This window comes from Mycetomoellerius zeteki, unplaced genomic scaffold, assembly GCF_001594055.1.
Source record: "Mycetomoellerius zeteki isolate Tzet28-1 unplaced genomic scaffold, Tzet1.0 scaffold104, whole genome shotgun sequence".
Lineage (NCBI taxonomy): Eukaryota > Metazoa > Arthropoda > Insecta > Hymenoptera > Formicidae > Mycetomoellerius > Mycetomoellerius zeteki.
In genome coordinates this window covers 30,913-96,198 of record NW_017255954.1, presented here as the reverse complement: position 1 = coordinate 96,198, position 65,286 = coordinate 30,913, and the positions used below count along the sequence as shown (strand labels likewise).

Below are 65,286 nucleotides of genomic sequence, written 5' to 3'. Positions count from 1 at the left end.
GAAAGTTTCCGCGTATTTTTAACAACTTTTCTTTATTAAAATAAAATGAATGATACAATGTATGTTAGTCAAAATATTTACATCGTTTTCTACCACCTTTGCCCATCTTTCAGGCAGCATACGAATACCACGTTGAAAAAATTCGTCATCTTTTGACGCGATCCAATCATCCATCTATTTTCGAACATTCTCGGCATTGGAGAAGCGCTCACTAGACAACGCGTGTTGCATTGATCTGAATAGATGGTAATCAGAAGGGGCAATATTTGATGAGTAAGCTGGCTGCGGGAGGACTTCCCATCCCAAGTCCAGCAGCGCTTCCTTAGACTCTTTAGCAATATGGGGTCTGGCATTGTCGTGGAGCAGGATGACTTTGCGTCGATTTACGGCTATTTGAGGACGCTTTTTGATCAGTTCCCGGTTCAGTTGTCTTAGTTGCTTACTATAGCGATTTCCTGTAACTGTCTGACCGGTGGTAACAGCTCGTAATAGATTACTCCCTCCTGATCTCACCAGATACACAAGAGGACTTTATGGCCATGAATATTGCGTTGTGGCGTCAATGTGGTTGGTTGGCCGGGGTTCACCCAATGCTTTTGTCACTTGGGATTATCGTAATATAGCCACTTTTCATCTCCGGTAACTATTCGCCACAAAAACTCTTCTTTTTCTGCTTTGCAAGCAACGAAAGGCAGACGTTCAACCAATTGACGATCGCACGTTCTGAGAGTTCATATGGAATCCATTTCCTACATTTCCTACATCCATTTCCCAATCCTTCTGTATCTTTCCCATTGTGTGTAAACGTTCAGAAACTGTAAAATGTACTCCGAGTGCTGCGAGCTCACGTACTGATTGCGCCGAGTCTTGATCAAGCAGCGCTTGCAATTCATCGTTCGACATATTCTTAGAGCGTCCACTGCGTTCTTTATCGCTTAGGTCGAAATTGCCGCTTCTAAATCGTTGAAACCATTCTTGACACGTATGAATCGATATAATACCGTCGTCATACGCCTCACAAATAAATCTCTGCGTTTCAGAAGCATTTTTCTTTAAATTGTAACAAAACGAAATGCAATGGCGAATATGTGCCTTATCTGGCTCCATTGTAAATCAAAGTAAATATGTGATTAACTTGATATTTAATGCGTGTTATAGACAAATTTAAATGCAGTGTAGCCAACTCCTCCTTTAACGCATGCGTACCGTCATCTATCGGTATACGCGAGAACTTTCCCTCTACACCCTAATAATAATAGTTGCAAATACACTGCACTGCAACATTGCTACGACATTACAGCGCAATTTTGCTAAAGACGGACATTTTTATGATGCTATGACATTGCAACGATGTTGTAAATACATTGCGCAATCTATTTGCAATATTACAACATTGCAATGAGTATCTGCAATCATTTTGCAATCTTTCTGTGCTGAATGGGTTACAAAAGGAGACACATGTAATATCAAAAGAATCTTCTTTTCCCGTATTTTTGGGATATAAAACTATTTTTACTATTTCAGGTGATCCTAAACAACAACTTTTTACGGTTAACTAAGGTTTCGCAGAGGGCCCAAAAATCGAACTTCTTTAACATCCTCCTTTGTCAGTTTTAAAGGTATGTGTTTTATAATCGTTTGTAGAGATCCTCATTCCGTTTGTAATTAAATATTCCGGAGCTAAACTGTTTCGTATTATGAATATTATATGTTAAACATATTACCTTTAATTTGCTTTGCAGGGACTGTATGACCATCCTTAATTCAAACTGTTTAACTACAAACAAAATGAAAATTAGTGTAAACAATTCTAAAACGCTTTAAAAATTGACAAAGTTACACGTAGATATCTTTAGCATATAGCGGATATCCGCATCAAAACAGGTACCCCTATCGCCTATGATTCCGCGGGTTTCCGTATCGCAGACGGTTCTACGGGTACTCGCATTCTACACGGTTCTGCGGGTACCCGAATTAGCGGGTTCACAACCGCAGAACCGATTCACAACCGTATGTACGGGTAACGAATCTACGGGCGAATATTCGAAATTTACTTTACTCGATTCCTTTTCCGAGCTCTAGTTTATACCAATATTCGAAATAGATTGTCACCGAAAATGTTGAAATGTTATTGTCCATCGTGAAAAATTAATTAATATTAAAGTTTAATATTAAACTTTGATACTAAGCATGTTGAAACTGTATTGCGAACAATCCTGTTCCACAGCTGGTCAATTATTATCGCTATTTTCCCCTTGCTTTCACTTTTTTTTAAATTTTAAGGAATTCGTAGCGGATATCCGGAAAATATCAGATATCCGGCCTTACCGGATATTCGACCAGATATCGGATGTCCACGATATCACATTCTTTTCGGACATCCGATATTCAATATCCGGTATAATTTTATAATACGATCTGGTACATCACCATAATAAATAGATTTGCATCATAAAAAATGTACTTATTATTAAGCGATAGAAGGTACTTTCCTCGTGGAGGCAAAGATATAATGATAAAAAAATCGTAGCTGCATAATGAAAATTATTAATTTTACTCGCTAAGTCATGTTTGTAAAAAGGAGTTGCTATTTATATTACTCTCACACGCTGTAGAAAAATTAGTAATTAATACTTCTGATATAAAAAAGGAAAAGGATGAGAAAGAACTAAAAGATTACGAGTAACGAAAGTGCAAAAATGATTTTTACCCGGGTGGATCTTTATATAGTTGAGGTTTTTCTATGAAAATAGAAGTCGTGATATCCACCAGAATTAAATTTGGATTTGTAACATCGTTATCTATTTTCATGTACCATTGTTATTTGGAAAAATTGTCGAGAAAAATGGACGAGATGATAGAATGCGTTTCTATATATTACTAACAGTTTCAAATTCTCCATTAAGTGTTAAAAGACATAGATTTTTTAAATCTACGATGTAAGCAGATGTTCGCCACGCGCATTATTTGCACAGTCGGGTGCATTAATGGTGTATGGCATATTTATTTCTCTCTGATACGTAAAAAGCGTGTCTTTTCGTTTACGTAATGGAATATGTATGGTTTAACTGCCATTTATCCGCAGGAAAGAATCGTATCTTGCATGACGGATATATTGGATCACTATCAATGCATGCGATAATTGACACACGATTATTGACATCATTTACAAGTCAATTCGATTAGCAATACATTCGCATGTCCTATTTTATGTCTACATGCGCGACATGACGACTGAGAATAGGAGGACCCAATTAAACTTTCAGCTGTTACAGTAGAATTTTTGATAAGGAATGTCAAGTATTAAAGCTGTACATAGATCCGGCATATAATTAATTTATATATATATATATATATATATACGTATATAAAATAAATTTATCGCGATATAATAATTCGAGATACATTTGTTTTAGAAATAAATATTAACTACTATATAATTATGTTTTTTACTTGTTCAATACATATATATAATCTATATATCTGTAAGTCTCTTTCGATTTTTTATTTAAAAACACATAATAATAATTCTTATTTAATGTAATGTAGCAAAGGACCACGCGCGTTTCACATGGAAAAATAACCCCGGTTAAATTGCTTCATTTTGAGATATATTGTAGTTTTTATGATTTTAATCAAATGTTTCCTTTGTTACATTCAGAAAATCAACAAATAATAAAAAGATATAGAGCTTTGAAATCACAGAATTTGAATGCCACTACATCGCGCTACATTTCCTTAACCCTTTGTGGTACTCGTAACACCTCCTGAGAATTTTATATTGATCACACAGGGAACAAAATGATCCCAACATTTTAAATGATTGCCGTATTTACAACTTTTGTTTTTTAAAATCACAAAAATTACTGAACATACTTTAAACATTGTATTATAGAATATGGAAATGCAGTGGCTTTTTAAAGAGTTTTTAATTTTAACATATTTAAAAAATCGCAAAGACTGGCGTCCAAGGAACAATATGCGGCCGAAAGCACAAAAAGGGTATTTTGAACTTCGGATAAATAGCAGTTTAAAAAAAGACCTTGTAGGGGAATAAGAAAGATCTTATAGAATAAGCCTCACATCTTTTTGGGGTCTCCTGAATTCCTAGTGACCACGAAAGGTTAAGATAAGCTGATATTTTCTTTTATGTGTAATATTTTATTCAGACCCAAGCTGTCGATTAAGCCTACTTATATATAGGTCTGTTCTTTTTCGCTAAAATTCTTGTACGGTTCATCTTTCTTCCTTTTCTCTCCACGTTGGAGAGAACCGTGCAAGATGAACCATGCAAGAAATTCAACTAAAAAGAACAGGCCTTATGTTAGAACTAAAGAAATTTAGACCTCTAGATAAATCAAAAAAGTGACAGGTGAGGAAATGGTCTGCTTGACTAAATCACGTGATTCGGCGCCATTTTTTTTTACACTACGACAGAATTAAGCTGAAAACCTTAGAACATATAGTACTGGAAGGAGCATAGGCATATAATTCCTGTACATTCGGTTGAAGCCGAGAAGATTGACAAGGATGGAGAGATGAAGATCATAGATTGTAATGCGCATACTCCATACGCGTGCGCGGTGGATTATCCACCGTGGATACTAGAAAGCACGTTGATTATTCGCGAACTGTGTTTGGTTCTGTTTGGTTCTACGAGTAGAAATTATAAATGATTTGTGGTAATGTATTGCTATATTTGCAAAGAAGAAAATCAGGCGTTTTCATATCACTTGTAAGTTTAATTATTTGTGAGTATAGTATTAATATACGGAATTTGTTATGTTTTGAGGTATTTCGTATCAAATGTACTGCAGCTGACAGCTGTGTGTAATTCGCTTACGCGCGCATTCCCTCCCTACAGTCATGCGCATTACCAACTACGATCTTAATCTATTCTTCTCTGTCTATCTACTCGCCTTCACTTTCAAGAGACTATGCTCCTTCCAGTACTATATGTTCTAAGCTGAAAACACAATAGGCAATAGGAACAGGGAACAGGGAATAACAAGCCGTCTGGGATATAAGTTCGATATTATACTCAGAGCTCTGATTGGATGGCTCGTTATTCCTTGTTCCTATTGTCTATTGTGTTTCCAGCTTTAGACTGCGGTCAAAGGCTACGGTCCACTTGATGCTACAAATGTTTCGAAGCATTTTTTGATTGATCAGTTAATAAAATTCTTTCTTCTGATTGGTCAGTCAAATGCTTCCGAAGCATTTGTAACGCCAAGTGAACCGTACCCAAAGTCTCACTATAAATGCTTTGAAACATTATAAATTGACCAATCAAAAGAAAAAATTTTACGAATTGACCAGTCAAAAAACGCTTTAGAGCATTTGTATTGTAGAGTAGGAATGGTATTCCCAATAATTAGTTCACGAGGTATTATTGAACAAAACAAGGCATTTATTTCTCACAACTCAAAAATGCGTACGCATGCTCGCGTCTTGTATGTCAATCTGCCCTTTCCTGATCCTATCTTTCTAACCTCTCGTCCGATATCGCGCGCATCGCACACGAAACCTATTACCGGCCGCCAATGCGTCGCGATCGCCTAATCACCTCGACATAAAAGTAACATAAAGTATAGAAATCAGCTTTTAATCCTACAATAACATCGCGATGACCGTACCCTAGATTTCAGTTTTCAGGAGGAGCTAATCTTATTCCGACGTTTTGATATATATGTTGCGACCGCACTCACGAGCGTGGTGCAACTTCGTCGTGCGTTCGCGATTAAGATTCTATCCAATTTTCGTAAATTCTAATAATTTGATACTCAAAGTAGACAATGCATCAACTGCTCTCGCAAATTTAAAATGCTCTCAATCTCAATACCGATAATTAGGCGCCAGGCACGAGAGAGCGTGCCACTCTTTTGCAAATTTACACAAAATTCCTATTCAGAATATAGAAATCCCTAGGAATCACAAACGCTGATGGCACTAAAGCCTTGTGTCCACGATGCTAGAAATTGGTCCGAGATCTCGGAGAGAGAAAGAATTAACCAATCACATTTAAACAATTTAGTCACATGATGACAATGCGATTGGTCAATTCTTTCTTCATCCGAGATTTCGGACGGATTTCTAGCATCGTGGACACTGGGCTTAATAACCGATTGCTCAACCACGGTAGTGATAAAGGAGGTGGTTCGTGGCCAGGAACGGAAGATACTTTGGAGAACGAGTAGAGCGAGACAGCAATAAAATATACAGAATTTGTAACAATAAAATGATAACAAATATATTCTCTCAGTAGTCTACTATATTCCGTACACGCTGGCTGACAAATTAACGATCAGACGTTGTTTAGATTAAACTCAGTAACTGTTCAGTATGCTAATTATTTTATATCGGCATATCATATCTAGATTCACATAAATAATATTGTTGAACACTTGTGTTCGTTATTGATTTAATTTTAGTGTTTATTCCTGTCGATAGTTATTCTGTTCAAAACGCGTTTATTATCGGCACCGAAGCGGTCAGAATTCGTGACAGTTTTTCTGTCGATCAGTTGTTGACTTCGCGTCACACGATGTATACATTCACAACCTTTTCTTTCTTCCCCGCGAAGCGAAGGTTACCTCTCGGTATCTATGTACGTATATCGCTTAACGACTTTTGTCTGTTGATTTCAAATAAAGCTCAGCAGCACATCTCATTGTACGTCGTTTCTAAGTCTCTACACTTATCTGCACCTTCTGACTCCTCGTGTACGTTCGTAATAATTCCGACGTTGCCAATGAACCAGGATATTCGATACTATTTCCTTTCACAATAATCCTTACATTGTTGGTCCTTCGAGCTAGACAATTGGAGTTCGCGAATTTCGTTGTCAGAAGTGTTGTATTCGAATATCGGTGCTTGCTAAGCCGTTCTCGTTCTAACGTCATTCTCTCGCTCTCAGCTGTGCAAGAAAAACTCTATTCGCGGTGTTCATTTACTCTCAAAGTTCGCGCGTGCAAATGCGAAATTTGCCACGTAGACAATCACGGCAGTGACCGTTTGTGAGATGCGTATATGTATCTCAAGATCTCGGCACTCTCGAAGATGACCACTGTGAACGACGTTATTGCTCGACAGAACAATCTCTCGCTCTCTCGACAATCTCAACAAACTCGAATCTTCACGGATCACTCGCGGCGCGGTCCAAAGTCACTTAGGCGCTCTCAAGGCTAACTGAGAAAAATTCAACGCGTATCATGAAAACTTGCTTAAAGCGCATCATGCCAAAATAGAGCAGCTTCCATACGTTACCGAAAACATGTACTCTCTCTGTGAAAAGAAATTTCATAAAGCGCAAGGATTTATGCTCGATATGCTAGATCAGTTCGATCACAAGATGAAACAGGATACAACTATTACCAAAACCACAACTAACTCGCCTACCAGATCTTACTCTCGTCGATTACCGCGCATCGACTTATCGAAGTTTTCCGATGACTACGCTCAGTGAAGTTACTTTCGAGACCTCTTCACGTCCATAGTTATGAAAGACAACGACTGTCTCTCGGCTGTCGAAAAGCTCCATTATTTAAAATTGAGTCTGACCGGTGAACCGGTGCAATAATTGAAGAACGTCCCCATCACTAGCGAAAATCTTAAACACGCTTGGGAAATTCTCGTAACTCGCTAGAAGAACAAACGGGTTCTGATCGATGCGCAATTATCCGCCTTGCAAATAACTGTAAATTGAAAGCTGCATCGGAAATAAAGCGCTTTCTCGGCGATGTTAAAGAGACGCTCAACGCTCTCGAAGCTCTCAAATGTCCTATCCTGGGATCACATCATCGTTTTCATGATCATACGTAAACTCGACGTCGAATCATTGAAGAAGTGGGAAACAACTCTCGGTGCAAAATCTACTCCCCCTTCCTTCGGTGATTTGGAATAGTTCCTCGTTGGACGCGTTCATACCCTGGAATCTATCGAGCGAGTTATAATGCCATTTAAATAACAAGTTCCAAGTTCAACTTCGCAGTCAAACGCAAGAGCATATGCTGCGACCGCTGCCGTACCACAGTGTGCAGTGTAACTCGAGACATTATATCGCGTCATGTGCCCAAAATATCGCGAGAAGGCTGTGAGTCAACGACGCGAGTTTGTCAGTGCAAAAAACCTGTGCTTTAATTGTCTTGAACCTCATCATGTCAAAGTGTGTCACACTTCAAAACGCTGTCGCTTCTGTCGCAAGCAACATCATTCAACGTTGCATGTAGCGACCGTCGAATACGACGCCTCGACAATGTCCATTCCAACGGCGATCTCTCCCGTCGGCTACCGGCACTGCCACGGGCATCTCTGGAACATCTCAACTCAACGGACAAATCTCTTCCCCTCAGAACCGGAATGTTCGATTCGGCGGTGTGAATGAGTGTGCATTAAGACTCATAAGATCAGGACATCGAATTTGCTTGTTCAACCTGTTCGCTAAACCATCATTCTTTCCGTAACTATCGTGACTCTTCGGTTTCATATCTTAATTGATTCTACGGCGCAACCATCATTACTCTTCTTTATTAATATTTTTCCCTGTCTATCAATGGTCTTTCCTTCTTTATTTCATTGTTTTTTTTTTGTATTTTCTTTTACCTCGATGTAGTAAATGCGCTTATAATTTACACATTGGTGACGATTATATTATTCGCCCCCTATCCTGGAATATCCCATTCATCCTCCTGCAGACCGGCCCTTACCCGAACACCCCGCCCCTCTGCCATTAGGTAGAGCCAGCCCTCACGTGAGCGAGAGTTTGCTCTCGGTTTTCGCGATATTTGGTGCTCTTGGAATTTCGTGACTCTAGCGTGGTTTGCGTTCGCGTTCGTGAAACTGATATCGGCTTGGAGCACGTCTGGCGCCCAACTTTATCATGATTCACGATTCTCGCTCGACTGCGTGAGGTGTACTTTCCCGTGCGAGGGCCTCCACCTTCCTTCCATCCCGATTGATCCGCCGTTTCCCTAGTGCGCTCCCGCGCGCACTCCAATCAACGCAAGAAAAGGCGTGACAATATATATACTTATTTTATCTCTGTACATATGTTGTTAAAAAAATATGTATTTTGTATACTCCAAACGAAGATGAAAGGGATAATAAAAATATTTTATATATTTATATATTTATATTGATATATTTATTATATGTATAAAAAGTATGAATTAAAATTTTTTTCAAACGACATTGCTTTTTGTGTATCTATGAATTGTGCGATCCATCGAATCCCAGCCACTTGACGTACACCTTGTTTCCTATACTGCGCAGTACTTTCTCCGTGAGATACACGTCCGGATGAATAGTGCGATGCAATTCGTGCTCGCAGAACGTTCCAACAATGAATTTTCCGCGATAATTCTCGAGTAGATAGGTTACGGAATTGGTACGCTGCACTTTAACGATCGTAAACACCTCGGTGATCCAATTTGGCGTGTAATCCTTTTCAAAAATCGTCTTGTACTTACTCATGCGTACCGAATCGCCCGCTTTGAATTTCGCCGGATCCGCGATCTTTATCGTACTGTACACCGTGCCCAAGCATTTTTCGACGATCGCGGGAATTACGTCGGCCGGTCGCATGCCGTTAGTGCGATGCTTGCGCGCGTTGTAATCTGACACGAGACGCGGCAGCTCGTCGACCCATTTGTAATTGCCGTTGAGCGTAAACATCTTCCACATGTCATTCTTGAGCGTGCGATTGAACTGCTCAACCACTGACGCTTTCAATGTGATATATATCATTAGAGTTAAACAAATAAAGATACAATTTTGTGATATTACAAAAGTACGTATCACTTAGTTTTCACTATAAATTAATGAAGATAATTCATTTGGAATTTGGATTTCATTTTTTAATTTTGTACAAGTTTTATTCAAGGTTCATATATAATTTGGATTGAGTTAGGTAACAATTTTTTAAGATTATAATTTAGTGCCCATTATTGATATCAAATCTTTTATATACTGGATACATATCATTCAAATTAAGTCGAATTTTTATTTATAGGATTTTAACTTGGAGGCAAATATACAAACCACTTAGGTTTCATTTTTTTTAAATTAGAGATACTATCATTAAAGTTGTAATTCTTAATTTGGTACACCAGTTTTTTGTTTGACGTATATCTGTAGTTGATTGACAGTTGACACCCATATATTCACAACGCTTTTTTACTTTTTCTTAAAAAGGTAAATTTATACCGTTTGGTTACTCCAGATTCAGTATGATTGAGATGAATACTCAGGAGCCGTAATAATTTTTAGCATGACAAAAGGAATATGATAAATAACAAGACTTTCATAAAATAATCTTGTATTTAATTCAGAATGTTATTATTTCTTTTCAGCTTTTTTCGCGCTTTTACTCGCTGCATCACCAGCTTTAACTTTCTTAGTTTTCTTTTTTAATCTGTAAAACGCATCCGTCCGCAATTTATTTCTTATCTGCCTTGCTTTACGCAGCTTGAAGCGGTCAAAGTCGCTGAGTTCTGCACGCTGAAACAGACAAATATTTTTCCTAAATATAATATCGTTCCAAAATATATTATTTCTAAAGTTGCAACTATGTCATCAAAATCAAGTTAGAATCGTCAGTAAAAGCACCGACGAGATACTATTAAAGACTGTCAACCCTGGGCAAATTTTCGACGGTATAAAGAGGCTCCAAGAGTCTGGAGGTAATTGAAGAACGCTGATATTATCGACAATTGATATAAATTTGCTACTATTAACATAAATATTTAGCTAATACATAATTAATTCATGATTTTTTATTACATAAATGTTCCATAAATAAGTATGCATACTTATAAAGCTATAATATCCTATATATTAAAATATAAAGTATAATTTAAATAAACGCTTGTTATGTTTTTTATAATTTAATGTTTGTAACGACTGAAGAAGACTACTGTATGAGTCGAAACGTTTCGAATAGTATATGTGAATAACTTTATATTAATAAAATTAGTCTATTTTAAGCTTGTATATTACCGTTTATTGTCATTCTATATATTGCCGAAAAATTACAATTTTTTCTCTGCAATTATCATCTCTGTTGATAATCAAACTTTGATGATAATATTGAAATCACAATTTTAAAGAAAAATCGAATATTATTGAGTTTAAATGCATATACACCGATAAACACTACTAAACTTATAAATCATAAAATTAGTACAATATTATCAGGTTTTTATTCTTAATCACTTTAATATTAACATGTGAACTCCCGTAAGGATGTCGGTCTTTAATAGTATCTCGCCTGTGGTAAAAGTCAGACGGTATTTTCTATCAAAAAATACTGGTTCATCACATATTTAATTTTTATAAAAATAATTTTTCAATATTTTATTTTTTTAAGGTATAAAAATGCATTAATATCATTTGCTAGAAATAAAATAAGTATTATATTTATTTAATATAAATAAACAATTAGCATTTTGTAATACCTTTTTCTTGGCTTCAACTTTTTTGGCCCACATCGTCTCTTTCCAAAGTTCGTTAATATTAGCCGAGTCCCATGCTTTACGCACGACACGAGTGGATCCGGAAAACGGAAAACGTAAACGGAATTTTGTCAAGTGAAGCTCATTGAGTCTCATCTCACCACGAGGTACACCTGATGATGGACCATCGACTAGAACCTGTGTATGTGTAAAAAAAAGGGTAACAGTTTTAAGATTTGAAGAATTTAACAATTTGTTAAAAAAGTTACAACTATAGCATCAGAAAGAAATTAACATCACCAAAGTCAGTCGGCAATTCCTATCATATTATTATTCCATCATACAAAAATAAAGAAATTATAGTTTATATTATATTATAAAGTTTATTATAGAGATTATTATTATTATAGAGATTATTTTTATTATAGATTTATTATAGAAATTATTGTAGTTTATTATATTATAGAGTTTATTATAGAGATATATATATATATTATATATTATTTTAGAATTTATTACAAAAATATGTATGTAAAGGCATACAATGCTTTCATGTTAAACTTGCTCAAATTAAGTCTTTCTGTCCATATTTAACATAATATAAAAATGACACTTATTGTATAAAATACCTAAAGAATAAAACATTATCCATATAAAGTTTGCTGCGCAAATAAAAAATGATTATAATTAACGTTGTTACAGCAAATTATTATTCAATATATTAGCTACAGAAAATTGTTTGATATTATGTAATTTTATAATTTTTTTCATACCAAAAAGATTAAACAATTTTAACAGAGAAATATTGTTCCTACCCGATTCTGATCGATGATATCAACGATGGTAACTAGTTTGCCTTGATAAGGACCATCACTCACATAGGCCACACGGCCAGATTGTACAAACCTTTGGAACGGCTGTTAAAAAAGGACAAGATATTATTGATAAAATTCACAATCTATATTAAATTTATTAAAGAATAAATTCTTCAATACGTAAATATTAAAATTTCATGATATACAGAATATTTTATTTGTGTTTACATTACTTTAAATTAGAATACTTCTATGTAAAAATATGAATTTTAATGACTTTTTCAAAGGGCTTTCTATAATAAATCATTACCTAAGTTTTAAATCTTAAGCCGTAACAAATTGTCCAATTATAATCAATTATTCTTTCAATTGTGATTGGTCAATTTTTTACAGCTTAAGATTTCAGCTTAGATAATGACTAATGGCCATTCTACAATAAGCCATTAGTCATAAATCAAAAGTTAGAAACTGGAAATTGACGACTGTGATTGATTTATGACTAATGGCTTATTGTAGAATATGTGTTAGGCTGCGGTCTGATTGGTCTGATTCACGCTCACAACACTTAAAAATCATTTCATCCTTGTTGTTTGTCAAAAGTTAAATGAAGACAAAAGATGATCATGAACGTTGAATCAGACCACGGCCTTATTATAGAAAGCCTATTATATCTCTGTACAATTTTCTAATTTAAAGTAATGTAAATATAAACAAAACATTCAAAAGTCTTTATTTTAATAACATTCAAGAGATATGCTGAATTTAATGAATCCAAATTAAAATCAATGTAGAATAAGAATTTGCTACAGAGGATTTATGTCCATTTCTATCTTAGAATGTGTGTGTGTGTGTGTGTGTGTGTGTGTGTGTGTGTGTGTGTGTGTGTGTGTGTGTGTGTGTGCGCGCGCGCGTGTGTGGAAAGAAAATTGCCTATACTGCCCATATATCAAATTAACATATGTGCGAGAGAAAAAGTAAAGTCCCAAATGTTTGCAACATGCATGTACAGACCATTGTCTATGTGAGTTGTACAGAGGCATATTTTTGTTATCCAACCAGAAGCGACTGCAGTTAAGGCTATTTTCGTCTTTAGGGATCAGAAGACAACTTTGTCTTAGTCATGGTTGCTTCTGGTTGCATAACAAAAATATGCTTCAGTCTTAAGCGGGGGGCACAGACTCTTTCATAACGCATAACACGTAATGCATAAGAAAATGTACCAATCAAAGCTCTCCGTTTCCTTCCTTTCCATGAAATAAAGAATTCTGATTGATTGAATTTCTTATGCATTACATGTTATGCGTTATGCAAAAGTCTGTGCTCCCCGCTATAGTGTTTCTCAAACATTAACTACAAAGTGAAAAAGAAGAAAACGGGCTGAGTGGCACATATGCATTACAGTCAATTGGGACTTTATAGCTTTCTCTTGTTGACTTCAGGTTCAGCATTCAATTTCTCTTCTATTTATATATGTTCTAAGATTTCTACCAATGTAAATGAACTTCAATCTCGGTTTAACTTATTTTTTACCTTTTTCTAGTTCTAAGAATTAATAACACAGTAACTTAAACCAATTAAGTTAATCTACATTAGTAGAAATGAATATTATCGACTTCAACTAAACTCTGATTAACTCATAATGAATAATTAATTTAATAAGCTGATTCTACAATGAGTCCGTAATCTGTAATCGCGAAATCTTATTGGTAAATTGGTGAAGTTGGTCAACAGCCAACTTGTACAACTAAAGGTGCGTTCGGGGAGACGCTATTAGCATAAGACTACCGATTTTCTTAAGATTGACCAAATTCGACTTTATTCCTTTCCACCAGTCGAGTTAAACGACTCGCTGTACAACTAACAACTAGTAGATGCGAAAAATCATAGTCACCTATTTAGGTTAAAACTGGTTAAGACTTAAGATTTCCGACTACCAACTCATTGTAGAATCTTATAGAAGCTTATGAGAATGCAAAATGCGCCTAGAATCCCATGTGAAGATGCACGGAGGATGCACCATGCGGTTGACGAACGCTCACTCGACGAGGTTAAGCGCAAGATAATTCGCAAGGCAAAAGTAACCGTGGCGTTAAAAATTATGAGCATAATCACACGAGAAGAGCGAAATCCGCGGAAAATTTATTCGACGGCTGTTTATACGATTTTACATGATCATTGTTCAACCAACGTTCACTTACCATGATTTTCCGAAATACAAAAGACAATAGATCACGAAAAACCGAATAAACCGAGATCGCTACACTCAAACAAGAATGCCATTTCAGAGACGATTTACAATGTCGAGATCAACGCCATCAATCGGCAGCCTAGTGCGACCAAGAGCATGAGGGAGTGGAATTATATGGGGTGCGTTCCGAAATTCACTGCCAATACTGAAAACCTATAGCGTACGTAACGTATACTGTATAGTTTCAGCACTGGCAGTGAAAATTGGAACGCACCCATGGTGTATTATTGGATTCACACTGCATCCGATTTTCGTCGTACGACACTCCGCAACCAATCAGAAAACAGGATTCCGATGAATTTTGCTTCGTATCATCGAAATCCTGTTTTCTGATTGGATGCGGAGCGTCGTACGACGAAAATCGGATGCAGTATGAATCCAGCAATAGGTTGCCTTCTCCTCATGGAGAAAGAAACAACGGAGCGGAATATTGACAGAAAAGAGATAGGACGAGGACTATCCTCATCCTATCTCTTTTCTGTCAATATTCTGTTCCATCATTCCATGGTTTCTTTCTCCATGGGAAGGCAGCCGCAGCCCTCAATGCCCTCAGTGTGCACCAGTTCTTCCAGTGGAAACGTTATTACGTATATACGCACCACTGCTAAGTGCGTCCAATCGGGTCCAATCGAATTCGCTATTAGTTGTTTTTTATTATTGAAAAAGTAAAATTTTCTTTATTATTTTTTCTATAACTAAAAAGTCAGATATGAATCTAACAAAGATTTTTGGATTTTTGAGAGACGCAAAATGTGCTATCAATAGACGGGTGCACGTGTCATTATTTGGTAATGTAAATACGCAAGCGAGATGTAAGAGCAGTGAAGTTAAACTGACGAGGCCTGCAGCTATTGAAACAAATAGATATCGAAAATCGGAGGAAAAGATTGGCCTATATGGATATTCCTTATTGGCAAGTAATAGAATATCATCTGCTATTCTAAAATTCTATTTATATTATAATAAAAAAATATTTGTTTAAAATATCTTCTCATCTCAAATCTTGGTAAAATAATGTACTAATTTGTCGTGTTTCAACTTAAAACGAAAGAATCTGGCAGAAAAACGCCGCGGTTTGCCGCGTCAAACAAGTTATTAAACGTTAAAGTTTGAGACTTAGAGGTTAAAAGACCTGTCATACTCTAACTCGATACGACGCTATTGCCTAGCTAGTTTATATCATGCACTTATTTTTACCAACGTTATTTTGACGAAGCTTAAAAATCTCTTTTTAAAGTCGATAGAGAGACAGAAAGGGAGAGAATTTTAAACTTTAAATTAATGTTGGTGCAATCGGACCTTGATATGGACCTAAGTACTAACTGGTAATTTTCTATTGAATTATCTTAATTTCGGTGATATATGTAAACATATACATAATTTGTGTATTTAATTAATTATTTTAATGCATATTGTACCAATTTAATACAACATTCTTTGAATATATTGCTAAAATTAAGATAATATTATTTAATGGAAAGTTACTAATGGCGAATTCGATTGGAAGCACTAGCGCACAATAGTGGATATTAAAACCGTTGTACACTGATTTAATTTGAGTATAAAAGTAAAATGCAAATATTTCGAATTATAAAATACATATGTTACCTAATAGTACAATAAAATGTATTGAATATTTCAGGATTTAATCGATTTCTATATTGATGTATAAATATATCTTTACATTATTTGTGTACGACGATTTTAATGTGCACCGAGTGTGCACTGAGTGCGTCCAATCAAATTTGCAATAAGTAGTTAATAAGTGTACCAAGTGCTCGGTATAAATCAGTATAAATTGTGGCTGTGTTCGAAATTTTACTGACCTTGTTTACATTTCTTAATACATGTACTAATCAGTAACTTTCATTGAATCTTAATTTCGGAGATGTCAATGTATACACATATAGCTATTTAATTAATCATCTATGGATGCATATTATACCAGCTTAGTACAGCATTCTTTAAATGTATTGTTGAAATTAAGATAATTTAATAGAAAGTTACTTGTTAGTATGTGCATCAAGTACTCTGCGTAAACTAGGACACTGTCAGTACTGAAAATCTATACTTTATGTTATGTGCATTATAGTTTTTCAGTATGTGCAAATTTTAGAACGTAGCCTGTGTAAAAAGAAATCTATAGGACGATATGACAGCAATTTAAAAATCGTTATAATTATAAAGTAAATACTTAAGTTTGTTCTCGTAAAGTTTCATTTAAATTGACCGTACAGTTTACAAGAAATTTAGATTCTTCAATGAAAAAAGATAGAATATATGTCAAATGGACGATGCATATACAGTACCGGTCAAAATTATGTCACCTTTCGATTTTTTGAGCATAACTTTTATCAAAGTGAATCGAATGCGTTCAAATTTATAAAGTAGACACTTGGTGGCAGGTAGGCCTTGTACGTAAAATATAATGTGATTTGACAATGTACATCATGATTCTTTAATTTTGTATTAATTTTCCCAAAATCGCATTATTGTACTTTCTTTGCTTTTCATGTTACAGACGTAGTTTTTACCATCATGATCTAATTTTAGCAGTTAAATTTAACGTTTTACGTTATGATAGATACTTGCGGTGCTCAAGATATAGATGAACGACAACAGAAAGTCATCATAAAGGGCCATGAACAAAGGTGGACGTACATAAGAAGCTTGATCAGCAATTTGGTATTTCCAAATCAACAGACCAAGTTTCTTAAGCATCTAGCGAAGCTATGTTAAGAAGAAGAAGAGCGGCCGAGCACATTACACTACTTTTCTCGTCAATCGTAACATCTTTCGCATATCCCGTAGCACCCACATCGTACAGCAACGGACATTGCTGACGAAATATCGACTTCTGAACAATCTAATCCGTCCGTACAGATCATACGCCATCTGCAAGCCGGAAGACTGTGTGAACGGCGACCCATGAAAAAACCATTCATTTCCACAAAGAATTGGAAGACACGAGTGGGCCAAAGCACACCTCAACTCAACTAGATACCTCAACAATGGTCTGATGACTTCTAGAGCGACAAAAATAAGTTCATGTTGTTTGATAATGATGGTATAACAATGATTTATCATTCCAGAAGACGCCAGATCATTGCTGAGTTGTCTAGTTGAGGCTTTGGCTTGTGTGCTTTGACCCACTCCACTTGCGCCTTCCAATTCTTTGCAGAAATAAATAGTTTCTTTACAGGTAGCCGTTCACACAGTCTTCCGGCCTGCAGACGACGGCGTATGATCTACGGACGGATTAGATTGTTCAGAAGTCGATATTTCGTCAGCAATGTCCGGCGCCATATGATATGGGGTGCTACGGGATATGCGAAAGATGTTGCGATTGACGAGAAAAGTAGTGTAATGTGGTCGGCTGCTCTTCTTCTTCTTAACATAGCTTCGCTAGATCTTTCAACGCTTAAGAAACTTGGTCTGTTGATTTGGAAATACCAAAATGCAATTTTTCTGTAAAGAAGAGTATTACTTATGGATCCATAAATAAGAACCAATCGCTCCGTGAATAGGCTGCATTCCGAAACCTATTAAAAAGAAAGTGTTGCAACCTTTTAGTTGTTGACTGTACTTACTTTGGTTACACGTACATGCGCATTGCGCTGTGGGCACAGTATATATTATATTTTAAATTGGTAATTATACAGTTTAGTCCTCCGCACCTAAAAAAATCAATGAAATTAAGCGACGCGTTTTTATATAAAATAAAAGAATCTGGCAAAAAAAGCTTCGCTCTGTCCTACGAACCAAGATATTAATCGTTAAAATTCACGACTATTCAGGTTAGGAATACTATGATGTGAACATGTACTGTAGTCACTTTTTCATGCTCCGTGGCTTCTTGTGCATGCATTTAGTTACTTGTCGATGAACTGTTCTTTGCTTTAGTTAATTAAAAACAAACTTTTTTATTATAATTTAAATTATAACAGAGGCCAATTCCATCAATAGTAGATTTTATCAATAATTTTAAAATTTAATTTTGTATGTTGTAATAATTGTATGTTGTAATTTCTGTATTTTAGGGTGTACCTGTTATTACATTTGCACTTGGTACATGGCAAATTAAGAGATGGAGATGGAAGCTGGATCTAATAGAAAAGCTAAAGCAACGTACTTCAGCAGAGCCAATCGATTTGCCATCAGAGTAAGATTATAATATTAGAAATTCTAAAAAAAATAAATTTGTAATAAATAGTATTTACAATGTAATATTCTAAATTAGAATATTATATTGTAAGCACTATTTATTGTAAATGTTTGACAAAAACATTTCTTTTTAGCCTAAATGAATTAAAAGATAAAGAATATTATCGTATAAAAGTGAAGGGCAAATTTTTATATGAAAAAGAATTTTTGATAGGACCTAGAAGCCTAATTATTAATGGGGAAGCTGTTAGCGAAAAAGGTGGTGGAATATTTTCTCGCAAAACAAGTTCAGGATATTACGTGATTACGCCTTTCAAACTGGAAGATCGAGAGTAATTATGCTTTCATTAATTGTTGATTAAAAGAAATTGAGAACAAACTAAAACTTATAATACTTTAACATTTTTTAATTTAGTATAGAATGAATTTGGTATTATTTCTTGAGTTTAGCTTGATTATTATGGTAAATCGTGGATGGATTCCTAGATGTGATCGCTCAACATACAAAATGGGAAATAAGATTATAGACTCCATAGAAATTACCGGAATTATTAGAGCAACTGAAAAGCGACCTCCATTTGTGCTCGATAATACACCTGCGAAAGGTGTATGGCATTACAGGTAAAAGCGTATAGTTTACTTATTCTATTAGTCATTTCTATATTAACCAAATTAAAAAAATTTTTAGTACTGTGAAAAATGATGTTTTCTATCACATACAAATTCAAACAAGTATGTTCTAGAGATTTAAATGCGATGGCAAAGGTAGCAGAAGCAGAACCTGTATACATAGAATTATTGGCCGAGTACAATATACCTCAAGGTCCAATCGGAGGCCAAACGAAAGTAACTTTAAGGGACGAACATTTGAGTTATATAATCACTTGGTACTCGTTGTCTGCCTGCACGAGCTACATGTGGTTCCGACAGTTTATACAGAAATTACCTCTTATTTAAATGCATTTAGATATTTATATACCTGCTATATATACAGAAAAAAATATAAAAATTAATTATGTGTATATATAATAATTATTACATATAGTTATGCAATTGTACTATATATTTGTTATAATAATTTTTAATTACGATTATACATTATAGATTTCTAATTAGATTATACATTTCTAATTAGTTTTCCAATTCTAATTATTGTACGTATTTCATTGTTTTCACATCTTTATGAAAAATCAAAATAAAAAAAACAACTTGATTTGTGCGAAATGAACGGATAACAAAACTGGAAAGGAAAACATAATTTTTAGAATTCTTTATTTCGTAAACGTAATAACTGAATGTGTTCTATGTCTAGAAATATCGTCTAATTGTTCCCCCAGAAAAAAGCCTCGCCTTTCGCTATCATAATAATAACAATAATAATAACTATATATAACAGCAATCGATACAAGTTATCACTAATAAAATTGATAACAATGGTCATAGTATACAATATACTTCCACGAAGTCGGCATAAAAAAATATCTTTATACAAGTATGAAAATATGCAATATATAAATTACATTGATTTATATATAGATTATACAATATAATAATACCAATAAGATTGACAATAATATAGTAATAATATAGAGAAAAACAGATCGAACAAGAAACTAGCAAGACTAGTCAGAGCATAGTAAAGTATGTAAAGTAAAATAAATATTTCATTAAGCTCGTTTTTGTGCTTATAATTTGCATCCTTTTTACAAATTTTTAAAAATTTATGAGAATTGAGATGTTTTATTTGGTTAATCTTTTAATTAAATTAGATATTTATAATTATTTTCATATTTAAAACTATTCAATGAAATTCGTGTGTCTTAAAGTATTTACAAGATTGTCAATTGATTGTGTTTCGCTGATCCTTAATCGATTGTGTTTCGATATTTCGTTGTAAAAACTCATTGTCAAGAAATTGACGAAGTTTCATTAAGATTAACATTTTTGTTTTGTTGGTATTCATTATGTCGTTCATTATTTTGCGAAGCGGGATATACGCCATACACCTTTCGCAGGTGTATTATCGAGCGTATTTTATTGTCGCGGTATCAATGTGATGTCCTTAAATTAGTTCAAACACATCGATAACAACATCGCTTTCTTACGTATAGGATCCGTTCTTGAAGGTTGGCGTAAAAACATTATATGTATCTATAGTAGTTTATTCGTACGCGAAGTGTTTCGGGAGAACAGGTACATGGCAAAGAATTCTAATTTTGAAAGCATTCGGAATTAGCTTTTACGAAGAAATGAAGGGAGACGAGAATGAACTGCTCAACTTCGTAACTATTACATGTCTCTCAGCTGAAAGCTTTATATTTAATAAATTTAAGAACGATGAATAACATTTTTTTATTTAACAATTGGTATGATATGCGATTATAATCCTCTAAAAATTTAACTATCGAAGTTAATTACGTCTCCGAACTTTCGCTTTGGCAACACTCGACGCACCTTTCTTCGGAGACATCGCGTACGCATTTTCCGACTCCGAAAATAAATCTATTCTTGCCTTAAACTTAATATGAAATAGTAGACTTTCTTAGATGTATTAATTGTGCTAACTTTCTAGATATTTGCTAGATATACTGCTCATGCGATGTCTTCGCAAGAACACCGAAGGCAAGTCGCATATCGATTCCCTCGCAGTTGATCGTCGTACCTTTATTGATCCCTCGCATATCTCTAAGGATATGTCCTTATATACTATTATCGCATTGTACTACATTTTATCCATAATGACTTTCAATTATACATTTATGACGTAAGAGCCACGATGACCATTATTCTCAGGCAATCCTTTGGAGATGGTCGCATAGATACAGTGGCGGATTTAAATAGAGGCCCACGAAGCCCGGACCTAGGGGTGGCATCCTTCTAGAGACCAAAATTAAAAGGCCTTTTCTTTTTCCATACCAAGTTCTGAACTGGTGTACACTGATGCAGTAAGTTAGAGTGAGACGGGTATAGTTTGGTTTACTCTAACATATTGCACTAGTTCAGAACTAGTACAGAATTCTTCGAAAAAGGAGACAAACGGAAAGTTAATTTTATATTTGTGCAGGATTGCCAGGAATTGTGATGCATTTTTGCCAATGGCACCTTGAAGTAATGCTTTGGCGCAGAAAAATAAAATCTTGATGTTTTGGTGAAAAAGTGATATCTTTTGATATCTTTTTTTATTGTTCATTTGTCTGAAAGGGAGGCCAAGTGTCTTAAAGGGGCGCCAAGAAGTACAGGACCTAGGGTGAAAAAATGTGTAAACCCGCCACTGCATAGACAATCGCGTGTCTTATCTAACTGAATAACGAAGAACGTACATTGAATGAAACAATCATTCTTAATCTGAAAATATCGATATTTTTGCCCAACTACATGGAACGTGTTGTACACACTTTTTCAAAACTAATTGGACATCTGGATAACTTCCCTTGTTAGCTAATTAGCTCTCTAATAAAAACGTGCGCATTTCGGAAGGATTCACTGAAAAAAAATTACTAAGTTTTAACAAATATGTTTCAATAGTACTAACGAAATATTTATTAAATGTAAATATGTTATATTTATTTGAGATTTAGATATAATTTTTTATTTTGAGTAAACATTTAATTACAGCAAGTAAATATTTCGTTAGTATTATTGAAACAAATATTTATTAAAATTCAGCATTTTTTTCAGTTCACTCAATTTGATGAATGTGCTTATTCAGCATCCTTCACACACACTTAGGGCCATGGCACACAAAAAACTTAAGCAGTAAGCGAATTGACCAATCACAGTAGAGTCCATAAGGCCATAACATAAGCAGTAGCGAATCCAACATGTTGATTTCCTTACTGCTTACGTCTTACTGCCTTAAGTTTTTTGTATGCCAGGGCTCTTAAACTACCTCCATCAGATTTTGTTGCAGGCTAAATTTCGTACGCATTTAAATAATCTCCGTTTCTTGATACATTATATTTATTATATTGAACGTGACTTTGCATGTAATATCTATTGTGAAACTCAGAATCAAATGATAGATTGAATAATTTAACGTTGAAAAAAGCTACAAATGAATCTGCTTCGAAGTTCGATGTGATCTTTACGCAAATGAAGATTAGAATTTAAAAACTGAATACGATTTTTTCATATCAAATATGAATAAACGAAACTCAGAATCAGTTCAGCAGCTACTCTTTTAGGGCCATAGGCAGTAGTCAAAACTTAAATCGAAAATATTATTCACGCAAAGTTCATGTTATTTTTCTCGAATTCCTCTTATTTCTAATTTTGTAACGAAGATATATTGATGTAACCGATATGATTTGGTTTCCTTTGAAACGAAAATATATTTTTAATATTCGCAACCTTTGCGCGAGGATGTCAAATATAACATATTTTTAATATATATTTAATATTATTAAATAACATTTTAAATAAAATACATATTTTTTTTAAACATGTCATTTTGAAGGTAAAATAATAATTTGAATGTTGAAAATTACATTTTTAGAAGAGAGAAGGTTCTTTTCTCGATTAACTGTATCGATCTTGTAATTACTGTACATTTTTAAATAAAAATAATGTTTAAAAAATATAATTTCAGTTAAACCATCGATGCTTGAGGCAAGAAATGTAATATAAGAGTACAAATTTAGTTATGATAAAAGTATTTATTATAAAAATTTTTTGCTACTTTATACTAAATAACAAGTACTTGTGCAACGTTTTGAAACTTTTATCTAGAACTTTTCATGCATTAAGCAATTTCGTTTGCCTTTTCATATTAATACATTACATAGACTGCGGTCCACTTGACTGCAAATTGACTACAAATTAGGGCTCGCTATTATACGTTTAAACGAAAATACGTTTACACGTATAATTAGTATATCCGTTTATTAGAAACGTTTTTCCGAATATACGTGTAATTAACTATTATACGTTTAAACGAAAACACGTTTACACGTATAATTAGCTAATTAAACGTGCTAATTAAACGTGTAAACGTTTACCTTCAAGTAAACGTTTTTTTGAAAGCGAATATAAACGGATAAACGTTTTACGTTTACACGTATCTTCGAAAAACGGAATAAAATTAAAGTCCTACTACAAATGCTTCAAAGCATTCTTTGATTAGTTAATTCGTAAAATTCTTTGTTCTGATTGGTCGCTCAAACGCTTCGAAGCGTTTATAGCATCAAGTGGACCGCAGCCATATTAAACAAATAAATAAGAATGGCTTGCTTTGTATTTTTTCTTCTAAACGCTATTTGATTAATGCATAGTAATTACAACATATTGCATTGCAATATATGAAATTATATGCAAAAATATAATGAACCGCTTAATCCATAAAATATTTGACATTTATACCCAGGGTCGGGTAAATTAACTTTTTTTTTAAAACTAAGTTACGTTAAAATTAACCTTAAAAATTTAATTTAGTTAAGATACACAAGTTAATCCATAATAAAATTAATTGAATTAGAAGTAAGTTAATAAAAAAACTAATTGAAAAGTTAAAAGTTGAATTTGATCCGAACGAACAACTAAAAAAAGAGGAAAAGAAAAATTTGACCGTTTTAGGATGAAATCACACGGTGTGCAACAAAGCCATAGAGAATGGACTGCGCGATTCGTATGTCAAAATGATCGATAAAAGTAAGAGAGAAGGACCGTGAAAGAGGACCGATCATCTCTATCTCTTTTCATTCAACGGTGTAATGGGAGAGAGAATGAGAAGGAGATTGCCCATCTTCCACGGTCCCTCTCTCTTATTATTGTCGACCATATTTGAGTACTACTTATAGCGTTTTGACCCGGCCGGGTTTGCACCTGAGTTGGATTAATGGCGTTTTGTGCTCTTCTATTGGTAGAGCGTGTAACGTCAACCAATAGGAAAGATTAATCCAACCCAGGTCAACCCAGATTGATGCAAACCCGATCGGGCCGAAAACGCTATTAGATACGGATCGCGTAGAGATCCTCTAATCAGAGTCGCGACAGCTGAAAGCCGCATTTTGATTGGTCCGACATATTTCAACAATTCCCGCCTATATTTAAACACCTATATTCGTGTTACTCTTAAATTTCAATAATATAATTAAAATTAATTATTTTTTAAAGACATTAACAAATAAATTTCTTACATTACATGTCTAAATAACATGCGAGAAAAGAATTTGCTGTTGCAGGCGTCCAATTTTTCACACCGTTTCCCCAACATCTTTCGCAAACATTTTTCGCCCATAAAGCACGACGTTCGGCATTTCGAGGAAATACTTTTAACAAGTAGTCTTTGGCTACTGAGTTGTTACAAAATGGGGCTACATACCCAACCATTTTTAATAATAACTTTTATCGAATATAATGTTACGCGTGTTTCGTCACCTGCCGTCAGCTCATCAGCTCAATCAGCTGCCGTCAGCGCAGGTAGGTTAGAAACGCGTTAAGGTTAGACAGAGAGATACAATATACTTCTCTCTCTGTTTTCGATTTTGAGGAAACTACTACCCTGCATGCAAAAGTCGGCTCGTGTCGCGACTCTGATTAGAGGGTCTCTAGGATCGCGCAGTCCATTCTCTATTGGCTTCTGCACACTGGACGCGGAAAAGCTTGCCGCGTGGCAAAATGTGACGCGGTAGCCAATAAGCTGTGTTTTTGGTGCGTAATAGCATTGCGGAATAAAGAATGCATCATTGAAGCAACCAATCAGTGCTATTCCGCACTTTCCATTACGCAAGTTTTGTGTGTTATGTTCACATAATACGTCAAAGATGCATCCAAGATGAATATAATTTAAAAACTACTAACTTTATATTAATAATTTGCTTATATTAAAATGAAATATAATTTCTCAAATTGTAAAAACAATTATCACTGTTGTAATATTTAATATTTTACAATGAATATTTACAATCTCATAATTTTTTTAACTGCTTTAACGCATTTACTATCATTTTTCCGCATCATGTGAACAGGGCACGCTGAAATCGCACGTGATGCGTCATTGTTTTTTTATCTTGATATTTATATTTACGCAGTTAGATTTTATTAGTCATACAAGTTATACAAGTAATTTTTCATCATCTTGAATAACAAATTAATGATAACCGAAGCTATTAAACACTTTGAAGATATACTTGAAAACTCCAATGATGCACTATCAAAAGGAGAAAATAAGATTAATTTTAATTAAATTAATATGAATTTACGTTGCCTTGTCAGAAAGAAAATCAAAAAGAAGTGTATGGGTCAGGCCCATTTATTCAATAGAGCAACGGTTTCTCCAAGGTGATCGTAATAATTTTTTACGGTTTAGGACAATGACGCACTCTATTCCGCAACATCTAAGGAAAAATGCGGAATAGCGCTGATTGATTGCTTCAATGATGCATTCTCTATTCCGTTCCTATTACGCACCGTGATTTCACCCTTATATAATTTTTTGAACTTTTCCTTTCTCACAACATATTCATTAAAGAATTGCTGGTTTTTTGTTAACAATTAACGATACAGTATAAAAGACATAAAATTATTAAATTATATACTCTCATTATCCTCTCGCATTTAGTCTGAGGGGTCTGAGGGTTAAAACTTCAAAAAAGTCAAATAGGAAGTTAATATTAGTTATCGATAAAGTGATAACTAAATTAAGTTAAAAAGTTAAGAGTCTAAAATGTAACTAATAGCGAATTCGATTGGACGCACTCAGGAGCATGTTTGGATTCCCTTGGGTGCTTCCCGGGTGTCATGTCATCCTCGTTGTTGACAAACGTTAAACAAGGATGACATGACACCCGAGGAGCATCCAGATGGGAATCGGAACACGCTTCAGTGCGCACCAGTGCACATTAAAGCCGTCGTACACAAAATAACGTAAAGATATGTTTATAAATAAACATAGAAATCGATTAAATCGTGAAATACTGTCTCTCAATACATTTTATTGTACTATTAAATAAAATATGTATTTCATAATTCGAAATATTTCATTTTTATACTCAAATTAAATCAACGGCTTTAATATGCACCAATGCGCACTAGTGCTTCCAATCTAATTCGCCATAAGTTAAGTTAAAATTAATTAACTTTTTAACTTTTAACCCTTTAACTTAACACTACCCAACCCTATTTATACCACATAAGATATTTCAAATGACAGTTTGTTGTGAGCATTTTAATCGAGTGACTTATAATACACATAATATCAGCAGGGCTATTCTGGAACTCTTAATGCAAATTTCGTTATCGTTTTAACATCGTTACGCAGCTTTTTTACCATATAAAATGCGCGACTGTCTTTATGAGCACGATATAACGATTACATAACGAGTTACAGAATTCCACTGCAGGGATGGTAGATGACGCGTTACTTTGTTACTTGTAACGCCGTTAAGATGGTTCTTTAGTAAATTGAGCTCCTATAGAAATATCTAATTTTTTTATATAATGAAGTTGAAGTACCGAAATTGACATGTGCAAAATTCTACGATAGATTAACGAAGAAATAAGAGAGAAAATAAATGTTGAAAATGTAACCTTTCACGTATACGAGGGGCACTATTTATATTTTGAGCCTAATAATAAAAAAACAGTAATTTGTCATTGAAAATGACTTTATTGTTTTTCAAAATATTCTCCTTTATGATCTATACACTTTTTGTATTTCTTAAGCATTTGTTTGCACCAATCGACACGAGCATCTTTTTGAGATTTTGTCAGATTATGTGGGATCCAACGAGAACAAACCTTTTTCACGGCTAAATGATCATGCAATATTTTATATATGCTGGTGGAACTAATGTCTAAGGTTGTCTCAATCTCACAGTATGTCACATCACGATCTTGCATTATTAGTTTTTGCACAGCATCAATGTTTTCTGACACAACAACTGATTTTGGACGACCTTCATGACTTTCGTCGGTGAGCGAACGGCGACCACGATTAAATTCGTTATACCAGCGTTTCACAGTGGCAAAGGATGGGGCTTTATCGCCAAAAGTGGAAGTAAGTTGATCGATGCACTCCTGTCTTGATAATCCACGTCGAAAGTCGTAATAAATCATTGCACGAAAATTTTCACGAGTTAATTCCATTTTTTCGCTGAGACACAATTTTCAAGTGACTGTAAACAATACAAATCGCGCTCAAATAACAAAACGTTCTGAAGAAGGTTATGGTCAAAAATGTCAAACTTTCTAATGGAAACGTCAGATGGCACCTGACAACACTCAGTGTTGCCAAGGCTCAAAATATAAGTAGTGCCCCTCGTAACTTATTGTTAGTGACAGATAAGAGTGAAATTACACGGTGCGGAAAAGGACTGCGGAATAGAGAATGCGTCATGAAGCAATTTATTAATTCTTATTCCGAACTTATTCCGAATAGCGCTGATTGGTTGCTTCAATGACGCATTCTCTATTCCGAAGTCTTTTTCCGCACCGTGTGATTTCACCCTAAGGTTCGCAGACGCTTCTTTGATTAACTGCACACAAATATTATCATAGACTTTACTCAAAAACGAGATTATAATAGTTTAAAAAATTACGATTTTAATGGTCACAAAAAAGTAATAGGTTAACGGCCATTCTGGAAAGATATTTACGTGCATAAACTTGCATCTCGAAAAGTAAATATAATCTCATCTTGTTTTCGTTCGATGAAGATGCAACTCTTGATTTACTATCGTATGTTCCATACTATTTCATGAAGATATACGCGTAGTTTTAATATTTTATTCAAATTATGCAGATATTATATTTGTAATTTTAGGTAGGCCCTGGTGAGGCACCCCTCAATTTTCGGTACTTTACTAAAGAACCACCTTAATTTTTTTATCGTTACTTTGTTATAATAATAATTTGGTGATGGCAAATTTTTTTTACTGTAACGGTAACATCAGGATTATAAAGTCACTCGATCGCAGAGAATGGAAGTAACTCGTTACTTGTAATGAAGTTACAAGTTACTTCTTTGTTAACTTTATTGGTAACTGCGTTACTTTTTTTTTATAACTGTAATATGTGGTCTACAATGGGCGTGATCTACAATATCAAACAGGCGTAGAAATCAACCAATCATAGTCGAATGTTAGGAAGATAATCAACTATGATTGATCGATTTCTACGCCTACTCCTTAATCCACTACTGCTACTGCCCATTATAGACTAGGCATAATGGTAATGTGGTTACATTTTTTTGGTAACGGTATCGAATTTTACAGTTACTTTTATCGTTACTTTGCACACAATTGGACACGGTTCGATTGGACACAAGCCACTTATAGCGTTTGAGACTAGAAAGCCCCTACGCGCCCGTCCGTTGTGATTGATTGTCGATTTTAAAAAAGTAACAGAAAAGTAACGAAAAGTAACAAAAAGTTACTTTCTCAAGTAACTGTAACGAGTTACTTTAAAAAATCGGTAACTAATAACGATAACTTGTTACTTTTTCTACTCGGTAGCGAGTAACTATAACTTGTTACTCATAAAAAGTAACTTTCCATTCCCTACTCGATCGTTACTTGTAATGTGTTGGAAAAGTCACTCGGTACAAGTAATGATCGAGTGACTTTCCGATCCTGGATGTTACCGTTACAGTCATAAAAAGATTCACCATTACTAAATCGTTATTATAACAAAATAATGATAAGAAAAGTAACGGCGTTATAAATAACGCGTTACTTACCATTCCTTCATAATATGTATATAATATATGTATGATTTATATAACTCGTATACTCTCTCTGCTTCGCGATACTGTTTAAATTCGTATCTCTATTCGAATTTATTTAAAACCAAGTTTGTCTATAATATCGTCGACAAATAATAAAAGCTAAATAGTAATAACACTCAAGCTTTAAAAAAGTTGGACATTATAAATTAGAAAATTATGGTTAAATGTTTCTCTTAAAAAAGTTGACTTTCTCTTATCTTTCGTTTATTGCATTATTATTCAGCAGTTCCATGCGCACAAAAAAACTCGATATATTCCTTACAGAAATTCAGTGCATTAGAAATGATACTTTGAAGATTAAAAACACTGAGCAATAGTGCTCTTAATACTTAAAATAAATAATTATTATCTTCTAGTATTAAAGGAGGATGTTAAAAAGAGACCGATTTTTTTACTCACAAAGATGTAAAAGAGATAGTAAAAGAAATAGTGTTTTTGATAAATTTTGATCTCCTGAATATGATAAAATCATTAAGAAGTTCGTGGCATTTGGGAAACACCCTGAAAAATAAGCAAGAATATTGAAATTTGTTTAAATATATCATGTTTATGTTCAATTTTCAAGGTATTCCCTATAACCTTATCCATCCCACTTTTTATTAACATTATTGTATTTTCAGGAGGTTGCAACTATAAAAAACGCTATTCCCTTTTTACTTACACCTTTGTGGGCAAAAATCGGCCTCTTTTTAACATTGTCCTTTCTGTAAGAGATGTATGAGAATTGATGTGTCAAATATATAACATGTTGTCAAATAATACGTAACTATAAACTTCTCCGTTCTCCTTATTTGTTTTCATGTTGTTTTCTAAAATGGCATTATAAAATTTATAAAAAGACGAGCTTTATAAGAGGATTTAACGCGATAACTTGAACAGCAACATATATGCCTTGCCTTATAACTACAAGCTCGACTTACAATTAGAATTATACCCAATATTTATATGAATGACTATACAAACTGCATTGACAATTCAAAAAATTAACCACAAATCAATGATTTACTATGTTTTTTTTTCTATAAACAATAATATCCATAATGCAAACAATGAAAGAGAACCGAATCACATCTCATAACACTATAATCGACAAACGTCGATTCTCTTTCGAGAATGCCCTGCTTTATTGTTAACGGCGAATGTTGTTTTTGTAGAACTCATGGTAAATATTCAGAAAAGGGGAGCCACCTCCGATAACCTTGACCTATGTTGCCAAAGTCGTGACCCTGAATGAATAACTTTTTAACGGACAGCGACCGCCACCTATAACCTGATGGAAGTCAGAGGATCACTCAGGGTCATGACCTTGACAACATATGTCAAGGTCATTGGAGGTGGCTCCCTTTTTCTGAATATTTACCGAACTCGCAGTTAAATGTTTCGAATAACACTTAAGATTTTGAATTTTCAAACTTTGTTACTTTTTTGAAAGATAAATTCAAGAATAATTACCATTCCAAATAGAAAAATAGGTAGGATTTCTAAGTTCAACAAGTAATTGTACGCTCCAGGGTGTATGCGGGTGTGTGCGTATCGCTCCGGTGTGTCTTCACCATGATTTTATTATTCGTTGAGCACACAGGTACGGACCAGGGCGTCGCAGACGGAGTAGGGATCGCAATTGCTGCTAGGCCTCCTGTCTTCCAGGTAACCCTTCTTTTCCTCGGCAACACCACGGGGAATGCGGATGCTGACGTTTCGGTTGGCTACCCCAGCACTGAAGTCATGAATATTACTGGTCTCGCATTTGCCAGTCAGCCTGCGCTCGTTGTCCTTTCCTCCGCGCGGATCGTATGCCTGAATATGCCTGAGATGTTGCTTGCTGAGCTTGTCGATTGCCTTTTCGATTTCAGCGATACCGTTATCACCGCGCATCGCCTTCGTCGAGAAGTTAGTATGAGCACCGGCGCCGTTCCACGAACCGTCCACTGGTTTTGGGTCCAGGCTAACGATCACACCATATTCTTCGGCGACGCGGTGCAGGATGAATCGGGCGATCCACAGATCATCTCCGGCGTTGATGCCCGCGCACGGTCCAACCTTGATCCATAATAAAAGACACGATAATAACTCTTTGTAGAGAGATATTTTCTTCCCGCAAGAGAACTTTATAAATTAAATTAAATTAAGTTTCGAGTTACCTAAAATCTGTAAATGAAATTTTCGATAAATTATAATTATCAAATTTTTGCGATATAATTTCGATTGAACTTCTACTATTTTGAATCTTATTCTTTGAATTTTAATATTCAAAGTGAAAAAAAAATCGTTTAATTGCATTAACTTTAAATAAAGATATATTAATTTAAAGTACACTAGAATTTAAAGTATCTGCAAACATCACTTAAAGAAATTTCAGAGCAAACCGATTATAGTTAAAACTGTCGAAGTTTGTTATTTGAATAGACCGCATATCTTAATCTATAAAAAAAATCCTCTCATCTTTTGTTTAATTGTTATTAAAGAAAAATCGTTTCCAAATTAAAAACGCTGGATGCGCGTATCTTCTTTGTTTTTTATTACAACGATTCAATTACTCACCTGGAACTCCCATTGCGAAGGCATCACCTCGGCGTTGGTTCCCGCGAGCTTCACACCAGCGTAGAGGCAGGCCCTGTAATGGGCCTCGACGATTTCGCGACCAATCACTTTGTCGGCGCCGACGCCGCAGTAATAAGGACCTTGTGGGCCTGGGAAGCCGTTCTTAGGCCAGCCGAGTGGCCTACCATCGAAGTCCAAGAGAGTATACTCTTGTTCGATACCGAACCAGGGCTCTTGATCCTTGATAGATTCCATCGCCTGGTTTGCGCGGTATCGCTTGTTCGACTTCGTTGGCGTCTTGTCGCTGTAGTAGGTATCACATAGCACGAGCTTGTTATTACCGCGGCGGAAGGGATCGTTATAAATGGCCACAGGGTAGAGGAATATATCACTGTTGGCACCATCAGCCTGGTACGTCGAGCTGCCATCGTAAGTCCACGTAGGTAGATCTGAAAAAGATAACTGAGTTTGATATTTCGTGTAGGAATAAATTAATAAGCTATATATTATATATAACAATATATAATAACAATAAATTATTAAGCAGGTCGCGTTTTTACTGGAACTTCTTTCTTAATAAAATTGCAATTCAAGTTTCTTCAGTTACTGTTTTCCGCAACCAATATTTAATGAAAAATAAATTATTAATCATTCTTAATTTTTAAATAAAATATTAGTACTTTTTCAATTTCTGATAAAAAAATATATCAATAATTAGCTAGCTTTTAAAGCTGAAAGATAAATCCTCAGATTAAACATTAAAATGTAAAAATGTTTAAAATGTTCAATGTAATTCTGATAAAATATTTAAATTTATTTTTTCTCCGAAATGTGATGATTAATTAAGAAACGGGATTTTCTCATCTATTCATATTATTGATTTAATCAATTTTAATGTGTGTGTGGCTTTTAATTTTTCATCACACAAATTTTTATTCATCTCACCTACTTTTATCAATCACAATTCTTCCATGCGAGGAATATCTTTGGACGTTCAAAAGATATCTTTTGAAAAATTGTGTTATGTGGGCGGCTACATCCGGGTATATTAATATCCGAATTTATGAAAAATCATTTGATTGCAAGACAATCAAAATAAACAATCAAAGACAATCAAAAGGCAGTTGATCACACGGACGAGTTATCTTTAATAAATTAATTTTTTAGGGAGACATGTGTCCTTAAAAGATTTTCTCCTCTCGAGAAGAAACATTTCTTTAATAAAATATCTTTTGCTTTTAGGAAAAGACGTTTCTATTAAAATAAATTTTAAAATTAAAAGTCTATGAGTTTAAACTGGTTATTAATTGGTATTAATTAAAAATTCTTTTCATTTAAAAATTATTTAATAATTCTAATTAAGATACAATCCAAATAAACGTTCCGACTTATCATTAAGTCATCTTCAATGTTAATATAAATAAAATAAAACTTACAATTATAAAGAAAACAACCGTTAACCTTCTTATAATATTTATGTTTAAAATCAACTTTATTGGTCAATTTTAAAAATTAAGTCAGTAAGAATAATACCTTATTTCTCTCTCCAAATATTCTATAGCCGTTTCTTTTACTATATTAAAAAATTCGTTAAAATTGAAAATATCAAGGTATTAAATATTCAAAATCTGATAAACCTATAATTACTTCAAAATATAATTGCAATAAAGACACTACAAACATAGCTAGATATTTAGAATAATATTAATTCGAGTACGACATAGACCAAATTAGATCATTTATCAGATTTATTAATGCACATGTTACACTTACCGGACGGATGTTTCGGCATAAAGTTCAGGGTCCTGGTCTTGCTACGTAATCCTTCGCCAGTACCATCGATCCAGATATATTTCGCCTGGATCGCATTTTCCGGTTGGGGCAGGTCAAGATACTTTTGCAATAGCGTTTTGTCCAACGCCGCATTTGGCGAATCTTTCAGCATACTGCGCGACATAGTGATACTGTAATAAAAGCAAGAATATCGAAATGAATAAATGAAAATAAAAGCAAGAATATTGAAATGAATATTGAAATGAATAAATGAAATATACATTTCGAATTGCAATCATCTTTTGTATAATCATCTTTTTCGAATCGCAATCATCCTTTGTGAAATCATCCTAATGAAGAAACGGTAAGAATTAGAAAAGAGATAATCGTGAAGTGTAAATTTAACCGTATAATCAAAAGATGATTTGTTGAATCATCTTTTCATTAGATGGTAATTAAATTCTTTCCTTCTCTCTCTCTCTCTCTCTCTCTCTCTCTCTCTCGCTCCTTCTATATGTAAGTTCCGTTTTGTACTTACAGCACTTGTAAACATCATTTGTCCTTATTTAATATTTAATAGACAACGAGAATAAACTGATGCTTACAGTTCATGAGCGGAACGTACTCTTAATATAAATATATATTCAAACATATACAATATATGTATACATATCCCAGACAGTACAGAATATTTATGATAGTATACTATTCAATTTTTGAAAAAGGTTACATAAATATTTTATACATATTTTATATAAAACTTTATTCGAAATATTATAATATAAAATATAGACTAAATATTTTATGTAATATTTATGATAAACACAGGGTAGCTCATGTAAAATGTTATAAACTTTTTTATCTCTGAAAGTATCTGTCAAATGAAAAATAAGAGGAAAAATATGTTTAGACGAAAGTTTTGTTACTTTGAAGGGGACATAAGCTGGAACTATATTGGTTTCACCGTAAGTGGCATTGTCAAAGTCAGAATAAGCTTAATTTGAATTTTTTTAATGGAACTCCACTTTTCATTACATATTCTTATAGCACAAACCTCGAAAGCTTTCTAAAACACTATGATAAAATATTCTTTTATGAAATAATTTTCGATTATAAGGCTCGAAAATTACAGTATGGTCGGCATAAATATTATCGAAGGTGACCAAATGACGGCTAAAATCTCTTGAATGTTGTTCAAGGTCATGATCTTGATAACATTTGTTAAGATAAAGGCCATTGGAAATTGTTCCTATTATTTTCATCTTTGCACTAAAAATTCATTTTTACGTAAAAGTGAAAATAAGAAGAACAACCTTCAATGGTCTTGAGCTTAACAAATGTTATTAAGATCATGATCCTAAACAACATTCAAGAGGTTTTAGTAATTTTTACCCATCGTTTGGGTAATGCAAATGCCGGTGATATTGTAACTTTCAAGCCATATAATGCGAAAAGTACTTCATGAAAAAATATTTTATATTACAGTATTTTAGGAAACTATCGAGGCTTTTGCGCGCGCGCGCGCGCACGTGTATGTATATGCGCTACAAGAATACGTAAAAATGGGAGGGGGTTCTATTTAAAAATTTCGAAGTGACCTTGCCCTGATCTTGACAAAGCCACATAAGATCAAATCCATGGTTCCATCTTATGTCCCCCTCGAAGTCAAAACTTTTGAATGAACATTTATTATTTGACACATACATATTCCAGAGATAATAGTTTGTAACACTTTAAGTGGGCCACTCTGATGAACCTGCGTTCCATGCTTTGATATATACTCCTAGAGTGTTACGTAGATACTTGTAGCATATTTATTTACGATATATTCTTTTAAAATACAGGAATTTCGTAAACAATGGATTTTAAAAGTGCTCCTAAAGATAAAAATCCATTCGGTTCAAATCCAGTGATTATCAATCAGATTATGTATTATATTTTCTTGTGTTTATGACATTTTTTATTCACCACATTGAAGGGAAAGATTGGCTGCTGCAGCAAATTAGATGGTAAAATATGGCATAGCTTTTTTTAAACAGCCAATTTCTGATTGCAACAGCCAATGTTTGGTTGCATTAGCCTATCCGCAATGTCAGTATAGGCTAACGCAACCAAAATTGCAACTAATTAAAAATGCTATGCCATATTCGGCTAATCTTTTTTTTCAGTGCACATTAAAAGTTTTATTATATGTGAAAATTAACTCATTTCATAGGGACAATTTTTGCGGTCAAAAGAAGAGAATCTATAAGAGCCTGTTAAAGCACCTGCAGCACCTTCCAATTTTGTGTCTACTTTAATCGTGTAAAAGGATATTTACTTCGTTCAGTAAATTCGGAGATTTTTATCCATCTCCAATGTCTCGACAATTTGGTCACTCCAGCATCTCCGTAAGTATTTTGGTATCATTTACTACAATAGTTACAATAAATATTTCATAATATTTATAATATATATTTGTGATCTGTGCAATCTAAGACCATAAAAATATTTACTAAATACTTAAAATAAGTCTTATAAGTGTTTATACAAATACTTTGTAAATATTTTACAAATATTGTATGCTGTCTAAGATATATTGTATGTACGTACACATATGATATACATATATATAATGTTACAAGATATATATGTAATGCAATTACAATAATACAGTTATTACAGAATCCATTGGATATTCAAAGCATCATGTTCAGCAACGTTATGTGCTGTCTGGGGCATTAGTCACGTAATTTATGGATGTTTTTAAACATCACATTCCCTATCGTTCCAGATAAAAAATAACGTCGTAAAAAATAAGATCATGCATTTATTTGTATTAGTCCTACTATAATTTTTTATTATATCTTTTTTATATTAATCTATATCAAGCTTTGCATGCATTTTTAATAGATCGATTGAATGAATTTCGCATCGACTCCAAAGAAAATTGCTTTCGGAGCCAAAGGATTTTGTCAGTGCATTTCGTGACGCATACTTCCCGGAAAGCGACGCGGCGCCCGCGCCGTGGAAACACGACCGCGTGGCGTGCATCGCGCCGCGCGTCCTCGACGGCGATTGTGACGACAGTATGATGCGCGTGCCACCGCATTCACGATACAAAGCACGCGTAAAAGAAAGGCTTTAATTGTAGTGGTATCGTGAAAAGATAGGTGCGCCTACATAGGGGTTTCACGCGCGGAACACGCGAGACATGCGTGCCGTCGTACTGCGTTGTACCGCTCCAAGGAATGACGCGTTGATATGGTCATCATCATGCGACAGGATTTTTCCCCTGATTCTTTCGAAAACCTTCGTGGAAAGATTCCCCGAACAATAGATAAACAATCGATAAATCTACAAAACAGAGATTGAAAGAAATACGAAATCTCTGGTCTTATTCGTGATCATTATATTATTTTTGACAGTTTGAATCGATTTCCATATTATGTCTAAGTAATAAGCTAATCTGTGATATTTTCTGGTTCTTCAGCATAAATTTTTCACTCTTTCAATGGAATTTTTCTATTGCAAAATAACACAGATATTTTTCTTCGGTATCTGGACGATATCGAAATTTGTATTTTGTTTTAATAAATTGCTCAAATATTCTTAGAATGCTTTTATAAGTAAGCGACAATAGCGGTTTACTCTAGTTTGTCACACTTCAATCTAATGAACTCCTAAAGTGTTTCTTTGTACTTTATTTTTTTTCAAATATTTTGTTATGAATTCACTTTAAATCCAAATTATTTTCTAGACCTACTATTATCATCATATAAACATGATGTTTGGACTCTATATTTTTAATTCTTACATTAATGGTGCAATAGTGTATGTTTTGTATGTTTTATTGAATACATTATGCGACCTCAATCTTTTATACAATTTCAAAATTTCTGTTAATTTATCTCGCTGTGTATACGCAATTATTTTCTTTACGGAAAGAACCGAGAAGCAAACGTGGTAGGTTTTACGAGCACGCGTAAATTTTTCCAAAATAAATTTTTCTACCCTTGGGGAAAAAACCGAAAAAATCCGCGGAAAAATTGGAAAAATTGAGTTTTTTTTCTGATCCTTTAAAACTATAAAAGTCTTTATATATTACTATTTCAGTATTTCGTATATTCTATTTGGTCCCAGAAAAAAAATTTTGAAAGTTCGAATCGATTTCCATAAGTTTAACAATATAATCTGTGATATTTTCTGATTTTTTTCAATATAATTTTTCCACTGTTCCAATTTTTTATCGCAAAATGAAACAGATATTTTTCTTCGGTATTGGACGATATCGGGATTTTTTACTTTCTTTCTATAAAGCGACTAACATTGTTTAAATATCTTTAGAACGCTTTTGTAAAGCGGCAATCAAATCTATAATACTAACGGCTTAGATACTTTTTAACATCCTCGAAAATATAATTGCATGAATACAAAGTTTTTAAAATTTTAACTCTTATGTTTATCGTATACGTGTGTAATGAATAGCCGATGCCATAAATAAAAGTCACATCGGGAATGGGAAGTGATCGAAATGATCCTAGGACGATCGATCCAGCGGAAAATTTTAGATTTTCATCTTTTGTCTCGGCCAAGCTGAATGCCTCTTTGTGCAATGTCTTCTCCGGTGATTGCGTAATTCATTGATTGAATGCTCTGGTTCGAAACATTGCTATTCTTGCAGATACATTATAGGTATTATTGCGTGATTTATTAGATAAAACACATACGCGCGCGATCTGGGAACCGTAAAAATTGTTTTCAACAGATAACACGATTCTACAATTATCGCGATGCATTAATTCTCCTACTTCCATTTTTTTGTCATTATCTGTTTATCCTCATATTGTTATCTTAATAATAAAAAAAACACTCAAGAAAGTGATATAAAATCTAGACTACGGCACTGACTTAATTTTAACAACTTAGATCAACTTAGTATAAATTTTGGTTTAACTAAGAAAATTTTCTTTAACTGTATTAACATATTTTTAAGTATGCGACTAAAAGCTCATAATTTTTTGCAAAAAAATAAATTAAATAAAAATCAAACTTCTGATTTAAATCTTATTTTACAATTTATCCGTCATTTAATTTTATACAAACTTTACTAGATTTACACTTTTAGAATTAATTGTTAATATATTTAAAATTAAATTTTCTGTTAATAGCAATAGGACACTATTCCGAATAGTATTAATGTAGCGATTAATTTTTTGGCTGATGTTTCAGGAGTCTGATGCCGATGCAAGAGTTTAGTGCATATGACGCATAGAAGGAAAAGATTTATTACGAACGTAAAAGAAATTACAAAATTTAATTGTCAAATTTGTTTGATATTTATGGCAAACAAATTTGCATATTTGACAAATTCTTTGGATTTGTTGCAAATAATACTTGTAGCGAGTACAAAAAAGAATAAATATTATGTTTGTAAATAATTTACGATTCCTATATTTGCAAATGGAATTTGTCGTTATAGCGTAGGATTAGCATTCATAGCAAATTTTTCCCTCCGTGCGTTATAAATGAACTTTGACTTTAATTTCGAGAGTGTGAGTCAATGTGCCGCTATGGTATCGTTTTGAGGATAATCGTGTAAAACAAAAGATGTTTGCTTACATCACTTCAAAATTACATAACATAAGCCTACAAAAGTTTATTATAAGCGTGCAAATAGTCATTTCGAATGTATTTTTGCCCTCTGAATTCGTCGTCCAAAGTTAGCTGTTACGTTATAATTTTCAGAAAAAAGATGTAAAATATAAAAAATGCAGATGAGGACTTTTAGGACGTTGTAGCACCAGCATCAAATTTTTTTACAAATTTCCTTAATACTATGCAAAAGTGTCAACTTCTAGCTTTAACATGCATTTTATCCCATTTCGATTTGAGTTTTCGTTTTCAAGGTAGATAAAGAACACTAATCGCATGCGCTCGATATTAACATGTGTCTCACAACTACCGTACAATACTTTTATAGCATATTTTAGGGATAAACTAGAGTAAAAAATCCTAATACCAAAATATTGAGGCAACAATATGTAGTTCTTAAATTATAACCGATCACAAAGATAGCCAGTATTATGATTATCGTGTAGAGTTCGCGCGCTCAGACCCGTATAGTAGTTATGCGCGCATCGATCTAATATTGCATTCACAGATAATATTGAATTTTTTTATTGCACAACTGATTATTACCAGCATTAGCAATTATTGTTATTGGAATTATTAAATCTAGCATACAAGTTTTACACTTGAAACAAAAAGTTTAATTTATTGCTTCTTCAACATCTTTTATGTCTTAAGACAACTAAAATCATGTTTTTTATTAAATTATTAATTAATCAGTTTTTGCGAAATTTTTGCGAAATATGAAATTATTGCAAGCGTTCCCGATCTTATGAACAGTTAGTGTACAATATATATTTGATTCATCTCACGGGATTGCGAGATTATTTATAATGTCTCTTTCTCAATAAATACTAATTTCTAGTAATTATTGACATTGAGTCAAAGAATTTTGCAGATTGTGTTAATTTTATAATTCAAAGATTTGTATTTTACTTGTATTTATATCGCATTTATATCGCAACTGCGTGCTACTTTTTCTATCAAAAATTTCTCTTAAATTTCTGTCTCCGTCTCCATTTACGTGATATATCGTGTATATATATATATATATATATACCCATTATGTATAGAACTGTCAGACAAGGAAAACTTGCGCAGTGGCTCTTCGGTCACGTGCAAACTGGCAGAGGTCACTTTTGTGCAATACATAATTATCTTAATCATTCAATCGATGAGTTTGTTTGACGATTGAAATACCTATTTCTGTCACAATTGCGAGATAATTGCAACCAATCGAAAAGCCTGAGCGCAATTGACAAGTGTAATTTTTCGAGTATTGAAAGATTCTAGACCGTAAATAGACGATAAATCTCATTTATTTATTATCAGTCTCATAGTTAATAAAACAGTGTATATATGTAGAGAAAAGTACGTACGTACGTACGTATGTATAATACATACGTGATTTTTTAACCTTACAGTTTACAAAGAAAACATTATATATTTCATTATATCTGTGATACATCTGAATCTTAATAATTTACAGTACAAGACTTTCCTAAAATTTAAATGACTTTTCGCTGTATTTTTTGGCATTTTTACCTAAAAATCTACTAAATTTATAGCTGGCTGATACTACGCGACAATTTTGCCCTAGCCTCAAATTCTAATAATCTTTTCCTTTTTGCTAACTATCAATCTTTGTATCCAATTTTAGGTAAAATAATTTCTGTCCTTTTATTAAATATGGTTTGAATTACAAATTTTTTTTTTAATTTTTATTAAAAAAGTCTAGCCCAAGTTGTTCTACAAAAACTTAAAATGGCCGATACTACACGACTTTCCCCTACAATTTGTGCAGTTTTTTGTTCAAGATTAATAATAAAAATTGTGAGATATCTTTCAAAGTTAAATCAAACGCGTAATATTTTGTATAATAATATTATACTATATCTTCTTAATAAATATTCGTCATTTATAAAAATTCAATATTTTTTTATATTAAAATTGTTTAATTAAAATTAATTTATAATCTATATTTTTCATCATTAAATATATCAAATTAAATTTTTAAAATCAATATAAATCATAAACATAAGTTTTGCTGTCAAAGTATCTAATGATTAGGAAATTTTCTTCTTGTGTTAATATGTAATTTATCAACCCCTTATTTGTGTCCTTTGTTTATAAAGTGTTCTTATTCGGATTTTTTATTTTCGCTCGTAATCTACGAGCTCGGAGAAAGACTGAAGGATGAAAATAAATGTGAAGGTTAATGTACTTCCCGCTGAACTCGCGTGGATGCAGAGTGAACGTATTCGTAACGATCACCGACCTTTGCTCGATTTCGAGTTCGTTGTTTTGCCATAAGCAGCCAATAATGGCCAATAGTGCGCACGTGCACATCAATGCGTCATGTCGCTCGTATACGTGAACAGAAAGTGATGTCATGAAAAATACTACATATATACTATCTGTTAGCATCCTACAATTGGTGCTTTAGCGTGCAATGAATTTAAGACATTTAAGTACTCCTTTCTGTTGTTCGCCAGATCACTATCGGAATCGACGACGCTAATAAGATAAAAGAAGAAGAAGAAGAAGAGGGAAAATTATCTTTTTTTGTTATTTATTACACTTTGACTGCCAAGATTTCGGTATTTTTCAGTTTAATAAATCTAGTCTATCACTTTAACAGTTTATTGCTTTTTTAATGTCTGAAATATTTAATAAAATTCTTAATTGGATTACTAAATAAAATTCGCTTATATATAAATAGAACGATAAGTCATGATAATGTCAAAATTACGTTAAAATGAATTATCTTGATAAAAAATGACTTTGAATAATATCATTTTGGAGCCATCAACTTTTCTTGCAGATTTATCGGTATTCAATTTGAACAGCAAAACAATAAATAAATTTATCATCACTTAATACTAAAGTAATTATTATATATCTACATGTTTATTTATGCGTTCTGTTAAGCGACAAAATGTCGACTTCATTAAATTTCATCGGCGATAAACTCTGATCCATATTACTTGATTTTCTCTATGAAAGTTGCTCTTTAAAAGAGAATCCCGTGATTATACATACATATAAATTAAAATTTTAAGAACTATTAATATTATAATACTGATATTAGAAGCAATATAAAAATTATGAGATACCTTACAGAAATCTAGTACTGGTCAATATTGAAAAACAGTAATTCATTATTTATTTTAAGTATTAAGAGTATTGTTGATCGATACTTATAGTATACCATATAAGTAATTAATTACTGTCTTTCATTAATTATATCACAAATAAATTGGACAAAATTAAATTGGTATTAAATTATTATATCAGTATCAGATTTTTGTAAGTGTTCAAAATTAAAGTTATATCTAATATTAATAAAAAATGTTTTATCTGTAATAATTACATTTTACAATAATTTCTTCAAATTAAAATATTTTGTTGTCATATGTTATGAGTAATAATTATGTTAAATATAATATTTCATTATGTTAGAATAGCAATCGGATATTCGCGATTTCTTTCACGGTTCATTGCGTAAAGAATCTTGTAAGAGGTTTTATAGCTAAATTTTTATTTACATTATATACTTCGTGCATTTTAACGACTTGTGCAATATGATCAGTTGAAATTAAACGTATAATTTATTGGTTTTTGTGACAGTTAATCGTCGTTTATAAAAATCTGCAATAGGACGAACAGATAAAACGGAAAAAGGTAATCAAAATATCTATATGTATGACGAAGTGAAAGAAGGCGTGGAAGCCTACTTTGGTCGAAGCCGTCCTTGACCTCCTCTAATATAAATGCAACACGAACGAACCCAGCTGGAATCCGTAGTAAAATCTGATCATGCTCTTTTTAACTAATACAAAATGAAAAATGTATCGTCTTTCGATGTGAACGAAGAAAAGCATCTCATTTGATGATAGACGGACAGAAAAATAGCGATAAAAGACCAACTGACGTAATCTCTTATCAAATATTCGGTTTGTTATCGCGGTATTTTCCGAACATTTGTAGGTCGTACGGCGCGATACGAATCGACACGCTTCTTTCGAAATTATCAGTTTAAGAACATTTCTTCGTCTAAAAAGACGTAATTATCCTCTCTTCTTTGTATTGTCTCTTGCAGGTTTCGAGAATAAGGTTTTTCAAATTTGATAAATTATTACTTTAAAAGATGTAAAAGATGATACATAGCTTTTTAAATGTTTTTGTTACTAATATTGTTATTAATATATATAACGATATATCAGTGAACAAAACGTTATTGCAACTGGTAAAACTTTACGCTGTGTTATCTTAAATATATTCGCACATTTATACATATTTAATCTATATTCGGCTATATATATATATTGGATTATGTTTTTATCTTCTAATATATTGTAATCTTTAATTTGTTTTTAAGATTTCTTATCGCCAAGAAAATCTCATATCAACGCTCTAATTTATGCTTTTATCGTTAACATTCAAGTGCAGATCTTAATTTAATTTGTCTTGTATTAAAATAACAGTAAAAAAAAATACTCGAGTATATCGACAGTAAAGTAATACCGATTATTATTTTACTTTTTTTATTTCATTTGTGTTTCATTCTCTTCCATTTAATTTTTCTTGACGATATTTTATAATTTTTCATAAGTTGTTTGTTACTTATTTCATTGCCTTTACTAATATTCAATGTATCTCGTGCGTGCGTGCGTGTGTAAAAATGATTTCTTGACCAAGGATCTCTCATACATACACATAGAATAAACATTTATACGTTGGGAATAGATAAAATTTATTCGAAATTTATAATCCTAATTCCTGCGGAGCATTTAATTTTTTTTGTTCTAACTTTCACATTTAAATATCAAAGAATTATCCAAGATTTTGTAATGAATATCACTACGAGTATCGACTTTGAGAAGCCATTTTTTTAATCGAATGCATAATGCATTACAATATATAGCGCAAATTAGTTTTATGTCTGTATTCATAGTCAGACCTTATATTTAAGGCACTTCCTTGAATTTATCTCTAAACGCTCAGTAACTAATAAAATAATTCTTGGAGCATCTGAAGATAAATTTAAGGAAGCCTTAAATATAAGGCCTGACTATGAATACGGTCACAGCAAAAAAAAACGTCACAATTACATCACAATAATCATGGTTACGTCATGGTGACGTGCGAATGTCCGTTTTATCACAAATGTGATGTCATAGCAATGTTATGATGATGTGCGAATGTCTTTATAACGTGTTATTTTGTTATGACAATCTCACAATGACATTATATTTTCTTCCTAATTGTGACTCTATTGTAACGTGAATGTGACCCTTTGCTATGGAGATAATGTTTTGTTTTAGTCAATGTTAAATTACCTTAAAAATAACACAACATGTTATCTTTCACAACATTATGATACGTGATATGTGTGAATAGAGGCGAGATTAAATAAATAATTCAGACGTACGTTGCATGTAAACAATCTCAATGAGACTTTTTTCTTTAAAGTTATATATATTTCAAATCAATATCTACCGAGATCTACTGAGGTTTTGATACAAAGAATGTCGTTGAAAGTATTCTTGTGTACTTTCTTGAAATGTGCGTAAGGAATATTTAAATTCACATGACGGTACATGCGAATAACTCAAATACGTACGTTTATTTATATTTACGTATTACTTATCAATTTAAATGTAAGTATACATCACTTTTGTTACAGATCTGTATATATTAAATTTATTCCTCTTATTATCACACATACATTAATTCTAATTTAATGTTATTTTAATGATTGCGTTAATCAAAAGTTTTTCGACTTATTACTCACGTTGTTGTCTTGGTCAGATAATTTTCATTGTCTATACAATTTCTACATATTTTTTAAATTTTACTTAGATTAACATCCTGGTTATAAAAATTATCATGTATAAACAAATATATTTTATTACATATTAAATTAACGTTAAGTCGTACTCTTTTACTCGTGTTCGTCAGAAACCTGTTTTGAAATGAAGCGAAAGCTTGGCAACTACCGATCTTAACTTTGACCATATTTCATTAATCACGAGATCATTAATTTCACAAAATCTCCCATTGCGGAAACTCTTGTTTTAACAGCAATACGCAATCATATATCAGAATAATTTGCCGCAATGATGTCAATATCAAGTTATTAAATGTAAAGCTGTTGATATTAACTTTTTTTGTCTTTTATGCTATTATCTTAAGTAAATTATAGCTTTACGATTGTGCACTGTTATACATACATCATTTTAAGACTAGAAACATCATTATCTTTTATTTTAAACATCTAATGATTTAGTGTGTGGGTTGTACGGTTGCAATTTACAAGCAACATTTTTGCGTATTTGAAGAGCAACAAAAATGTAGCAAAAAAGACTTAAATGTCGAGCAAGAATTAAGTTAAAACATCAATCAAAACATGTAGCTAAGTACTTTTTGATATCGATTCAATAAGAACTTCAATTTGAAAGTATAAACTTCAGAAATGAAAGACAGAAAAATATTCCAAAACGTTGTATAAGAATATATTTAGAAATTATTAAAAAAAATATATAAGTAATGATCGTTATTATAAGGTTATAATTAAGTTATAATTTAGAAGGATAACATATTAAAATTATTGGAAGACATTGAAAGGCTATAATGGTAAATCTGTTAATTCTTTCAAACTGCACAAACTGCTTTTATATGATATTTCTTTCTCCAAAATGTACATATTTGTTACGTTTTGACTAACGTACGATTGAAGATTTAATAAATGCATTAGTACACAGTATGAAGATTCTCCATCTTAATTAGTTGCTTAAACATCTGAAGATCGAATTCTAATAATCTTGGTCTCTACAAACCTAAGACACCTGCTGACAGTGACCCATGATTTTTGCTCGGTCATCACGGCGCGCAAGAGTTTCGGCCCGCAAATCCTACCGAGGATGTTGGTGCTCATTGTTGCGGAATTTTGGCTTGGTTCTTGGGAAAAATCTCGATTGCGGTCTTTTGAGTGTTTCGAGAGAAGGCGTGGAAGAGAAAGAAAAGAAAGAAACGAAAATAGAGCAATACCGAGTAGAAAGCACGTGGGAGCAACGCACCCTGAGAACTGGTCGACAAGGAGTGAGAGTGGTATCATTTATATAGGCGCCCCTCCCCAATTGCTATCGGCGCCTCAGGAAGCCTAACGAGTCTGCGACTTGTCTCGCCTCTTCCAAGCCTCTCTGCGAAGACGCGTGGAAGATCCCACCACAGACTTCTATTATAACACTAGACCGCTACTCGTCCCTTTAACTGTTGTCAAAATGTATGTACTACGTGCGCAGAATAAGTACATTTGTATACTGCGCATGCTTTCTGTATACTCTTAAACCAATCGCAGAAACGCTAGATCACTTGACTTATTAGCATCTCTTTTCTGTACGGTCTTATTCTGCGCATTCACTGCGCGCAGACAACACATTTACATGAGGAAAAGTGGGGAATTAACAGTCTAATGTAGTAAAAAGTCTGTGGATCCTACAGTGCGTTCATAATAAATACTCGGCAATCATTTGTTACCGGAGTCTGATGATACCACATCGATTACTGATGCCTTCCAATTAACGTGCTGCTTGTTTTTCTCTGTTTTACACATCTCTTGGAGAGAGAGAGAGAGAGAGAGAGAGAGAGAGAGAGAGAGAGAGAGATTCACGTGCTGGAGAAGCGGAAATTTTCTAATTGGATCAGTGTTTAATAATTGTTGCTGACTGTAATTTATGATAGTTTCTTTGCATTTCTTTCCATTTTTGCGAAAATGGTGCTGCACAACTGATGTGAATAATTTCGCAATTATCGTATGGTTAATTAATTCCGTGATTTAAGAGGTAGCATCGGACACGACAATAAATGGAGGTTCGTCTGTGATGTTCATTTCATCTTCGTCTATTTCGAGACAATCAATTACAAAGTAGAAGCTATAGATCCTGTCCAGTTACCGTGATTACATCGACGTTTAAAAATTAAATCGTCATCAATATTTTACTGCCATCATATTACAATTAGTCATCGTAAGAATTATTATAATTTTGTATTATTTTTTATAACTACTTATTTTTATAACTCACTATTATGCTTTTATAACGCGATATTTTATAAGCGTAAACTTTATATAGTATAAATATGTACATTTCAGAGTTTAAAAATACATTTTTTACTATATTTTTAAATTTCATAACAAAAAACGTTGACTGTATTTGCGAGTTGCATTGCTTCATGGCTTTATGACGGTAAGTTAATTCTAATTCTAGTTTTTTTTCTAGAAACTAGAAGCATCGTTTTTATATTTGACTTTTAAATCCTTGGAGGTCTTTTCCACGCGGTCAGTCAACCGCTTGTGAATGATACATTGACCATTGAAAATAGTTCATCTTTACATCTCTAATGGACTACATTTATATCATTTATATTTGTGTTGCGATCTGAAGAGGGGTTAAAGCTAGAGCCGAAACATGTGTGTAATCTATATTATTTTTTACTATTTTTATCTTTATTAATTCTTGTTAATTTTGACACTTGCATTACATGTTATTACATTAATAATTTGTATAAATTTTCTTCTAGCTTCTTAAAAAATAGCATTGAAAATCATTATTCTCTGGCGTAAACTCCACACATAACAAATAAATAATATAATAGTTATAATAATAATCACATAAGTGAGTCTTATTTAATAAGTACATTGTTAAAAAAAATACTTATACTCATTTCAAAAGATTGATTATTTGTTATTTTCTATAGCTAGAAAGTTGAATAATATTATAATAAATTATAATAAATTATGAAACATTGTGTCCTGGCAAATTTTGCAGCGGATTGTTATAAAAATGGCTTATCACATAAGTTTTTGTTATGTTAAATAAACATGTTGCTACCGATTCCAATTCTTTAATTTCTTTTTGACACATTTTTTAAGAATATACTCTTAAGAATATACTGCAGGCGTAAAGCGAGTTTTAAAGCAGTAAATTTAAAAGTGGGCCTTATTTAGTGCTGAGCCTTATTTGGCTAAGGTACCTTAATATGTTTAATATATATATATATATATAAATATATTATATATGTAATAAAATGTTTATAATATAACATAATATCTGTAAAATCATAATCTAATCCATTTTGTGAGTTTTCTGAATTATTATAATTTAATATACTTATACAAATTGATTCACAAGTTAACGTATAACTGATTGATATTTGAATAAGCATGTAAGTATGTACTTTGCATTCACGTACAGATCATTTACTCGTTTAAGTTCATAAACAATGTTTACGCGACGCGTTACGCACAATTAACACATACACGAAAATGCTATGTCAAAATATTTGCATGACAGATGTTAATTGATTATATCGAGATCGTATCGCGATAGGACAACATAATTAGTCAACAAGTTTTGTTGACTATTCGACGCGGGCGGTTTAATGAATTTCGCACGTGACTAACTTTCACATATGAATTTTTAACAAGTACATTGAGAGAAAAAATGGTTGCAAGTACTCTAATTTAACTATAATTATAGTCATTTTTTGAGTTAACTATAAGTTTATAATTATTTTAATCATGCATGTTATAACTACTTCAACATTGAAATATGATCATTATTGCCCGTATTCATAGTCAAGTCTTATATTTAAGGCTTCCTTAAATTTATTTTCAGATGCTCTACGAATTATTTCATTGACTACTGAGCATCTAAAGATAAGGAAGCCTTAAGTACAAATCTGACTATGAATACGGGCACATAACTATGACATGCACTAAGTTTTTCCTTACCATGCAAATTAGTTTTTCCTTGCCATATCTCTTAGTTATTATTATTATGTAAATAGTTAGCGAATGTTAGAAAATAGTTATATTCATTATAATGATGATTGCATTTATTATATAATATAAAAATTATTTTTATTTGACATTCGCATCTTATAACATTTTACTATATTGATAGTTCAGATTATCATAATTTATAGTATTTTTCCATATTTGAGAGAATTATACATATAAGATTATTATAGTATTACAGTAATAATTATAAAAATGGACCTACTTAACCATTTTTTAACTATGCAATTATAGTCACAAATGCCAAATACTTTTCTCTCTGAGTACATGTCTTCGAAAACACGTTATTAAATCATGGACATTTTAATAACAGCACAATAAATGATTTACTACTTTAAACATGCATAAAATGCATTAATTTCAGTTTGTAATTTCGGCCTAAATGTTATTTTATACATATAATACGCTAACAAATTAATAATATAGGTAATTGCATGATGTAATTACAGCTTAACTAAACACAATGTAAATATGTAATATTATTACACATTTAATAAAGTCATGAGTGTTTAAATTAGATAAAATGTAGAGAAATATACTTAAACGCTTTAAATTGGATTAATAACCATTATGAAAAAAAATTCAAAATTTGAATGTTAACATCCAATTTTGGGAGTTTACACTCAAATTTAGGTGTATACACTTAAATTGTGAGTGTTTACACTGCAGATTAAGTGTTTACGCTCAACCATTGAATATGTACACCCAAAGAGCGTTTATATTTAAAATTCAAAGTATATATTAAAAGATTGAGAGTGTACACCCAATAACTGAGTGTTCACATTTAAGTTTGAGCATACACGCTATAAACATTTAGACCGTAGTTCGATTCATGCTCAATGAACGTCATTTGTCTTCGTTTAATATTTGAGAAATAACAAAAATGAAATGATTTTTAAGCATTGTGAGCGTGAATCGGACCGCGGCCTTAAAAATTTACTCTGAACACTTATTATACATTAGAAACATTAAACGGCTTAAACCTTTGAATGTCATATTTAAAATTAAAAATATTTTGATTTAATATTAATGCTAAAATGTTGAATATGGACGCCACGGAATTATTTATGAAAGAAATATGTTTCTGAAGACACGGTAGTGTCTCGGCGCTAAGCCAAGCGCAGCGACACTGCCGTGCCTCCTTTATGCGAGTCGGCGAGTTGCGGGAGATTGAGATTATCGGATCTCAAATAACGGCTGAACTGATCAAGTTCTATATACTCTTAATCGATAGCTACCGCTCGGATTATATAATAAAAGTGTTTTCATTTTTTTTCTACGTGCCCTACGAGCGGAGATATTACGAATGCAAATCTCTGAATCTCTGATTTTAAGAAATATCGTTATTTGTCATTATCGTCGACCAGAGGAAATATGTACGTTTCGTTTTTTCAATAATAAATGGCTTTTGATATCATCTATCTAATTAGCAGACCAGCGCAGCGTCAGCGTCAGCGTTGCACGTGACAACACGACGTATACGGTTGTGACGCGCGCGGCGCAAACTATTCTAATTTTACAATCAAAATGAAAAATCGAGATCATCATCAAGAAACTAAGTGTCTATCGGTATTTGCCGTCGAGGAATTAAGAGTATGCGTGTTGTCTGCGTGTCCCCGTTGAGAAGGTGGGTATCTAGGTGTTTGCCATCGAGGAATTGAGTGTCCATCTAGGTTATAAGATACGTCGTTATTGTCATATGTCATTGACCAGAGGAAAATATCTTTGTCATTTTCCAATTATTTTGTTTTAAATTAATGTTAAATATGTTTGTATGTTGTATGATTCACTTGTTATTTATAGCCGGTATATATATACATTAAAGTTTTATAATTTAACGATATATTTATTTACTAAGTAAATTTTAAATTATAATGATAAACCTTTAGCTTGTAGCTCTATTCCTTTTTGTTTTTTTAATCATTATTATATGTATAAGCACACATACATAATCACTATTAGAAAGATAGAAAGTTACTATACACCTGCAGTTTCCACACATTATCATTATTCGTATACAAAAGTTTTTCGTGATTAGAGCAGAACAAGTCATTCATATACAAAAGTTTTTCGCAATTAAAGTAGAACAATTCACGATAACATTAAAATGACGTTAAACTGAATCGTGATTGATCAAAAAATGACTTTTAGTAAACATTTTGGAGCCATCCCAAGGAGAACAAGAAAATCCAAATAATGTCAATTTGACGTCATATTGACGAATTTATGTCATTTTTTGGTCATGATAAATATCTTGATCTCAGATGATCTAAGAATGACTTTATAAAGTTATTCTTAGATCATCTGAGATCGAGATATTTATCATGACCAAAAAATGACATAAATTCGTCAATATGACGTCAAATTGATATTATTTGGATTTTCTTGTTCTCCTTGGGAATTTAATATTATGATGATTTTTTTGTTCTGTTTAAATATGTTTTTCAATTTAGGTTTTGTATATGATAGATTTTAGAAACATTTCTGTTAAAACATTTCACATAACATATTGCAGAATCCTTTCAGAATTGTTGCACATGAGATGTGAAAGGTTGAAACATTTCTGAAAATTTTCCGCAACAATCTGAATAATTAATGTAAAATAAATATTTAATAAACATTTAATTAATATTATTTTTACAATAAATTATACAATGTTTATAATTAACGAAAAAGAAAACATTTAAAACATTTGAAAACATTTAAAAAAACATTTAAAAAACATTATCTACTGATTGGGTAACTTTGTGTTTGCCGAGTTATTAAGAGATCATCTCATTTTAGTCTATAATCCTTATCTATTATAATGTTTGTTCTATGTAGATTTTTTTAAATTTCTTTGATTCCTGTAGATATATAGAAACTGAAATTTTCTAGTAAAATGTAAACTTTTTGTTTTAGTTCTCAATCATTTCAATTATATTTCAATTGTATCTCACGAAATTTCTAAAATTTCCCGAACTTATTCAAAGATTGATCTTTATTCCATTCTTGTAGTTTAGTCTCAGATTTTCTCGGATTCAGCCATCCTTAAGGTTATAAAAGTATAAATTCAGAGTGAACTTTTTGTAAGAATACCATATAAATATATAGCCTATTCGGGAATAACTTTTTATCGATAATTTTATGCTAATGTTTCGTGTAACGTCACTCACTGAGAATCCTGGGACATCGGCGTGACCCTCGCGTTACCTTGACCCAAACTCTATAGTTCAGTATGTCACATGCACAAAATGGATCGAAATCGAGTTCAGTATTTTCCTTTCGAGCACGAAAATTTTCTTCCACTCAGCGATTTCAGATTTCTTCAATCTCTTTCACAAAATGAAAATCACGAGGTTCTTTCTTTCTCGTTCAAAGTTTCTTTTATAATTTTCTCTCTTCATAACTGATAAGATTTCTAATTATTTATCACAATTATACATAAATCAACATAAGTCACAACAATGACATTAAAATGAATCAGAAATGATTGAAAAATGACTTTTAGTCATTTTTAGATCATTTTGGGATCATTTTGATATAATGATTTGTTATTCTGCTTGGGACATTATATATTATATTTTATATAATATATATATAATCACGTTATGATATGATTAATAACATTATATTACAATCACATAATTATAACAAGATAAATTTGTGATTCCACTTATAATTAAGTCTAATTACCGATCATATATGTTTACTAAGCTGTAATTCATTCCTGGGTTAATATTTTGATTTCAAAAATAATTTTTTTCGAAATTAACTTTTTTTTTAACTTAAGTTAATTTTTTATTCTTTCAACTTTTAACTTAACGTTATTAATTTTGTAAAGCCATTAACTTTAACTTTATTCAGTTAAAAAAAAAACATTAACTTACCCAACCCTGGTTGCAGGATTATATACACCTACAGAAGCAGAAAAACATTGGAATTACTTGAAAGATTACTACAAGAAATCCAGAAATTTGCTAAGAAAACAACAAAATGTTACATAAAAAAGTGGTGCGACAAAAATTGAAATCATGGAGCATCCACAAAGCATGAATGACCTGTAATTTGATGTTCGTTTAAGTACCAATCTCAATAACTGCATTTTAATTGTTCCTCCTGTAATAAAAATATATATATAAATTGTTAAAATACGAAATATTTTGTAGATATACTGTAATGAATACTATGCTTTACTATGCTAACGAATTGATGTGACATCGAGGTTATTCTGTTCCGTTCTGTTCCGTTTTCGTAAATATATTTCTCATCATGTGAAACCCAACTACGAAACAACGTAACGGAATGTGATTGATTAACCCCCACCATTTATCTTTTCCGTTCTTTTTCTGTTCCGCTATTGCTCATTCTATGGCTGCGTTCCGTTTCACGCATGATGCGCATGATACATCTTTTATCCTTGTTATTCACCGAATGTTAAACAAGGATAAATGATGCATTATGCACATCATGCGTGAAACGGAACGCAGCCCATGACCCATAGAAGAGACATACGATAGACGAAGCATTCGTACGAGAAAAGTTGAAAGCTTGATAGAAAGAGAGAGAAATAGTCGCGGAGTGAGTGGAACCCGTTTGACCACGTTGTGATTGTCCACCAGCCATTCACAGCGCTTGTACAACAGAAAAACTCTAGATACCGGCCGCTATGAGTAGCTGGTGGTCAATTGCAACGTGGTCAAACGGGCCCTACCCTCGCGGAGTAATCCTCTTCTTTTCTAGTAGTGAATTGATTGGTCGCCGCGGTAGGCCAGGGAGTGGCCCACAGCAACAAGAGTGGCTACGTTTACACCGTGCGTTTAGTCCGCGACCTATACGATAGGTGTCTTTGTTTAATATACAGGATAAACAAGGACGTCTATTGTATAGACCGTGGCCTAAATGCATGGTGTAAACGTAGTCTTTGTTCGAGTCGCTCCAACACGTTCCAATATGCTCCTACCATAGCTCTTACTCACTTCAACGCGTTTGATAGAGTGAGTAGGAGCATGTTGGAGCTTGCGACGCGAACAAACCTGAAGATAGACGTCCGAGAGTTGTGGCCTTACGCTCAAGCTGATTGGTCGCCCACCGCTCACTGTGAAAGAGAGAAACAACTATGGACGGAATCCATAGTCCGGTCTTAGTCCAGATCTACAATAGGTATTTTAAAACTTAAGTCGTAAGAAATTGACCAATTACAGTCGAATCCGAGGAGAATAATCGACTGTGATTCGCTCATTTCTTATGGCTTAAGCCTTAAAACCCTGTAGATCCGGGGTTAATCTCAAGCAATGTCTTAAGATGCTAATACGGCTGTCTGATTGATTCATGCACTAACTTAAGACCATCTCGAACCTTGAGCAACGTGGATTCCGTCCTATGTTTGAAATAAAGCTATCTTCCAACGTTGTCTTCAACTTCTCTCGTATGAATACTCCATCTATCTTATAAGTCTATGATGTGACCGCACCCTTACTATTACGGAATTTTGTCTGCAGTAGACTTATAAGATAGACGGAGCGTTCATACGAGAGAAGCTGAAGACAACATTGAAGGACAGCTCTACTCCAAACATAGTTGTTTCTCTCTTTCACAGTGAGGGATACAATCAGCTTGAGCGTAAGGCCTCACTCTTGGACGTCTATCTTCGTTGCTTTCGACCACTCCTCGGCCTGCTGCAACAACCAATCAATTCACTACTAGAAGAGAAGAGAACTACTCTGCTATTGTTTCTCTTTCTTTCTATCAAGTCTTCAGCTTCTCTCGTACGAGTGCTCTGTCTATCTTATAAGTCTATGGCGATAGTCCTTAATGAGTGTGTTCCCTTTTTACTGACAGTGCAACCATCATGATGTCACAACAGTGATATTGGAACAGTGTACTGCTGCAGCTGTTCCAAAATTACTGTGATACTGCCAGCACTACTTTGACGTCATATTTCGGAATAGCATTACAGTAGACTGCCAGTAATGTAAACAGACACCATGGACATACGCACTAAATTGTCAATTGAACGAAACCCATACAGCACCGATCGTTGTAAAAAATTTTCAGAAATGTTTCAACCTTTTACATGTGCAACAGTTCTGAAAGGATTCTGCAATATGTCATACGAAATGTTTTAACAGAAATGTTTCTAAAATCTATCATATGCAATAAATTAAAAAACATATTTAAACAGAACAAAAAATCATCATGATGTTAAAATAGCTCCAAAATGTTTACTAAAAGTTATTTTTTTATCAATTACGATTTAGTTTAATGTCATTTTGAAGTATCGTGAGTTGTTTTACTGTAATTGCAAAAAACTTTTGTATATAAATGACTTATTCTGCTTTAATTGCGAAAAACTTTTGTATATGAATAATGGTATTATGTGAAAACTGGAAGATGTAAGTGATTTTTTAATAGTGATTATGTATATGTGCTTATACATCTAATAGGATTAATTAATCAAGGTAACTGGCGATATAATTACCATTTTTGAGACATACTTTAAGTTTATTTCAACAAGTTTTATAATCTGTAAACAGATCACAAAACTTTTAATAAATTTTAAGTACTTCAGAAATGATATTTAAATATATGTTTAATTATTTTAATTGATATTTAAATTTAAATTCATTATGTCGATATAATAAATTTAAGTATTATTTAAGTATTAATCAAGTATATATTTAAATCATTTTTTAAGTACTAGAATTGTAGCTGAAACCTTTTTGATAATATTTCAAAAAGATTGCAGATTTTTTTCTGTAATACTTCATCTACCTTTCAACAAGGTTTCATGAGCAAGGATCGCGGACATTTTGTTATTCCAGAAATGTCTCAGAAATGCTGCAGACATATTTTGCAATTTTTATGAAATGTTTCACTTTTTAATTAAAAAATTTCTGAGATAATTTCTGAAAACTTTCGGTGCTATATAGGAAGCAGCAGCGATAGTTCTTCCGAAGAAGATGTTCTAATTATGGGATCACACCAATTCAAGCCAAAGGTTCATGGTGGAAGTAACAAGAGGTTTGTTCGCGTCGCATGCTCCAACATGTTCCAATATGCTCTATCATAGCTCTTACTCACTCCAACGCGCTTGGTAGAATGAGTAGGAGCCATGTGTGCTCGTTTCTCGGATTCTCATTTTCGTCACGTTCTGTGCAGTGACTGAGATCCGCCATCTTGCCACAGATAATATGCATGGTCATAGGCCGATATTCATAGTCAGTTCTTATATTCAAGATCGTCTTAAGTTCAATCTTGAAATGTCACAAACCAATTAGAGGGCTGCATTAGCGTCTTAAGATATTACTTAAGACGGTCTTAAAATGGGTGCTTTCAATTGCTAAACACATCTTGAAACAAACGTACACAGGAATGCTCAAAGTGTAGGATTGTGCATGACTCAATTGGAACAACGGTTTCGAATAGAGTAAGGTTAATTTTTTGCATTTCCATGTATAGCGTATATTTCAATTAGAAGAACAATTTATGAAAAAAAATTGAAGAACATGTTGCACACGTCAAACTCGTGTCATTACTCTATAAATAATTAAAAAAAAATCATTAACACATGTATATGTATAATTATGCGCACTATAATATTATATTTTTGAATAAAGTTGAACAAGCATCTAACCTACAAATATAAAAAAATAGATATATACATATTAGGTTTATTTTATTAATCAAATATATGATAAAAAAATATATAACAAAAATTTATTGATACCAAATAATTCCAATATTACTTACTTCACTGATATCATAATTTTCATCGTCCATTTCGTTATTTTCCCTCCTGTAGTATACTGCATAAAAAAAAACGAAAATTGATATCCTCCAACCTCATTTATAATCTCCCGACTTGAATGCCACTAGAAAACACAAGGCTACACAGCCCTCGGCCGAGTACAGATGTGTAGTGCTGTGTCGACGATAACGGGCAATTGGAACGCAACTTGTGTCACCGTGTGCACGAAAGTGTCTAGAGATATTGTAATTGGAAAGCACCCAATAAGAATCGACTATGATATAGTCATAGGCCATAGTCATAGGCCGGAATCCATAGTTTGTTCTTAATCTTAAGCAAGGTCTTAAGATGCTAATACCTTTATTATTTGACTATATAACATGGACTGCTAGCAGCAACTTCAGATTGATAATTATCCCATGCAATAGAAAGAGAAGTACATGTATCCAACATCTCCGATGTCAAGCCCCACCCCATCAACCAAAAGCGCGGCAAATTTAAATATACTTTAAGTTGTTTCTATTATAAGAAACTTATAAGTTATAATTATTTTAAGTTTAGCACGTAGAGTTAATTTAGTTGTTACTAAATTTGTGATGTATATTGTGTTTTGTGCGTTATTATTGTAAACATTCACATAAATATTAAAATATAATATTTGATAATAACCATACAGCACCGAAAATTTTTAAAAATATCAGAAATATTTCAACTGAAAAGTGAAACATTTCATAAAAATTGCGAAATATGTCTGCAACATTTCTGAGACAGCAAAATGTCCGCGATTCTTGCACATGAAATCTTGTTGAAAAGTTGATGAAATGTTACAAAAAGAATCTGCAATCTTTTTGAAAGATTACCAACAAGATTTCAGCTATTTCTAGTATTACAAAGATGGTACTTAAATATAAACTTAGTCGATACTTTAATATTTAAATTTATTATGTCGACATAATAAATGTAAATATTGTTTAAGTATTAATTAAACATTTATTTATAAAAATTCATTTTTAACAATAAAGATAATAACAAATAAAATAAATAAACTACAAAAATATGTTATTAAACAAAAATATAACATCATTCACACAACTTTCATATGTATGTAGTTAATTTGAAGTGTAAATATTAAACATACACCCAAATTTAATTTTCTTTGTAGGAACTGTACATCTAATACTGTACATCTAATACATCCTTAAAGTAGATCACAATAAATCACCAAATCAAAATGATGTTAAACTAAATCGTAATTGATAAAAAAATAACTTTTAGTAAATATTTTGGAGCTATTTTAACATCATGATGATTTTTTGTTCTGTTTAAATATGTTTTTTAATTTATTGCACATGATAGATTTTAGAAACACTTCTGATAAAACATTTCATATGACATATTGCAGAATCCTTTCAGAACTGTTGCACATGTGAAAGGTTGAAACATTTCTGAAAATTTTCCGCAATAATCGGTACTGTATAGGTAATGATAATTTAAGTATTGAAACATTTAAAGACTAAAAATAAAATTATTTAGTAGTATCCCATACAGCACTGATTGTTGCGGAAAATTTTCAAAAATGATTCAACCTTTCACATCTCATGTGCAACAATTCTGAAAGGATTCTGCAATATGTCACATGAAATGTTTTACTCTGGATCTACAATAGTGTTTTTAGTCTCAAGCCATAAGAAATGGACGAATCATAGGCAATTATTCTCCTTGCATTCGACTGTAATTGGTCAATTTCTTACGGCTTAAGACTTAAAACACCTATTGTATTATAATAGATCCGGACTTGACAGAAACGTTTCTAAAATCTATCATATACAATAAATTGAAAAACATGTTTACAGAGAACAAAAAATCATCATGATGTTAAAATGGCTCCAAAATGTTTACTAAAAGTCATTTTTTGATCAATCACGATTATAATGTCATTTTGATATTATGGTGAGTTGTTCTACTTTAATTGCGAAAAACTTTTGTATATGTATAACTTGTTCTGCTTTAATTACGAAAAACTTTTGCATATGAATAATGATATTGTGTGAAAACTGCAGGTGTAAGTTTCTACCTTTCTAATAGTGATTATGTATATGTGCTTATACATATAATGTGATTAATTAACCAAAATATTTGGCGATATAATTACCATTTTTGAGAAATACTTTAAGTTTATTTCAACAAGTTTGTAATCTATAAACGGATTACAAAACTCTTAATAAATTTTAAGTACTTCAGAAATCATATTTAAATATATGTTCAATTGATACTTAAATAATATGTAAATTTATTATGTTGACATAATAAATTTAAATATTATTATTTAAGAATCAATCAAGTATATATTTAAATATCATTTTTGAAGTACTAAAAATAGCTGAAAACTTTTTGGTAATATTTCAGAAAGAGATTGCAGTTTCTTTCTGTAACATTTCATCTTTTAACAAGGTTTCATGTGCAAGAATCGTGGACATTTTGCTATTCCAGTGCTGTCTCAGAAATGTTGCAGACATATTTCGCAATTTTTATGAAATGTTTCACTTTTCAATTGAAATATTTCTGAGATATTTCTGAAAATTTTCGGTGCTGTATGGGTATATTTTTTCCACTGAGGTCAGTTATCGAAACCAATCAATTAAAATGGCATAAGCATAGCTGAATCTATCACAAAAAAACGGAATAAAGCGGAGAGCACAGACTCTTGCATAATGCATAACACATAATGCATAAGAAAATAAACCAATCAAAATCCTTCGTTTCTTTCCTTTCCATGAAATAAAGAACTATGATTGGTTGAATTTCTTATGCCTTATGTGTTATGCGTTATGCAAGAGTCTGTGCTCCCCGCTTAAACATGTAGATTCTTAAGCGTAAGTATATAGCAATGTGGATAAAACAAGAAAAACTGCAGATATTACTGCATACATTCATATGTTAATATAAACTCGTAATATTTGTGTGCGGTAGTATTTTCTATGACGTATATAAATTTAAATTGACTGCAAAGTGTAGTGTCGATTCTCGACACAAACATTGTGGTCCTACATAATACTGTCATCAAGAAACTCTATAGTAAAAGAAAAAAAGTTTATACTGATTTTTTTTCACGGTTTTTCACAAATCTGGATTTGTACAGCAGAAGACTTGTATCGTGTAGTCACATGATATTAAATCCGATGCCTCGCAATTTCACGACGATATTTTGTAAAGGATTACTGCAGATAAGTTATTCCAATTATTTACATATCTAGGCGCGGCACTCGAAGCGGGCACACGAAGATTAACTTCGCGACAGTGTATCTAGTGCATAAAGCTTTCATGAGATTCGACATTTTTCTATTCTCGCGATGTGGGTCAGTGTCGGCGGCGGGCGGTTCATTTACTTACGACACGTTACAAAAGATCGCCCTTGTACGGCATATCGTACACCAATGACAGGACAGCTTATCAGGAAAATTAGCATTGCGGCATTATAATGCATGATCTTTAAGGAAAAATATGTATTATTTGCAAGCATAAAAATCGCAATATTTTTAATTTAATTCACACTTTTATTATATTCTCTCATAGAAGTCTAGTTCAATATTAGATTGCATGTGTGTATATTATTTACAATTATAAATTTAACAAATTCAAAAACGAAAGATGGACACATGTTTTATGAAATATTGTAAACTGTTGTATACGTAAATAATGAATCTCTTCTCTATCAAATATTAAATTAGAATTTTTTTTTGTATTGGAATAATTTTTTAAATTATTTTAACTCACATTTATAAAATATTCTATTAATTTGATATTATGTAATATTGATCAAATTGAAAATTTTTGTACTTTTTGAGAAAATTTTTGTAAAATTTATGCCAGGATATGAAAAAAAAAACGATTTCTACATTTAATAAAAATATGTTATTTTATGTTTCCACGCTGTTTCATCGTGTGCATAATCAAACGACTCAAAAACGTGTAAAATATTATGTAGGAACAACGATTAGCAAATTATAGTTTATTTATTACCGTATTCAATTCTTAACAAGAAAACATGTGTATGTATGTATGTATGTACAACATACATACATGTGACACAACATTAATACGTAGAGAACGGAAAGAATAATAACTAAACAGTCATACCAATTTACTATTATGAACAATATGAACTATACATTATGATGTAACGCGCACGTGCAAGTCTTAAATAAAGATACGTAATAAGTTCATATCACAGTTAATATCGTTTGTTTACAAGTTATCTATTTTTCTTAATGTACTTATATCATGTATACTTTCTTCATTTCCTGATATAAATTTTATGAAAATTTTCTCAAAACGTATAAAAATTTTCAATTCGATAAATATATAATAGCAAATTAATAGACTAATTTATAAACGTAAGTAGAAATAATTTTCAAAAATATCTCAAACAATGTTCCAATACGAAGATAAAAAAATTCTTGTTTAAAATTTGACGGAGAAAAAATGCGTCATTCATTTCTGTTTACAGTATTTCGTAACTGTGTTGCATTAGTGATAAAATAATCTTGGCAATTATATATACTTATGCAATAATACTTATGAAATATATTTACGAACGCAAGGGTAATTAAATACATGACTCAAACGCCTTGACTCTTTAACCACGTGTATATTTTTGTTATGTATGTCCCAACCGCAAGTTTATACAATAATCATGATAAATGAATTTTTATTGTATTTTTGTGAATGAATCACCAGCTAAGAAATTATCATGACAAACTTACGCTTGATTACTTTTACCATTATACATTTAAGAAATTAAATTTAGTAATTACATTACACAAATTTTCAAAAATATTCATTTCAAACGTTGTATCCATCAATATCCATCATACTTAAACGGAAAAATTAGTTAACGTGTCATCGACACTTTTACTTGATGAATTCAAGTAAAAACAAAGCCTAATGTAAAAAAAAAAAAAATAATAAGAAAACCTTGCAATTTACAACATGGAATTATTAAAGCATTTCCCATACCTTCAACATAAAATATTACAGTATTTACGTTTTCGCAACGGTTACTCGGAAAATGTATTATTATCTTAATTATGCTCTATTACAGCACTGTGTTATTCAATGAATAGAGTTGTCATTTATTAATGCATCTATAACCATTTTATCATTAAAAAATATTCCAGTGTTATATTTTATCTAATATTATAATTGAATCTACCATCTTTTTTACTCATAATGTCACAAGTAAATTGTGTAATGCAATAGATATAAATCTACAATATATATATATATTATATATATTATATATATATATTATAAATAGAAGAAATTTTATATTTCAACATTCTAAAACATATCGGTATGGATTGAACACTATGCAGTGTCTATATAATTCTCATTGTGTTGAAATTAACGTGATGTGGATTTAATACTATAAGTTTTAAGCCCATATCACGATGATGTTGATATAAACATCAGGGATTATTATCAGCAAATTCACATCGTGTTAGTGTTAATATTATCACTAACGTAGAGAATTATATAGACACCACATGGTATTAAATCTACTACATCGATATTTTTTAGAGTGAAATATAATAAATACTACGATTCACTGATACAAAATGCAACAAAAATAAGCTATTATTTAAATTTCAAATAGAAAATTAAAAAATAGAAAAAATTTTATATTTGTCTTTTATGATACAAATTTTAAAATCTAATCTTTTAGTAGACTATTAGTGCTAAATTAGCCATTATACATATATATCTGGAGACGCAATAGCGTCTCCCGTCAAATATACATCTCTTTTCTTCTCTCATGAAAGAGATGCTACAGTGTATTCTTTACAGGAAGCAGGAGGAAACTTATATAAAAAGAATATTATTCTTTCTAAATAAACTAATGTTATGCATATATTGAAGAATATAGATTTTTACAATGGAAATGAGATAACAATCGTATCCGCACTTGATAAGTGCACTTGATGCGTAAAATATATATGCACATATATACATATGAATATATGTATGTATTTTTCTCGATTTATATCTTTCAGATACGTCGTCTTCTTCTTCGCAAAATAAAAAAAATCTTGTTTCCTTGTCTTCGCGCCAATAAATATAACTTTATAATACTTATTTTAATTATTAATTATATATAGATCTATATAGAGAAGAAGGTGGTATTATGTATATATCAGTGTATAAATTGGGGCCTCCCTTAATATCTCCGCTATTATATAGCGAATCCTAATTATTACTTATGGAATTATTAGTTCAGTAGCTCGCCGTTACACCATGACACTAATATTACCAATACTCAACAACCAGCACTTATTATAACGCATTTTTACTTTCAAGTTTTACTTTCGAAACGTTTTTCTGAGGTATATTTTAACATTTAATTACTTCTACTTTCCCCCCTCATTTTTCTTAAACTTGAGCGTATTATCACATGAATATATGTATTTTTGAGTGTGTTATTTGCTATTTAACATTTTATTTGACTGTATATATTTTGAGTTATGCAAATTTAAACAATACCATGACATTTTGCTAATGTGGTCCTCTATCGATATTGATTATTCACGACCCCTTCTTTGAGGTTTTCATATCAAAATAATTATTTGATAATCGATTGTAGCTGTACAGTTAATCTATAGCTTTTTTATATTACGTGTACTGAGCAGCTTATATGCAGAAGTTATGTGAATGTATATACATTCATTTGCATACATTTTAAAATATTTTACTTTTTTATTAATTTTGTAACCAAATACTGTTTTCTAAACAAAATTAATATTTTAAGGCTGTTTTTATGAAAGGCCACATTACCATCCATTTTTTTCTTCAAGTCATTATGCAATGTCGCCACATTTTTATTAATAGTATCCTAAATAATAAATATTTTGTAACTTTAAGTCCAGAATCGATTCAACAACATTTTAACGAATGTAATTGTCAAGTTTTAAACTTAAATATTGATTATTAACAAAGTTATTGCGCAAAATGTAACTGGGGTGCCATAATAGCACCTTCTCCTCTATTAATTAATCAATCTATTTATCTATCTCTATTTAGTCTAGTTATGTATTCATAATTTAACTTCAATTTATTTGGTTATTTAATAAAAGTAATTAAAAATTAAACGATTTTTTGTGTTTGTTTTTCTGTGTGATAAAGTAAAATTTCCAAAAGTATAATAGAAATACACTGCTAGCCATTAAAATAATGGCCATTGCAACAATAGAAAAAACGCGTCACATTGAATCAAAATTTGTAGGATGAATAGGTTATGGTAGAATAGAAAAAAGTTATTTCTAATAAAATTACCAAGCTATACTTCTAAATTTCATGTACCTTATGTATCACGTAAATTTCATTGGTATTAAAAAAAATGTTTGAATTTAACGACATTTGAATATTTTATTATGAAGTTGCTTTTACTACGTTGTAAACTTTTTCAGAAAATTATTTGTTACTTACGAAGCTATGTAAAATTGTCAGGCAGTCGCGAAACAGCTTCGTGGAAATCGGCCACCGGTTGCGTTCAGCTGAAGGACTCACCTTTAGTTGGTCCACCGAGATGAGGGCTGCTTACTCAAACACTGTGCTAAGGTGTTCTAGGACGTTACTACTGCGATCTAGCTTGGTGGTGGCTAGCTCGCGATACTTATGTAGGGAAGCTTTTCAGCGCAAGCGTCACTCACCTCCCGCTGGTCGGTTTCCACCTCTCCGTGATATGCACGATTATCCCCCACGGTCGCGTGTCCATCATAAATCGTTATATGTCCGGAAATTCTTCTCGCAATGCTTGCAAATCATGCAAATTGGACACGCAGGAATCGAGGGACCGAAGATCCTTGCAATCAAAACTCCACGAAATGAGATATCCTCTTAAGGTGGTTCTTTAGTAAAGTGCCGAAAATTTGGGGTGCTTCATCATGGCCCACCCAAAATTACAAATATCTGCATAATTTGTATAAAATATTAAAACTACGTACATATCTTAATGAAATAGTACGGAACATATGATAGTAAATCAAAGATATAAAGAATAGACTGCGATATCCGTGTGTCAAAATGGTCGATAAAAGTAAGAGAGAGGGACAGTGAAAGACGGTCATCTCTATCTCTTTCCATTCAACAGTGTAATGGGACAGAGAATGAGAGAGAGATTGGCCGTCTTCCACGGTCCCTCTCTCTCATTATTGTCGACCACATTTGAATACTACTTACAATTAGATACGGATCGCGCAGTCCACTCTCTATATCTATGTAGTAAATTAAGAGCTGCATCTTCATCGAACGAAAACAGGATGAGATTATATTTATTTTTCGAAGTTAAATTTATATGCAAGTTTATGCACGTAAA

General features: G+C 32.4%; 4 protein-coding genes across 8 annotated transcripts; 1 reads left to right on the top strand and 3 right to left on the bottom strand.

Moving 5' to 3' along the window:
- Window positions 1-9,204: 9,204 nt before the first annotated feature.
- Window positions 9,205-9,672, bottom strand: LOC108721005 (uncharacterized). The gene has a single exon (XM_018445304.1). It carries the CDS (start codon window positions 9,670-9,672, stop codon window positions 9,205-9,207), a length of 468 nt encoding a protein of 155 aa, XP_018300806.1.
- A 631-nt stretch (window positions 9,673-10,303) lies between these two features.
- RpL14 (ribosomal protein L14) lies at window positions 10,304-14,524 on the bottom strand. Its single transcript, XM_018445507.1, has 4 exons — window positions 14,464-14,524; window positions 12,266-12,367; window positions 11,454-11,648; window positions 10,304-10,497 (listed from the first exon to the last, which is right to left on the bottom strand). The coding sequence occupies exons 1-4, from the start codon at window positions 14,464-14,466 to the stop codon at window positions 10,336-10,338; spliced, it is 462 nt and encodes a 153-aa protein (XP_018301009.1). The 5' UTR covers window positions 14,467-14,524; the 3' UTR covers window positions 10,304-10,335.
- A 555-nt stretch (window positions 14,525-15,079) lies between these two features.
- Surf1 (surfeit locus protein 1) lies at window positions 15,080-19,668 on the top strand. 3 transcript variants are annotated; one of them, XM_018445378.1, is made up of 6 exons: window positions 15,388-15,430; window positions 17,098-18,163; window positions 18,554-18,675; window positions 18,812-19,009; window positions 19,128-19,298; window positions 19,421-19,668. In XM_018445378.1, the coding sequence occupies exons 2-6, from the start codon at window positions 18,119-18,121 to the stop codon at window positions 19,632-19,634; spliced, it is 750 nt and encodes a 249-aa protein (XP_018300880.1). In that variant the 5' UTR covers window positions 15,388-15,430; window positions 17,098-18,118; the 3' UTR covers window positions 19,635-19,668. The 3 variants fall into 3 exon arrangements, with proteins under 3 accessions (XP_018300874.1, XP_018300887.1, XP_018300880.1); XM_018445372.1 differs by lacking the exon at window positions 17,098-18,163 and having other exon boundaries at window positions 15,080-15,426; XM_018445385.1 differs by lacking the exon at window positions 17,098-18,163 and having other exon boundaries at window positions 15,322-15,430.
- An 11,090-nt stretch (window positions 19,669-30,758) lies between these two features.
- On the bottom strand, window positions 30,759-64,567 carry Gs2 (glutamine synthetase 2). 3 transcript variants are annotated; one of them, XM_018445526.1, is made up of 4 exons: window positions 64,479-64,567; window positions 33,715-33,905; window positions 31,942-32,390; window positions 30,759-31,440 (listed from the first exon to the last, which is right to left on the bottom strand). In XM_018445526.1, exons 2-4 carry the CDS (start codon window positions 33,896-33,898, stop codon window positions 30,964-30,966), a joined length of 1,110 nt encoding a protein of 369 aa, XP_018301028.1. In that variant the 5' UTR covers window positions 33,899-33,905; window positions 64,479-64,567; the 3' UTR covers window positions 30,759-30,963. The 3 variants fall into 3 exon arrangements, with proteins under 3 accessions (XP_018301028.1, XP_018301038.1, XP_018301021.1); XM_018445536.1 differs by lacking the exon at window positions 64,479-64,567 and adding an exon at window positions 64,398-64,426; XM_018445519.1 differs by lacking the exon at window positions 64,479-64,567 and adding an exon at window positions 46,167-46,409.
- Between the last annotated feature and the right edge of the window lie 719 nt (window positions 64,568-65,286).

Excerpts from the sequence above, each read along its gene's own strand:
- LOC108721005 (XM_018445304.1), bottom strand. The coding sequence starts at position 9,672 with ATGTTTACGCTCAACGGCAATTACAAATGGGTCGACGAGCTGCCGCGT.
- RpL14 (XM_018445507.1), bottom strand. Across the intron at positions 11,649-12,265 it reads ATATCATCGATCAGAATCGG|GTTCTAGTCGATGGTCCATC; the intron begins GTAGGAACAATA and ends ACACATACACAG. Across the intron at positions 10,498-11,453 it reads AAGTTGAAGCCAAGAAAAAG|CGTGCAGAACTCAGCGACTT; the intron begins GTATTACAAAAT and ends TGTCTGTTTCAG.
- Surf1 (XM_018445372.1), top strand. The coding sequence starts at position 15,223 with ATGAATCTAACAAAGATTTTTGGATTTTTGAGAGACGCAAAATGTGCT. Across the intron at positions 18,676-18,811 it reads CCAATCGATTTGCCATCAGA|CCTAAATGAATTAAAAGATA; the intron begins GTAAGATTATAA and ends ATTTCTTTTTAG. Across the intron at positions 19,010-19,127 it reads TTCAAACTGGAAGATCGAGA|CTTGATTATTATGGTAAATC; the intron begins GTAATTATGCTT and ends TCTTGAGTTTAG.
- Gs2 (XM_018445519.1), bottom strand. The coding sequence starts at position 46,264 with ATGAGCACCAACATCCTCGGTAGGATTTGCGGGCCGAAACTCTTGCGC. Across the intron at positions 32,391-33,714 it reads TATGCCGAAACATCCGTCCG|ATCTACCTACGTGGACTTAC; the intron begins GTAAGTGTAACA and ends TATCTTTTTCAG. Across the intron at positions 31,441-31,941 it reads CTTCGCAATGGGAGTTCCAG|GTTGGACCGTGCGCGGGCAT; the intron begins GTGAGTAATTGA and ends TTATGGATCAAG.